At 55.3% G+C, this 67,781-nt stretch overlaps 5 protein-coding genes and 1 long non-coding RNA gene across 25 annotated transcripts in view; 2 read left to right on the forward strand and 4 right to left on the reverse strand.

Moving 5' to 3' along the window:
• Positions 1-2,199: 2,199 nt before the first annotated feature.
• LOC129198821 (sulfotransferase 2B1-like) lies at positions 2,200-5,930 on the reverse strand. Of its 2 annotated transcripts, none has more exons than XM_054808445.1 (7): positions 5,748-5,930; positions 4,863-5,037; positions 4,358-4,566; positions 3,838-3,964; positions 3,244-3,338; positions 2,976-3,156; positions 2,200-2,606 (listed from the first exon to the last, which is right to left on the reverse strand). In XM_054808445.1, exons 2-7 carry the CDS (start codon positions 4,996-4,998, stop codon positions 2,503-2,505), a joined length of 852 nt encoding a protein of 283 aa, XP_054664420.1. In that variant the 5' UTR covers positions 4,999-5,037; positions 5,748-5,930; the 3' UTR covers positions 2,200-2,502. The 2 variants fall into 2 exon arrangements, with proteins under 2 accessions (XP_054664420.1, XP_054664419.1); XM_054808444.1 differs by having other exon boundaries at positions 2,200-2,548; positions 5,748-5,925.
• Positions 5,931-11,190: 5,260 nt separating this feature from the next.
• Positions 11,191-18,872, forward strand: LOC129198819 (zinc finger protein 883-like). 2 transcript variants are annotated; one of them, XM_054808440.1, is made up of 4 exons: positions 11,191-11,253; positions 12,625-12,837; positions 14,670-14,862; positions 15,858-18,872. In XM_054808440.1, exons 3-4 carry the CDS (start codon positions 14,844-14,846, stop codon positions 17,537-17,539), a joined length of 1,701 nt encoding a protein of 566 aa, XP_054664415.1. In that variant the 5' UTR covers positions 11,191-11,253; positions 12,625-12,837; positions 14,670-14,843; the 3' UTR covers positions 17,540-18,872. The 2 variants fall into 2 exon arrangements, with proteins under 2 accessions (XP_054664415.1, XP_054664414.1); XM_054808439.1 differs by lacking the exons at positions 11,191-11,253; positions 12,625-12,837 and having other exon boundaries at positions 13,035-14,862.
• A 2,188-nt stretch (positions 18,873-21,060) lies between these two features.
• LOC129198814 (deleted in malignant brain tumors 1 protein-like) lies at positions 21,061-37,809 on the reverse strand. Of its 18 annotated transcripts, none has more exons than XM_054808419.1 (17): positions 37,486-37,782; positions 34,944-35,276; positions 34,497-34,826; positions 32,789-33,118; positions 32,083-32,406; positions 31,187-31,516; positions 30,595-30,924; positions 29,148-29,486; positions 28,156-28,485; positions 26,849-27,178; positions 25,253-25,576; positions 24,767-25,096; positions 23,867-24,196; positions 22,979-23,311; positions 22,396-22,725; positions 21,682-21,798; positions 21,061-21,534 (listed from the first exon to the last, which is right to left on the reverse strand). In XM_054808419.1, exons 1-17 carry the CDS (start codon positions 37,598-37,600, stop codon positions 21,392-21,394), a joined length of 4,998 nt encoding a protein of 1,665 aa, XP_054664394.1. In that variant the 5' UTR covers positions 37,601-37,782; the 3' UTR covers positions 21,061-21,391. The 18 variants fall into 18 exon arrangements, with proteins under 18 accessions (XP_054664394.1, XP_054664393.1, XP_054664398.1 ...); XM_054808418.1 differs by having other exon boundaries at positions 25,253-25,579; XM_054808423.1 differs by having other exon boundaries at positions 25,253-25,579; positions 34,944-35,139; positions 37,486-37,768.
• A 1,529-nt stretch (positions 37,810-39,338) lies between these two features.
• On the reverse strand, positions 39,339-47,385 carry LOC129198817 (deleted in malignant brain tumors 1 protein-like). Its single transcript, XM_054808438.1, has 8 exons — positions 47,224-47,385; positions 45,824-46,153; positions 44,517-44,864; positions 43,476-43,811; positions 42,796-43,125; positions 41,623-41,952; positions 41,016-41,135; positions 39,339-40,878 (listed from the first exon to the last, which is right to left on the reverse strand). Exons 1-8 carry the CDS (start codon positions 47,315-47,317, stop codon positions 40,826-40,828), a joined length of 1,941 nt encoding a protein of 646 aa, XP_054664413.1. The 5' UTR covers positions 47,318-47,385; the 3' UTR covers positions 39,339-40,825.
• Positions 47,386-51,538: 4,153 nt separating this feature from the next.
• LOC129198829 (uncharacterized) lies at positions 51,539-61,911 on the reverse strand. The gene is made up of 5 exons (XR_008574540.1): positions 61,374-61,911; positions 60,097-60,411; positions 57,508-57,678; positions 55,427-56,755; positions 51,539-54,945 (listed from the first exon to the last, which is right to left on the reverse strand). It is a non-coding gene; the product is annotated as an uncharacterized LOC129198829 (long non-coding RNA).
• Positions 61,912-64,169: 2,258 nt separating this feature from the next.
• Positions 64,170-67,781, forward strand: part of LOC129198816 (zinc finger protein 628-like) — a 5,683-nt gene continuing 2,071 nt past the window's right edge. Inside the window, exons 1-2 of the mRNA XM_054808437.1 lie at positions 64,170-64,408; positions 64,968-67,781. The exon at positions 64,968-67,781 is cut by the window's right edge and continues 2,071 nt beyond it. Coding sequence (XP_054664412.1) covers positions 64,978-67,781 — 2,804 coding nt within the window. The 5' untranslated portion in view covers positions 64,170-64,408; positions 64,968-64,977. The remainder of the gene's footprint in view (positions 64,409-64,967) is intronic.

A 67,781-nucleotide genomic window follows, 5' to 3' on the forward strand; every position in this document is an offset into this window, starting at 1 on the left:
TTAGGTCATCTTCTGGCTGGGACTTTGCTCAAGACCTCAACATGGACATGCCAACCATGGCACTGTTCATGGTCCCTGGGACAACTTTCCCTCTCTGGACAGTGTCTTGCCAAGCCTGGAGCCATCCCTGGTGTCTCTGGCTGCCTGTATCAGGAAGTTAGGCTGTCATTAATTACAAGCAGAACTTTGGCAGCTGAAGGAGCTGGTCTTCCCCGACAGCTCTGTGGAACACAAACCACAGAGCCGTCTCTTGGCCAAGATCCACAAAGGTCCTTCCCCTTCTTTGATTCCCCAAAGCCCCTCTGTGGGGATAATCATCTAAATCTTGTAGAAGTCTGATTACCTGGGATGCTTTTGTCTGTGGTCCCCAGGGAGATGCCATCCTGCACCTACACCTCTTTCTGCACAAGGACAAGGTTGTGCTTCTAAATCCCACCCCACTGAAAACCATCACCTACCAGGCTGGATCAAGAGAGGTGCAATGGACATGGTCTTGTCTGCACAGCCTTTCCTAAACTCTTGTACAGCACACCTGGCCCTAGAGCTGACCGTGCATGTCTGTCTTGGACATGTCCTACACATTTAAGGAGTTCCCATTCTTGGCTTGGAAAGTGGAGAGGATATTTTGCCATCCTGCTCTTCAACACATTCTGTGCAAAGGGACAGAACAGGCTTCCAGGTCCCCAGGGTCTGGCAGTCAGCCAGCCCTGCTTTTGCTCACATTTTATTATAATCTATCTCACCATTTCATTTATGGTAGCATTGGCAGGAGACCTGAAACTCCGCTGCCTTCAAGTGGTTTGATGAGCTCTGCTGTTTGATGAGCAGCGCCAAGAGAACATTTTGGCTGGTTGCAACTCCCAAACAAGATGTCCCGGCCAGTGGATGTGACAGGCAGGACATGTTTCATCTGTGTGCTCTCCGGCGCATGCTACTCTCCACTGCCTGCAGAAGAGGAATGTGTTGGAGGGCAGGGAGGTAGGTCCTACCCTGGGAGAGACAGCAGAGGCACACCCCAGGAGAAGAATCTCTCCCAAGGTGAAAGGGTGCAAAAGTGCAGCAGAAAGAGCATGTCCAAAGAAGAGCAATGAAGCTGGTGAAGGATCTAGAGAACAGGTCTGATGAGGATCGGCTGCGGGAACTGTGGTTGTTTAGTCTGGAGAAAAGAGGCTTGAGGGGAGACCTTATTGCTCTCTACAACTACCTCAAAGGAGGTTGTGGTGAGGTGGGTGTTGGTCTCTTCTCCCAAGTAACAAGCGTGTGGTGGGCTCACCCTGGCTGGAGGCCAGGTGCCCCCCAAAGCTGCTCTATCACTCCCACTCCTCAACTGGACAGGGGAGAGAAAATATAATGAAGGGCTCGTGAGTCGAGATAAGGACAGGGAGAGATCATTCATCAATAACCATCATGGGCAAAACAGAAAAATTAATCTATTGCCAAACAAATCAGAGTAGAGTAATGAGAAATGAAACCAAGTCTTAAAACACCTCCCCCCACCCCTCCCTTCTTCCTGGGCTTAACTTCAGTCCCATATTCTCTCCCTCCTCCCCACCAGTGGCACAGGGGGACGGGGAATGGGGGTTGTGGTCAGATGGGAATCTCTGTTCCCCATCATCCTCCACAGGCTGCAGGTGGAATCTCTACACCCCCTCATCCTCCCTCCATGGGCTGCAGGGGGACAGACTGCTTCACCATGGTCTTCACCACGGGCTGCAGGGGAATCTCTCCTCCTGCGCCTGGAGCACCTCTTCCCCCTCCTTCTGCACTGACCTTGGTGTCTGCAGAGTTTTCTTACATCTTCTCACTCCCCTCTCTGGCTGCAAAAAACCTGCTCTTTTTTTTTCTTAAATATGTTATCCTAGAGGCACTACCACCATCGCTGATGGGCTTGGCCTTGGCCAGCAATGGGTCTGTCTTGGAGCTGGCTGGCATTGGCTCTATCAGGCACAGGGGAAGCTTCTAGCAGCTTCTCACAGAAGCCACCCCTGTAGACTCCTGCTACCAAAACCTTGCCACGCAAACCTAATACAAAGTGATAGGACAAGAGGAAATGGCCTCGAGTTGTGCCAGGGGAGGTTTAGATTGGATATTAGGAAAAATTTCTTCACCGAAACAGTTGTCAATCACTGGAACAGGCTGCCCAGAGAACTGGTTGAGTCACCATCCCTGGAGGTATTTAAAAGGCATGTAGACGTGGCACTTAGGGACATGGTTTAGTGGTGGACTTGCAGTGTTAGGTTTACAGTTGGACTTGATGATCTCTTCCAACCTAAATGATTCTATGATTCTTTGAAATTAATTGCTTGCACGCTGAGTTTCGGTACCATTTCAGCCCTGGATACAACCCCCTCTGTCCAACAGCAGCAAGTTACCCCAGTTGCCGGTGGCTGGTTTATACCCAGTGCGCAGGTGGCTTCAGATAGGGACAAATCCTAATGCCTGTCCCAGGGAAAAGTCATGTTCAGGCCCCGCATCCTCTCCTGGTAGATCTTGTCGAAGGTCTCACTCTGTGCCACTGTGAAATGGTTCTCCCAGTCCCCGCAGATGCCTGAGGAAGAAGCGTTTTGGGCTCTGAGCCCACCTCAGCACGCAGCCCCCCTTCTGCTCTGTAGACACAAGGGGAGAGGCTCAGCTCTTGGGTCCAGCTACCACCATGAGGGGGCTGTCCAAAATGAGAGATCATCCCATCCCTGGAAACATTCAAGGTCAGGTTGGACAGGGCTCTGAGCAACCTGATCTAGTTGAAGATTTCCCTGATCATTGCAGGGAGGTTGGACTAGATGACCTTTAAAGGTCCCTTCCAACCCAAACTATCCTATGATTCTATGCCATGATTCTATGGACCCCATTCTTCAGACCCAAATGCACTGTGATGCGTCTCTCCAAGACACCATTGCTCTGGTTGTCCTCATGGGGAAGGACACCTCATGGGGGAGGTCTCCGTGAGGTGTTGTGATGGGATCCTTCTTGCTCACCCTTCCTCAGGAACTGGCCCTTCGTCTGGTCCATGATGTCTGCAGGGAGCAGGACGGAGTTGCACATTGGGTTCTGCCGCATGGCCGTGAAGGATGCATTTTGCACCACTGATGAGATGGCCTCATCACCCAAATCCTGCCCCAGAAACCGGCAGAGATGTCTCACACTGCCACGCAGGTCCTGGAGGGACACACAGAGCCTGTTACCACCAAGTGGCTTGTGACCCACCAGCACGTTTGAAGTTGAAGTGTCTGCCTAGGTGACTACCTGCTTCAGCTCTTCATAGGTGATGAAGAAGAAATTCTCCATGTCCTTCATCTCCATCCAGCCTCGGACGTGTTCGAACCAGGAGCCATGGGGCACTGATGGGAAGCAAAAGGCAGTAGGTCAGGGCAGCAGATGTGCAAGGCCAAGGAGGGTTCACACAAGGTTGGGAGCAAAGTAGCCATGATGCAGGACAGAGCAACGGTGTCCAGGGAGCAGGTGGGACTGGGAGGTTCAGCTGCAATTGCAGGTCAGCAACAGATTCTTCTCCAGCCACCTCCGCAGTGGGAAGAGGCTGAGGCTAGAGGTGTGCAAGGCTCATAGGCAAGGTCCTGACAGGGCTTTATAGGGTTTTTTGGCCAAGAGTCCCTGAAGACATCTGAACTCTGCAGAACGCAGGGAAATCTGCCTTCCATCTGCTTCAAAGCACAACAGGATGTTGTGGACCTCTGTGTCTCTCCACACAGAACCAATCACCTTTCTCCTGTGGCAAGCCTGGCTTCACAGCCATCGTCAGTGGACAGTAGCAAAAGACCCTTAAGTGATGGAAGACACCACCCACCCCTGTGCCCAGAGTAAGCCCCAAACCACACTCACACTCTCCATTCAGAAAGTCCCTCAGGAACTGCTCAAAGGATGTAGGATCCTCATAGCTGTTGCACATCTTGGAAAAGTAGTAGTAGGAGACAACAACATCTCGAGGATCCCGTAGGGTGTAAATAACCTGGGGTAGAGTGGGTACAGGAGTGACACGCTCCCAGTAGGGTAAGGGGGGTTGCAGGCCCTGGCACTGGGTTAGATCTGAAAATGGAGGGGTCTGCTACACAAGGACCAACTCTGTGCTAGACTCTGTCACGTAGACCTTGGGCAGGGGTGTCCACGAACACACAAGTCCCGTAGAGCCCTGGAGACTATCCAAAATATCCAAGAGGGGAAGGATGTGAGATGACCATCTGCATATTTCCATCTGGAGGGCATGGAGGACACTCACCACTCTCCTAGGCCAACATCAAGGTCCTCACCCAACACCCCTCACTCCAAGGTTCCCCAGATCCTGGGCAATGGTCTTCCCAGCACCCCTGTCCCCCTTCAAGCTCTGCATGGGTGCCCATCACACCTTGGCACTGGAACGGAAGAAGGACTTGGGGAAGATGTGCCTGGGGAGGTGGCAGGTCAGCAGGCGAGGCGAGGGGTAGCTGAGGGCTGACTCCAGACCCAGACGGGTTGAGAACCAGGGCATGCGGTCAGAATTGAGGACAGCTTGGCTCCAGCTGGGGCAGCCACGGCTACGAATGAGGCTCAGGATCTCAGTCATCCATACGGTGCCTGCCAGGGAAAGCAGAGATGCCAGGCAGAGGACCTTGCCTGGGGGTCAGGATGGGAGGACCTCTCTGTGCCACGGCTCCATGGTCAGCAGCACCCTTAGCACTGAGTCTGTGCTGAAGACATGGTGCTGCCCTGCCCATGTACAACCACTGCGGTAAAAAAACCCCATAACATTCCTGTTCCCCACCATAAGAGAAGATTCACCCTCTGAACAACACCTGGAGATGTTTCCAAAGCCCTCACCCCTCTCCTGCCCCTCTCCATCCTTCGCCAGTCCCTCAGTCCACCCCTCATACCAGACTTGGGGTAGGTGACGTTGAAGATGTCATCATCCCGCACCAGGAACTCATTGTGAGTGAAACTCAAGCTGTGCTCAGAGTTGTAGGCAGGAGGGAATTTAATGCCTTCATACATCACGTAGTGGACCGGCATCGCACCTGGGTGGGGATGGGGTGCTGCAGTTCTGCACCACTGTGATAGGGAGGGAGAGAGATGGGGTAAGGGTGCTGACGGCAGGTCAAGAAACCTCTCTCCCCCATAGCAGGTCCCAAACAGGAGCTCCATCCCCTGATGCTGGGGATATGGGATGTGTATTATGGGATAACCCACCCAGATACTCTCCAGTCATTGAATCATAGAATGGTTTGGGTGGGAAGGGACTTAAACATCATCCAATTCCAACTCCCTGCCATGGGCAGGGACACCCTCCATCAGCCCAGGTTGCCCAAAGCCCCATCCAACCTGGCCTTGAACACTTCCAGGGATCCAGGGGCAGCCACAGCTTCTCTGGACAACCTGTGCCAGGGCCTCACCACCCTCACAGGAAAGAATTTCTGCCTCAGATCTCATCTCAATCAACCCTCCTTCAGCTTCAGGCCATTCCCCCTGTCCTGTCACTCCCTGCCCTTGTCAACAGCCCCTCTCCAGCTTTCCTGTAGCCCCTTTGGGGACTGGAAGGTGCTCTAAGGTCTCCCTGCAGCCTTCTCTTCTCCAGGGTGAACAACCCCAAATCTCTCAGCCTTTCTGTATAGGAAAGTCCTTCCTCATGGGGACCCTACCTCAAAAGCAGGTTGTGAGGATGAGGGACTGCTGCCTCGTAGGGTGTTTAAGGAGCTCTACAGCTAAATTCCTGCTAAGGGACCGAGCTCCCATCTCCCTCCCCTTGCTGCCCCAGTGTTTACCTGCCCTCACAGCCTGGAGGGGTGTGAAGCAGCCATTGTTGCAGGATCTCTGGCCAGCCAGGTGGACAGGAGGTAGAACTTCCCTGTGTGGTACCCAAAACCCAGCTTTGCTCTGCTCCAGGAGCTACAGGTCCTCAGAGGGAGAATAAAAAGGAGGAGGGAAAAGGTTGCTATCCTCGTGCCACCATTCTGGAGCAATGATTAACAAGATCCAAAGTCCAGCAGGCATCCCTTCCCTCTTTGGGAGCACGGTGGGGTGGGAAGCCGGTTGTCTGTGTCCCCTGCCCTGAATCCCAAGAACCCCACTTCTCTCCCATGCCCCTTTGAATTCCCACCTAACCCTCTCCCTTTTCGTCCAAATACACTATTAAACGATTTTCACCGAGCTGAAGATACTTTCCCAGTAAATTTCCCAGTAAATCCCAGTAATTTTAAAAAAAAATCCATTAAAAAATGGATTATTATAATGGCTCATTAAAAGAAAAAAAAAAGTCCCTCCAGAAAAGGTAGAGATGCTGCTACAGCAATAAGGAATGGGGCAGATCTTCTTTGTCATTAAAAACCTCCATGACTGCAGTACATGGAGAGGAAGAGGAGAAGTCCTTCCTCCATTGAGGCACTATATGGTCTGCTGTATATCCAAGGACAGGGATCTTTAATGCCATTAATTAGAAGCAACCAATGCTTCTTGTAAATAAGGCAGCCATGCAGTCATCGGCAAAATTAGAAGTATTTTCTACATGTTCCCCTAGGAATGCAGCAAGCATTCAGCTTGCAAAAGGACTGCTCTTTTGAAAACTTTAGGTAATGCGATACACTGATAAAAGCAGACTGAAAAATAAATCCATGGGGTGTGTGTAGAGTTTGAGAAGTGGTAAATATTGGCTTTGAGCAGCATAGGACACTTGTTTTTTTAAGACAACCAACTAAAGCAGGAATTTCCCTTTCGATCCTGCTTTGTTTTCCAAGCAAACAGGAGAGAAAATGGGATTAAGAAATGTTTAAACACTTCAAAGAGGAATGTTAACCCACCTCTGGGTAGGAGGTTAACGGTGGAAGTGGGAAGTTAAAGTAACCCATCACCTTCCCCGCTTTGAGTTAAGAAGTAAATTAAGCAAAACTAAAAACTACAGGGAAAACCTCAAAGTATTACCAATTTTTCTTTCTTTGCAATCTGAGCGGGTATCTGCATTTTTCAGAGCAGACCTAAAAGAAATTTATCTGCTTTTTTATATAATCAACAGTTAATAAATAACTGTAGGTTTGCCTACCTCCAAAAAGTAAGCATACTAGCCTAAATAATTATTAAACATTAGGTAACAAATATGTTTGTAAACACCTTGGCATGGATGAATTGTTAGTTAAAAAATGGCATCATCTGTATTTTAGAAATACATAGATCATCATATTCAAAGGCATTAAAATATTGTAAGCAGTATTCGATTAGTTAAGATACAGAGAAAACAAAAAAATATTAAGTGTTAGATATTTTTAAATCTTCTTATTAAAAAACCCCATCCATATTACTGGGGAAAAAAGAAAAAAAAAAAAGGATTTTAAACTGCAGCCAGGGCATTTAAGTTAAACTTTAAGGAAAAGCCTGTAATTATACAGATTGACAAGTATTAAAAACATTAACACACAACAATTCCAAATCAAATATTTGAAAGCTAAGAATGAATTTATGCATGCTAGCCTTTTAAAACATAGTGATGAGGTATGAATATATTAAATTAATTTCTTCAGCACTAAGAAATCCCAAACTTACCCAAACCAGAATCCACAGCAATTTAGAATGAATCAAAATTAGTTAATTAATCAAAGTTATCACTTTAAAATTAATTAAAGTAGAAACAGAGGAGTGAAGTCTTGTTAAAGAAAACCCATTTGTGATAAAGTGGAACAGAAATCGAACACATCACGCTTTCCAGGGGCCCATGCAACTCCTCTGCTGCTGCAGCTCCAACAAGACATTGTCTCCAGTTGGGTGGAAAATCAGAAATAAATAAATAAAGCAGCAAAAATCATAGATTCATAGAATGGTTTGGGTTGGAAGGGACCTCAAAGATCATCTAGTTCCAACCCCCCTGCCATGGGCAGGGACACCCTCCACTAGACCACGTTGCCCAAAGCCCCATCCAACCTGGCCTTGAACACTGCCAGGGATGGGGCAGCCACAACCTCTCTGGGCAACCTGGGCCAGTGCCTCACCACTCTCACAGTAAAGAATTTCTTTCTAACATCTAATCTAAATCAACCCTCCTTCATCTTAAACCCATTACCCCTTGTCCTGTCATTACACTCCCTGATAAACAGTCCCTCACCATCTTTCCTGTAGGCCCCTTCAGGTACTGGTAAGCCACAATTAGATCTCCCCAGAGTCTTCTCTTCTCCAGGCTGAACAACCCCAACTCTCTCAGCCTGTCCTCATAGGAGAGGTGCTCCAGCCCTCTGATCAGCTTCGTCGCCCTCCTCTGGACTTGCTCCAACAGCTCCATGTCTCCCCTGTACTGGGGCCCCCAGAGCTGGATGCAGTACACCAGCTGGGGTCTCACCAGAGCGGAGTAGAGGGGCAGAATCACCTCCCTCGACCTGCTGGTCACACCTCTTTTGATGCAGCCCAGGACACAGTTGGCTTTCTGGGCTGCAAGTGCACACTGCTGGCTCATGTTGAGCTTCTCATCCCCCAACACCCCCAAGTCCCTCTCCTCAGGGCTGCTTTCAATCCATTCCTCACCCAGCCTATAGTCATGCTTGGGATTGCACTGACCCATGTGCAGGACCTTGCCCTTGGCCTTGTTGAACTTCATGCGGTTCGCACGGGCCCACCTCTCCAGCCTGTCAAGGTCCCTCTGGATGGCATCCCTTCTCTCCAGCGTGTCAACCACACCACACAGATTAGTGTCATCAACAAACTTGCTGAGGGCGCACTCGATCCTGCAATATCAATATATATAAATATCAATATCCATTTTGGAACAGTGTTTTTTCAGTTCTTACTTGGATGGGATGCACTAGTTAGACACTCTGGGTAGGCACTGAATGGTTAATCAAAGATAAGAGATGGTAAAAGGTGGTTTGTTTCAGGACCAATCAAGCTCTGGGTCTTCTCTGGAGGCACCCGGTGGTGCTCATAGATGACGGGGAGCAGCAACACCTCTAGATGGGATTACAAGGAGCACTAGGATGTGGTTCCTGCCCTTCCCCACTGAACATAAAGGGAATGCGGCAACTTTTAGGTGCTTAAAAGGTTAGGCTGGTTAGCATGATGGTCCTCCGTTGGGATGTGCCTCAAAGAGGTCCATGTCACCATTGCCATCGTGCCTCAACCTCCCACTGGTTGCCCCAAGCCAAGTCCTTCCTGGGATCCCAGGAAGGCAGCAGGTTGCTCTGCAGCACAGGTGGTCCAAACAACCTGGGGAGACATGGGGACATTGCTCATCTGGGTTGATCGCGCTGGGCACCTCCAAAGACCTCCTTCACCTCCTCCAACTGTGGTTATTTGCAACCTTGGTTGGCTTTTTTTTCTTTAATTTTTTGAAATACAGTGTGTGTTTTCAACCAGCTCCTGTGTTTCTTTCCCTGCTTGGTGCAGCTCCAACTGGCTTTGTGTCTCCTTGTTTGCCTTGCCTCCTGGCAAACTTAAAGAGCTGCATGATCCGTGACCAAAAGCAAGTATTTGAGCTCTTTGAAAATGTTTGCCCAAGGGCTGACAGTGACTGTCTGCATTGTTGGTTTATCTTGAGTCCTCCTGCATTGCCACCTTGGCAGGTGACGGTAGGGTTGGGTGGTAGGAAGACCTCAGAGCTTCCGCATAGTGAATCCCAAAGGACCTGTTGGGTTAGCAGGGTGATGACCTGAAGACATGAACCCTTCAGGGTTATGCAAGGTTACGCATCTCCTTTCTACGATGAGGTGGTGAAACACTGGCACAGCTTGCCCAGAGAGGTGGTAGATGCCCCATCCCCAGAATCATTCAAGGACAGGTTGGACGGGGCTTTGGGCAACCTGATCTAGTTGATGTCCTTGCCCATGGCAGGCAGGGACTGGATGATCTTCAAAGGTCCCTCCCACCCCATTCCGTGATTCCATGATTCTACTTCCCGTGTCTCTGTTTCATCGCCAGGGTCAGGCCCTGTTCCGTGTCTCCTTGTCTTCATCGACCAGGAGATGCTGCCCCAGCGCCGAGGACGGGGGCAGCCAGGGGCAGCCTGGTGAGCCCCAGGCAGCACCTACAACGTGGTTGCAAGGCGGAGCTTGGCCTTGCTCCGTGGGGGACCCCTCTCTGCACACACGTGCTCCAGGCGTGTCCCTGCCATGCAACACACGTCTCCATGTGCAAACACACGTGCTCCAAGAACGTCCCTGCATTGCACGCGTGCCTCCCCATGCACACCCATGTGCTCCAGGTGTGTCCCTGCAATGCACGTGTGCGTCCCCAAGCATGTGCCTCCATTGCACACAAGTGTCCCCACACGCACATGTGAGTGTCTATGCACACAGACATTCCAGGCAGGTCCTTGCATTGCACATGCGTGTCCCCACGCCCACACACGCGCTCCAGGCACGTCCTCGCATTGCACGCGCATGTCTCCATGCCCGCACACGTGCTCCAGGCACATCCCCGCATTGCACACGTGTCTCCACGCCCACACACGCGCTCCAGGCATGCCCCCGCATTGCACACGCGTGTCCCCACATGCACATGCGTGTCCCCACGCCCACACACGCGCTCCAGGCACGCCCCCGCATTGCACACGCGTGTCCCCACATGCACACGCGTGTCCCCACGCCCACACACGCGCTCCAGGCACATCCCCGCATTGCACACGTGTGTCCCCACATGCACACGCGTGTCTCCACGCACGCACACGCGCTCCAGGCACGCCCCCGCATTGCACACGCGTGTCCCCACATGCACACACGTGTCCCCACGCCCACACACGCGCTCCAGGCACGCCCCCGCATTGCACACGCGTGTCCCCACATGCACACGCGTGTCCCCACGCCCACACACGCGCTCCAGGCACATCCCCGCATTGCACACGCGTGTCCCCACATGCACACGCGTGTCTCCACCCACGCACACGCGCTCCAGGCACATCCCCGCATTGCACACGCGTGTCCCCACATGCACACGCGTGTCTCCACGCCCACACACGCGCTCCAGGCACGCCCCCGCATTGCACACGCGTGTCCCCATATGCACACGCGTGTCTCCACGCCCACACACGCGCTCCAGGCACGCCCCCGCATTGCACACGCCTATCCCCGCACGCGCTCCAGCCCATAGCCCCGCGCATGCGCACAGCCACCCGCCCCGCGCCTCGCTCTCCACGCACGCGGCCCACACCACCGCTCAGCTCCGCACCGTGCGCATGCGCCTTCCCTCGCCCCCGCCCCGCCCCCGGAAGTGGCGTTGCCGCGCAGCGCGGAGCGCGGCCGGAAGTGGGTCTGGGGGAGGTGTTGGGCTGCGGCACCGGCCGGGGGGCAGCGGCGGGGCCCGGTGAGCGGGGCGGGGGCTGGGAGGGGGCATGGGGGCGGCGGTACCGGGGGAGAAAGAGCCCACGGTGGTTCCGGAGGGAGGGAGGGGGAGGGCGGGGGGGCGTTGGGGAATGGCTGGGGGTCGGCGGTGATAGTGGGGAGGGTCTGGTTGATACTGGGGGGGGACTGAGGCGTCCGAGGGGGGCTGGTTCTGATGGCGTGGGGGAAGGGATGAGATGGGAGGGCCGGTGTTGGTACTGGGGGGGGGGGACTGGGGCGTACTGGGAGGGGTGAGGGCAGTGAGGGGGGCGTCTGTCTGATACTAGGGGGGGGACTGGGGTGTGCTGAGAGGGTGTGGTGGTAAGGGGGTGGGGGAGGGCAGTGAGACGAGGGGGTCTGGTTGGTGCTGGGGGGACTGGGACATGCTGGGGGGTTTGGCTGGAATGGGGGAAGGGGAGGTCATTGAGATGTGAGGGTCTGGTTGATACTGGAAGGGATTAGGGCATACTGGGAGGGACTGGCTGGAATGGCGTGTGGGGAGGGCAATGAGATGAGAGGGTCTGGCTGATACTGGGGGGGACTGGGACATGCTGGGGGTTCTGGTTGTAACGGGAGTGTAGGATGAAATGAGAGAGTCTGGTTGATACTGGGAAGACTGTGACATGCTGGAGAGTCTGGTTGTAATGGGGATGGGAGAGGATGGTGAGATGCGGGAGCCTGGTTGATACTGGGAGGGATTGGGGCGTACTGGGGGAGTGTGGTTGTAATGGGGATGGGGGAGGGCAGTGAGATGAGAAGGTCTGGTTATACTGGGGAGGGGTGGTGGTTGGGACATACTGGGGAGGGAGCTGGTTGTAATGGGGATTGGGGATGAGACGAGAGAGTCTGGTTGATACTGGGCGGGGCTGTGGCGTACTGGGAGTTTCTGGTTGTAATGGGTTTTGGGAGGGGAATGTGATGGGAGCGTCTGCGGTGGTACCAGGGGAGACTGGGACATACTGGGATGGCTTGTGCTGTTCTTGGGGAGGGCAATATCAGGATATGCAGGGAGGATCCTTGTTGATACTGGGGGAAAACTGGGCCATGCTGGGAGTATCTGAGGTGTTCTGGGGGATGGAAAAGGGGTGAGGGGCTGGGGTGGGGGGAGAGTCCTGGCCATTCCACAGGCACTGGGGATGCTGGGTGGGCTGGGGGTGTTGCTGACACTACTGGGGGGGTGAAAAAATCGTGTATTTTTGGCCCAGCAGCTCCTACGCAGCTGCAGTTGGAGCCTTTTCTGCTGAAGCGAATTCCTCCGTTGCTGTTTATTGCCTCTTTGCTCCCACACTGGCCCTGGCCCTCCATTGAAATTATTCTTTTTCCCTTCCCAACATATTTTCTCGCTTTTATTTAGAGCCTGCGGGCAGCAATTCCTTCGCGACTACACTCGATACCCCCACATCTTGCTCCGTGCATAGGACCGGTCGCTCCGATCAGTCTTGTTACTCTCTCCAAAATGGCAACTCACCGTCGCCCTGTCTTCACCCAAGCTGTTTTCACCTGGGTTCAGCTCAGCCGCGACGCTGCCCGCCCAGGGCATACCTCTCTTGCTGCCTTTTAGGAGCAAGTAAGCTTTTTTGGGACCCTTGTGGTCGTCTGTCTCAGGCTGAACCCCCCAAATCTTCTCTGCTTTGGCACATAGAGGCTCCGCTCCAGCAGACACTTGCTGTTTTTTCCCTGAAATATGTCGCCTTGTCGCCCTTGTGCTTTTCTTGCTTTGCCCCTTTCTGTTCCTCTGGCTCGTGAGGTCCGTGGGTGCTGCCTGTACGCTTTGATCCCTTCCCCAAGAGCAGACCCCTCCAACACCCCTTGGTTTAAACCAACTGGTGGTGTTGGATCCCTCCTGGCCCCCAGTAAGTCCAGCATCTCGTCCCACTCCTCTCCCAACTAACAGCCCCCCACCGTGGCAGGCCTCAAGGGGCACCCACGTAGCGGTACCTAGAGCTGCGGCAGGTAGGGAAACCCTAAAACCCCTTGGTGTCTTTGCCATAGCTGTCACACAGCACCAGAAAACACCGGATTTATCATCCTGCCTGAATTCATGGCGGCGAGTGAGTCGGGACGTGCTGGATGTCCAGACGGCAGCAAAGGCAGCCTTAATATTTGCCTTTTTCAGAACCAGGGAAGCGCATTTCCAACAAAACGCCGGGCATGGTGCTCTTCCCCTCCTGCTTGTGCAAGTCTCCTCCTCTGTGTCCTGCTGTGTCCATGTCCTGCTCCCAGCCTGTTCTGTGCCATCCCATTCCACCCCCGCAGGCCATTCCCTCTTTTAACACCTGGATTTGAGAGCAGGGGGACCTGAGGCTGCAGGTTTGTTCTCCCCTCTGCTTGCGGGGGGCTTTCTGTTCCCCCTGCCCAGTGTCACCCTGAAGTCTCAACCCAAAGAGAAAGGCTTCACAGCTCCTGGGTGAGAAATGGCCAAATCCATCCCAGAAAGGCAAGCATGCCCTGGGAGAGGGTAATCCTGAGACTTCTCAGCTTCTGGTGTTACTTGTGCAGTAAAGACTCAGGGCTGAGCAATTTAAACAACAACAGGAGCATCTTGTGAGTGCCTGCCTCAGCAGGGGGCCAAAAGTGTCTCAGTTCACCTAAATAAGGATTTCTGCTGGTATGGGTTTTTATTGGCTTTTCTCTACATCTGTCCTTCTCACTTATTCAACTTGCTGTCCACTTTACCCTTTTCTATTTGTAATATATTCAACCGTCGTCTTCATCTCTCTTTTCAATGTGCAATTCCTTTGCTTTGCTTTACCAGGGTGTCCCATCCTGGTGTTCTTGAGTTACCCTTTGGACTGACATTACTCACTCTGTGCTGGCAAGACCAAATCGCTCCTGGGCACCCTCTTGCTTTGGCCACAAATTCCCTTCTCCGCTCCTTGAGACCTGGCCAGGGGTGGGAGGTGTGGGCGAGCAGCAACGTTTCTTGGAGCACCTTTTACTTGTTAAGCTTTAATGGGATCAAAGTGGTTATTAATAGCATTAAGCTCATTCGCTCGTAGCTCACCACCTTGCCTTCCTTTGCAGTTGTCTGGTTGAAGCTCCATCCCCAGCTGCGGTAGGCTCCCTTTGGTATCTGGGTGCTGGGGGTTTCAGAAAATCCCTCAGAAAGACCTCGTTCTGTCACTGTAATCCCACAAACTCCCGTCCATGTCTAGCAGCCACCAAGTTATACCAAATTACATCCCCCATCATGAATGCCAGTGTGGTCCAGTGGCCTCGGACAGACTCAGCGGTGTCTTTGTGCCAGAGTTTATCGGTTTTTGCAGGTCCAACCCTACCAGCAGGTCTCCAGCACTTAGCCGTTCTTGGGAGGCTTTGGCATGCTGCCTTCCCAGCCCGTACTTTTCCTCTCTTCTGCTTTGTACTCTCTGGCAGCTGTTTCCCTGCTCACTCCCACAGGAGCCCCTTCTTGGGTGCCTTTAGGGCAGTTTCGTGTCTGGCTTTGTGGCAGCTTCCTCGCCATGTTGGCATCGGGTCGGTGGGAGTGCTCTCCTCTGTGCAACGTGGTGCTTGGAGGCTCTTAAAGCATCTGCTGCTCCTGATGTCCCCTCCGTCCCACTGCCTCTCACCAGGATGTCTCCGGACATGGAAGGTGAGACTGAACCACCTGAATTTAGCTGTTTGTGACGAGGAGCTCCTTGTTTTAGCTGGTCACTCTTTGCCTGTGCATCAGGCCCTTGCAGGGTGTGATTTCATGCAGGGTTTCGGGAGACAGATTGGGCTTTAGCCTTTGTCCCCTCCCTTGGCTAAACTGATCCACGTGCAGTGTCCCGAATGGGGACAGCAAGTCCAGCCCAGGGGATCCCCGAGGTGAATATCGGAGCCTGGCGTCTCTTGTCGAGCTGCGCAACTGCTGAACAGGCTCTGGAGGTATCAGTGGGCTTGGATGGAGCCTGGAAAAACACCGGCCTGAGAGAGAAGCATTTGTTGAGAAGGTGATCTGAAAAATCACCCTGATATGCTCTGGAGCCAAGTCATGCTGATAAATCCCCAGGAGCTGGGGGCTGAATCTCTCCATGCGTCCACCGCCTGTGCCTGAGGCAGGGCTGGCAGCTCCTTGTTACATTCAGGGGGTTGCGTAGGCACCTGGGAACACCGAGCACCCTCTGAGGAGCTTTTCAGACCCCTGCCTGGAAGCTGCCAGCCAGCCAGTATGGCCCTCGGCGGCTGGGGACACGGTTGAGGCTGGTGCCTTGGTTATTGCTCCGACCAGGTAACTGAGCAGGCCCTGCGAGGGAGTGAATCGCTCCCTGCTATGGATAGCAGCTGTTTTTGGGTGCTAGTAACAGGCTTACGGGTAAAAAGTCTAAGTACCCATCTAGGCTGTTGCTGTGGCACTAGGACTGCCTGCACCTCGACTCCCTGAAGGGGAAAGGGATTGGGGATGCTAGGGTTTACAAACTGTTGAGTCTGTTTCTGCCTCCTCCTCTCTGTCTCTAGAGTCTCCCTCCCTTCCTTGTATATCTGTATCTCTCTGACCTCCCTCTGTGCTGCTGCCACCCAAGTCTTCATCTTCATGCCTCTTCCCTCACCATCCTGCTTCAGCCCATTGCTCCTCTCATGCTCTGTCCTTTCTCATTTTTGCAGGGGCTGCCATGGAAGGGCAGCTGGGTCCTCCAGCCTGCGAGCCCCCCTTTTCCCAGAGACTCTCCCCACTTTCTGAAGGAGATGGGCCTGAAAGTGAAGAAGAGCGGGAGGAGGCTCAGGAGGAGGACACAGCTGGGGCACAGCCAAGAGAAGAGCAAGGGGAAGGCTCCCCAGAGCAGCTGGGGCAAGCCTCTCCGCACCACTCGGGACGGTGCTGCCGCAGGCAAGGCTCTCTCTCCCCTCGGGGTGCAGGCAGGCCCTGCCAGAAGACTGGTGAGAGCGAGGCGGCTTCCCCATGCCACCAGGCGCTGGGGGAGCTGCGGCCATGCCGGCGGAAGCACCGGCTGTGCCTGAAGCCTGAGACAAGCCGAGCCCCTGCATCCCCAGGACACGGGGAGAGTGCTGAGGAGCCAGGACCCTCCCAGGGGAAGAGGCTGCGATTGATCTGGGGCCGGACAGGTGACTTCAGACAGAGGGAGATGGAGAATGGGTTGGAGGAGGCACCACAGAGCAGTGAGGAAGAGGAGAGACGGTCTCGGTCCTGCTCCCCTGAGCTGACTCTTTCTGATGATGCCCGTCCCAAGCCGGACTTTGTACAGCTGATTGACGAGCGTGGGATCTACTCCACTGCCAAGCTGGTGCTGGGGAGCGCGGTGGGCGAGCTGGAGGAGGCAGCAGTAGGGCTGCCAGCCCACCCAAAGCGGGGAGCGAGCGGCATCGGTGAGCTGGAGATCCGTGAGGTGATTGTGGACGAGAAGCCCTTCCAGTGCGGCGTCTGCGAGAAGGCCTTCAAGCGGGCCTGGGAGCTCTTCAGCCACGAGGTGGTACACAACGAGGAGCGTCCCTTTCGCTGCGACCTCTGCCAGGCCTCCTTCAAGCGCCACTCGGACTTCAAAAGCCACCGACTGGTCCACACAGAGGAGCGACCTTTCCGCTGCGAGCTCTGCGGCAAGCGCTTCAAGCGTTCCTCCAACCTCCAAGAGCACCGGCGCATCCACAGTGGCGAGCGTCCCTTCCGCTGCCCACGCTGCGCCAAGAGCTTCAAGACCCCCTATGAGCTGCAGCGCCACGCGCTCACCCACTGCGCTGAGAAGCCCTTCAAGTGTGCCGACTGCGGGAAGGACTTCCCCACCTCCAACGCCCTCCTCCTGCACCAGCGCCAGCACTGCGATGACAAACCCCATGTCTGCGGGGTCTGTGGGAAGAAGTTCACCTACGGGCACAGCCTCAAGGTGCACGAGCGGGTGCACACGGGTGACCGCCCCTTCGTCTGCCCGCTCTGCGGCAAGGGCTTCAAGCAGTCCAACGCCCTCTCCTCCCACGAGCGGGTGCACACCGGTGAGCGCCCCTTTGTCTGCAAAACCTGCGGGAAGGCCTTCAAGCAGTCGTCCTACCTGGTGATCCACGAGCGGGCACACACAGGGGAACGCCCTTACAAGTGCGAGGTGTGTGGGAAGGCCTTCGCCCGGCCCTCCTTGCTCCTCCAACACCACCGCGTACACAGCCAGGAGCGGCCCTACAAGTGCAGCTTCTGCCACAAGTTCTTCAAGGACCTGGCCTACCTGGCCGTGCACGAGAAGGTGCACACGGGCGAGACCCCCTACAAGTGCAGTGTCTGTGACAAGGGCTTTGCTCACCCCTCCAACCTGCTGCAACACCAGCGCGTGCACCGCGATGGCTGAGCCCCAACGCGGTGAGTGCAGCCACGGTGTTGCCAGGCCACGGTGGCTGTAAGCACGCCACCGCCGATCGCAGACAAGCCCCAGGCTGGGGGACCCTGTACATGTGCCCAAGGACCAGCGCGGACTCCCCAAAAGCTGCGGCGCTTCTCCTGAGCTACAGCCCTTCACCAAGCCTGGACCCGTGCCATGCTCTCCTCCTCCCTCCGTGGGGGGTGATCCCAGCAGGACCCTCCCCAAGCCCGTGGGCCAGGGTGGTTGCAAGCTCCTGGCAGGCATGCCGTGGCTCATGGCATGGCATGCCGTGGCTCGTGGCACACTGCCGGTGGGCAGGCAGGAGTCCTCTTCTTTGCCCTCGTGCGGGGAGGAGGGCTGAGACGCTCCCCCCCCCTTAAGTCATCCCAAGACCCCCTCCCCAGTCATGCCAGAGAGCGTGGCTCAGCCTGGGCTGGGGGCTCCCAGGGAGTTGGGGCGTGCTGTTGCCTGCAGGAGGGGACAAACTTGCCTGTTTTTTGGGAGGGAGATACGACGATGGTACGGGCAGCGGAAAGGATTACGGGGAAGAGAGGAGCAGGCACCTCCCTCTCCCCCTGAAGCCTTTTGGGGTTCAAGTGTCCCGTCCATATCTCATGCTGCTGCTAATGACCTGGTTAATCATCCCCTTTTTTTCTGCCCCAGGGTGCTGGTGAGGCTGGTAGGGAGCAGAAAAGAGGGGGGGGGACATGCTGCTGCCGTCCACTTTGGGAGCCTCAGCAAGCAACCCTCCAGCTGCTCCTGGGACTTTCCAGGCAGGAACCTGGATCAGGTATGGGCAAGTGAGACATGACCAGCACCCTGCATCATCATCATCCTCCTCTCGCTTCCCAGAGCTACCCCTGCGCTGCTGCCGGAGCCTGGATTTGTCCCCCCTTGGCTGATGGCTGCTGGGCAGAGGGTGGCACATGGACCTTTGCTTGCGAGGGCGAGACAGGAACCATGTCCTTGCCCGTACTGGTGCCCTTGTGCTGTCCCTCGGACTCCTGAAGATCCCAGGTCCCACCCTGTCCCCCTTTTCGTATGGTTCCTGTAGCGCTGGGAACTGGGGGGTGGGATGTGCGTGCTCCTCTGCGCTCTGCACACTAATTACAGGATGGTTATTTGACAACAGCTCTGTCTTATTGCCTCTTCTACCTCATGGCTGTGTCCAGCTGGGTCTTGACATGGGCTTTTGGTGCTGGTATAGTCCTTGGTGGTCTCACCTTCCTGGTACCTTCCCACCCAGTACTTTCTCCCAGGATCCTTCAGACATGGGCGGGAGGTCACCTGGCACGTGTTGCTGGCAGACATGGTAAGGAGAGACCCACCAAATCCTGGGTGTGAGGTGGATCTCACACAACACTGCCAAGCCTGTACCCTGCAGAAGTTGAGTGCAAGATGGGCCAGCCAGATGTGTTTGGGATTCTGCCCCACAGCTTCCCAACTTCCTCTCATTTCAGCCCTTGAGACAGCAGTGGGGCAGCTCTGGCCTCTTTGTAAGGCTGTTCCTGGCTGGGGGTCATGAGGTTGTGGTTTGATTTCAGGGTTGACCCTGTCCCTGAACGTCCAGCTGGTGGTGGACACATCTCAACAGGTTCCCATCCTGGGATCTGCTGTGTCTGCACGGTGGCAGGGAGAGGGGTTTGTACCTGCAGCTCTGGAAACAGACTGCCTGCGGTGCTAGTGGTCCTTCACCCTTTAAGGCTTGGTGAGATGTTGGAGGTGTCATATTGACCGTGAAGCACCTACATGATGCGTGTTGTAGCAGTGGGGGCCCCTTCACCCCAACCGCAGAGCAGAGGCAACTCCCCTTAGGCCATATCCCACCCAAACTCACCCTTTCCTTTAAGTTGTGGTCCCGAGTAGAGGCAGGGAAATCTTGTAAAACAGGAAAAGCTTGAGGATGTGGGATTTGGAGGACACCTGATTGCACTGGTAGCAGGAGGTGGCTGCCTTTGTAGTGTCATTTATGTCATTCCAGGTCTCTTTCATGTCACTTTTTTGCCTCTGCAGGTGTCTCACACACCTGAAGGCACCTTCAGTGATGTGTATTGGCTGTGTAGGAGCAGCTGAATCAAGCGCTCCAAATGGTTGATGGAGATCTGGGGTTGCATTCAACTCCCAAGGCCATCAGAGATGATCTGGGGTACCCAGTTGGCCTTCAGCTCCTCTTCCGGGAGAGTTTGCATCTCTTATAGTCCCTATGTCCTATATGCCGGCCCCCCATGAGTATCTGGGATGATTGAGGGCATCTCAGGTGGCACTAGGTAGGTCGTAGCTAGACTCTGTGTGCTCTTGTGGTTGGACAACCTTTGATGGGCATCCTGGAGGTCAAAGGCAGGTTTACCATCCTGATCTGCTGCATTTCAGAAGGGAGGAGAGGACCATCTCTCGTGGTTCAAGCCCAAGGGTGGCTGCTCCCAGAGATACCCATCTTGGAATTAAGGCTTTTCTCATGTGCTGGGATCATGTGTTGCATGGTCACCAGGCAATGGATAAGGTCACCAAGCCTTATCGCCTACACCAGCTTGGTAGTTGGCAAAGAAAGGGATGGCCTCACTACTGGAGGAAATTATTTCAGGTTTCGTGCTGCTTGAATGTCCTGCAGACCACCTGCTCCCCTCTCAGCCATGGCCTGGGGGGGCGATCTCATGCTGGCACTGCCCAGCTTTTCCAATCCATCTTGAGATGTTTCCTCCAGCGCCTGGTGAGCTCCTGGAGCTTCCCTGGCAGGCTGTAGGGGACAGATTCACCTAGGGTAAGAAGCATGGGGGCTTGCATGGAGGGCTTTCATTTTATTTCTGAATGTGATGGACCCCAAGCAACCCTGACTGATTGTGCTCCTAATTTGGGGACCCTGCTCTCCAGCCTCTCTGAAGCGTCACAGGATAAAGGAGAAATGTGGAGAAACCTTAGGTTCTGCACCTTTCCCAGTTTTGGGATGTCCTTCATCTCTGGGGAAGATGGAGAGAGGACCAGGCACAATGTACCTGTGTTTCCTTCTGGCAAGTGGCCTTGGCAGATGCCGTCTCCTGCTATTGGGACCTCTGCTTGTTGGGTCTCCTGGCCTCCCATCATCCTGGGTGTTTTGGGGGCACAGCCCTCAGTTTGCGAACCTGACGGACCCTGAGGTGAGACTGAGAGCAGGGTCCCTCTGCACTGGGATGCTTTTAGGCATGGGGTGGCAGTGGAGAACCACAAGCTACCAGGCAAGAGCACATCTTGTGCCCCCATGGACCTCAGCAGGGAGGTTCCCTGCGGTTGGGTCCCCAGGGATGGTCGCAGGCTGGCGGCATAGGACAAGAAAAATGGGGCTCTGTGGCTGCCCCAAAACACACCCAGAGAGGACGGCTGAGTATTTGGGGTTGTGGGGTGAAGTGCATTGCAGCTCTGGCACCTGGGATGGTCAAGAAATGAGGGGACTTGCCTCCAAGGTCTGGGGAAGCCATGGCAGAGGAGCACAAAAGCAGCTCATGTCCCACCCCCAGCACTCACACCCATCATGCCTGGAGGGTTGGGGATCCCCTTTTAATCATTTGCACCCCTTCTTCTGCTCCGTTAGCTCAGCCTTGTGCCGGCCGCCAGGTTCATCAGGCTCCTCCGGAGCCACAGGGGCTGCCCGGATGGTGCCGAGGTGGGTTAAATAAACATCACCAGACTGGGAGACCCTGCCTTGGCCGGCTATTTTGGGGCTCCTGATGCGTCATTGGTACCGGCTGTTTTCCGAATGTCCTGCCCATCAGCTGCTGCTTTGCAGCCTGCGGGAAAGCGGATTAGGGAGAAGCGGGGACAGCGGGAGCCTGGTGCAATCCCTGTGGCACGAGCTTGGTGGGGCTGGCATCATGGGGCAGTGTCTTCCTTCATGAGCTGCGTTGTCTCAGTGTCAGCGTCTTCAAAGACTTCTGCCTTGGTGGGGAGGTAGATGGATCCCATGGGCTGGAAGGATGTTGCTGCAGTGCTCTGGTCCCCAGGGTGCCGGTGGGCTGTGAGATGGAGGGGACACCGGGCTGTCACCGGGCTCTGGCAGCTGCTGAGCTGATGCCCGTGTCCGCATCCCCCCGGGTTTCAGGGTGGCCGGAGTGGGGACTGTGCGTTGGTGAGGGGACAACACTCAGGGGTGGGATTGTCACCTCCAGCCTGGGCTGCTGCCATGCATCTCCTCTTCAGGTTAAGCCACAGCAGGGCCCCGCTCAGCAGCATCACCAGGGCCAGCAGCACTATCAGCACCGAGCAGGATGGTGAAGCACCTGGGGTTGGGGAGAGAGCGGGCTTGGGATCCCATCTCCAGCCAAGACCTAACACCAAACACAGCCTGACCTGCCCCTGCCCAGCAGCTCAGCTGGTGGCAGAGATGGGCTTTCCTTAATTAAGCTTTGCAGTAAAACCCATTTCCCTGGGTGGACGATGGGGTGGGGGGTCAGAGCGACCTTCTGTGTTCCTGCTGCTCTTACAACCTCTACCAGCTCTCTGGTGTGTTGTTCCACTTCAGATTTGGGGTGCTACATCTCACACAGGCCTATTTCTGACCCTCCATCTTTCAAAGTTGTCCCAGCTCTACCACAACCTGTCTGAGAAATGGGGGCTGGTCCTGGAGGGAACCCAGAGGGTTTGCGGTGGGGATAAGGAGATTTGGGCTCCAAGAAGAAATGAGAGGGATAAATGTGTTTTGGGTGGGGAAGGAGTCTGTGATGCTCCCAAAGGTGACAGAAAATGAGGTGCATCCCCCCAAGAAAGACCCTCAAGAGCTTGCTGGGATGAACCTGCACCACCTTTCCACTTCCTTCTAACTTTGGGACCTTTTCCCCCCACCTGGCGCAGACACCACGGAGGATCCCGGCGCTCACCCTTTGGCTTTGTGCACACCACGCCGGCTGTTGAGCCGTGCCTGCATGGCCCTGGACCCATCTCTCTCTGCTGGCACTCCAGGAGCAGTGACTCTGTCCCCCGGCAGCTCAGCCCCTCCAGCAAGGCACGGCCATCCCCCCGGCTGAGCTGGGCTCCGAAATGCGCCGACTGGGCTGGCCCACAGCCCAGCTGCCTGCAGACCACCTCAGCTTCCAGCAAGCTCCAGCCGCTGCTGCACACCCCGTGCCAGGTAGCGTTGTAGAGCACCTCCACCCGCCCCGCACAGGGACTGGAACCGTCCTGCACCCGCACCTGCAAGGGGTTTGTGCCTGAAAGATGGAGCAAAGGGGGTTAGATGGCCGCACTGACCTCGTATGCTGATGGAGAGGAGCACGCGAGGCACACACGCTTGGAAGGATGGGTGTGCATGCAATGTGCCACCTCTACCTGCTGCACCATTGGCCCTCCCCAGCTCCCTTGCAAGGTCATTTCCATCACTGATGTCCCACCAGTGCTGCCACCTTACCAGTCCCAGATAAAACTCTTTTTTGGGGTATCTGAGCATTTCCCCCCGGGGACCACCTGAGCACACGACTCCTGCGTCTTCCTCGTGGTTGCAGTTATGGACTCCCCAGCCGCTAAGGCTGCACTGGGAGAAGGTGGTCTCCATGCCGGTGCACTCCACGTCATCCAGCCAGATGGGATCCGACCCGTGCCCGAAGTGAGCTTGGCCCAGGGCTGACACGGCTGTCCCGCAGCCCAGCTGCCGGCAGACCACTTTGGCATCCTTCAAATCCCAGCCGTCATCGCAGATGGTCCCCCACTGCCGTTGGTGAAGCACCTCCACTCTCCCAGCGCAGCGGTTCGGGCCATCGGCCAAGCGGACCTGTGTCAGCGTCTCCGTGATGTTGGCATCTGCCAGGAGAAAACCAGTTAGGAAAGGAGAACAGGGCACATATCACCTTGCCAAAAAAAAAAAAAAAAAATTCCACAAACCAGAAGCCAGAGTGGAAATACAGAGTCATTATGGTCCCCTATAGCAAGGGATGCAACCCCCCCCCCCCCCCCCCCCCCCCGCAACCATTCCAGGGGAGCCTGGCCATAGGGATGGGCTTCAGTTGCACCTTCATGCCCTAATATGGTGGTGTCTCCTCCATGCAAGCATGTGGACCAGGCAATGGAGACCAGGCTGGGGATTTGGGGCCAGGTGGTCCCCTTGAGGCAGGGCTTGGCTCGCTTAGTGCCATGGGGGAGGGGGATGAAGGTTTCAATGAGATGTTGGTTATGAATGGGGTGGGAACACATTGCTAGTTGGGGACAAGTCTGGCCTAAAAGAGGCTACGACTCTTTGTCAGCCCCCTTCCCCAAAAACCACACCTTTCCAGAGCTAGCATCACCCCGGAGGCAGCCAGATGCAGGACAGACCCTCCTGTTCCCCCGGCCCCCATGCCCTGTATCACAGAGATGTACCCGAGCACACCACGCCAGCGTCTTCTCCGTGGTTGCAGTTGGTCTGTCCCCAGGCATGAGCTCGGCACTGGGCGAGGTTGTCTTCACTCCCGGTGCAGCTTGTGTCGTCCAGCCAGATCTGCCCCGTCCCCTGCCCGAAGTGAGCCCGGCTGGGGGCCGTCACAGCCCTGCCGCAGCCCAGCTGCCTGCAGACTACTGTCGCGTCGTTCAGGTCCCAGCTGTCGTCGCAGACCGTCCCCCACTGCCCAGCGTGGAGCACCTCCACCCTCCCAGCGCAGTGGTTTGGTCCTTCTGCCAGGCGGACCTCTGCCACCTCTGCCCTGGCCAGGTCTGTGGGCAGAGAAGCAGGCAATGCAGCGTGAGGACAAGAGAACCACACATCTGGGGGAACTTTCTGGTGGCACTGGCCAGGATGCAAACCTAGGGCAGATGCCCAGCCGCAGTGGGACAGGAGGACAGATCCTAGTCTGAGTCCTGCCTGCAGAGACATGCAGGCAGGCATGGCCCTTGGGGCTTCGTAAGCACCACCAGGCACCTATGTTTGGCCTCCCAACTCAGTCCCCGATGGGGAAGGGGAGAAATAAATCTACTTTCTCAGAGCCTCGCTGGGACCCAGCAGAGTCTCTGTGCAGCCCACATCCCAAGCCAGGCATCAATGTCCCTTTTTCCCCCCATTCCCGCTCAGCTGTGCCAAGGGCGGTTGGACCAGGGCAGCTCCACGGGCTGCTGGGGTGTGGGGATGGAGACCAACATCATCTGCCAAGGGGACAAGCCCCCGTGCCCTGCAAATCTCCCTGCAGCCAATGGTCCTGGGGTCAGGGTGGAGAAGAAAAGGGTCTTTTTGGGGGGTGGGGGCAGGTCTAAGCTGTGCTTTTAGGTCCTTGCAGGAATGAGCTTCACCTGAGCAGACCACGCCAGCATCCTCTTCATGGGTGCACCCGTTGATTCCCCAAGGCCTGGCCCGACACTCCACAAGGGTGCTTTCCCTCCCAATGCAGGCAACCCTGTCCAACCAGATGGGATTCAGCCCCCGCCCGAAGGCAGCCCCTGTGGGGGCTGCGATGGCTGCCCCACAGCCCAGCTGCCGGCAGACCACTGTCGCGTCGCTCAGATCCCAGCTGTCGTCGCAGACGGTCCCCCATTGCTGGTTGTGAAAGACCTCCACCCTCCCAGCGCAGCGATGCGGGCCATCCACAAGCCGGACAGTCGTTGTGTTGGTTGTGCTGGTGTCTGGGAGCACCATAGAAATGTCATGGTGGGTTGGGGACACAGATGGTGCTGGTGGCAGTCCAGGAAGGACTTGACCATCCCGCTGCCACATCAACCCGGAGGCAGCAATATGCAGGATGGACACCCCCTTGCCCCCCCAGAGACCCCATGACATACCTGAGCACACCACACCAGCGTCTTCTCTATGGTTGCAGTTACTCTGTCCCCAGGGACGAGCTTGGCAGTGGGCGAGGGCATCCTCGCTGCCGGTGCAGGCCACCTCATCCAGCCAGATCTGCCCCGTCCCCTGCCCGAAGTGAGCCCGGCTGGGGGCTGCCTGAGCTCTGCCACAGCCCAGCTGCCTGCAGACCACCGCTGCATCATTCAGGTCCCAGGCATCGTCGCAGACTGTCCCCCACTGCCCAATGTGGAGCACCTCCACCCTCCCAGCGCAGCGGTGTGGCCCATTCACCAGCCGCAGGTCGGCTGAGCTGAAGTTGCCTGCTTTTGTGGAGAGAAAAATAGGTGGGCACATGGCTGGAGGGCACCTCCACATCCTTGGACCACCCCCTGCCTACATCCCTGGACCACCACCCAGGTGCACCATCCCGAGTGCCTCCAGGGAGGAGCAGGGCAGGGCCAGCATTTGGGCATTGGTAGCATTGAGTAAAAAAACCGCATTGACATGGCCAGGTGCTGCTGTTTCACCAGGGGCAGAACCCTGGGCATGATGCCTGGCTGCCAGGTTTGGGCTAGAAGGGACCTTTAAAGACCATCTAGTCCAACTCCCCTTCCATGGGCAGGGACAGCTTCCACTAGATCCGGTTGCTCAAAGCTCCCTACAACCTGACTTTGAACACTTCCAATATAGACTCATAGAATGATTTGGGTTGGAAGGGACCTTTAAAGATCACCTAGTCCAGCCTCCCCTGTGATGAGCAGGGTCATCTTCCATTAGACCAGGTTGCTCAAGGCCCCATTCACCTTCACCTTGAATGTTTCCAGTGATGTGGCATCCACAACTTCTCTGGCAACCTCTTCCAGTGCCTCACCACCCTCATTGTAAAAAAATTCTTTGTCATGTCCAACCTAAATTTCCCCTCTTTCAGTTTAAAACCCTTGCTCCTTGTCCTGTCACTACAGGTCTTGGTAAAAATTCTCTCTCTGTCTTTCTTGTAAGCCCCCTTTATATATTGAAAGGCTGCAATAAGGCCTGGAGCCTTCTCTTCTCCAGGCTGAACAACCCCAACTCTCTCAGCCTGTCCTCACAGCAGAGGTGCTCCAGCCCCCTGATCATCTCTGTGGCCCTCCTCTAGACTCGCTCCAACAGCTCCATGTCCTTCTTGTCCTGGGGACCCCAGAGCTGGATGCAGTACTCCAGGTGGGGTCTCACAAGAGCGGAGTAGAGGGGCAGAATCCCCTCCCTCGACCTGCTGGTCATGCTGCTTTTGATGCAGCCCAGGACACGGTTGGCTTTCTGGGCTGCTGAGCGCACACTGCCAGCTCATGTCCAAGACCCCACATCCTTCTCCGCAGGGCTGCTCTCAACCCCTTCATCCCCCAGCCTGTACTGACAGCGGGGATTGCCTCAACCCAGGTGCAGGACCTTGCTCTTAGCCTTGAGGTGAAGGTCCAGGAGATACACAGAGGCAAGAGCTTCAAGAAGCCCCTACCCCAGCCCTGCACACAGCATCTCCTCCGAAGGGGTCCAGCTGCCTGCCCCTGGGTACCGGCAGGAGCTCTGCCCCCAGCCAGCCCTGTCCTTGCTCTCACCTGCGCACACCACGCTGGCATCCTCCCCATGGCGGCAGTTGTGGACACCCCACATCTTGGCTCCGCACTCAAAGAAGTTGGTTTCCTGCCCCGTGCAGCTCACGTCATCCAGCCAGATGCGACCAGATCCCCACCCGAACCGAGCTGCGCCAGGGGCCGAGACGGCCCCCCCGCAGCCCAGCTGCCGGCAGACCACTGCTGCGTCACTCAGGTCCCAGCTGTCGTCACAAACGGTCCCCCACTCGTTATTATAGAACACCTCGACCCTCCCGGCACACTCACTCCAACCACCCACCAGGCGAAGCCTGGGGATGCTGTCAATCCCCGAGCCTGAAAAATACCCAAAACCGAGCATTATTAGGGATATACTTGTGCATCTTAACACTCACAGGGTTGGAGAAGGCAGGACATCCCCGTGGCAGTTCTGGATGGTGTTGCTGCAGCAAGCTGGTATGGCCCTTGCCCTTTATCAGGGATATGCAGCAAAGTAAGCACAGGTGTTTTTGCAGGGTGGAAGGAGCTGCAGAAGGTCCTTTCCACTGTTTGCACCCTGAGGGTGGTTGCACCCTGGTTCAGAGGTCGGGACAGGAGAAAGTACACGTGTGTCCACCTGAAAGTCACCATGCTGGGACGAGGGGATGCACAAAGGTTCTTCCCAGTGTTTCTCCCTGCTTTCCTTCCACTTTGCTTGGAAGCTACATCACCTAGGTTCACCTAGCTCTACCTACTTCTTGCCCTAAAGAAAATGGCAAGGGATCTTTTTCTGGTTGTCCCTGTTCTGACTGCTTCTGACTGCCACGTTGACCTGTCCGTGGAGCTGGACCTTCTAAGGCCAAGGCTAGACTGGTAGCAGCTGGCTCAGAGGTGGTGCATTACATAATAATACATGTGGTTACAGCACGTCTTTCTGCATTTATCTGCACAACCTAGCATTTTACCGTGCCAGCAGCAAAAGTCTCTCTGCCTGCTCTTGATCTGGGGCAGGGTGCAGTTGCATCTGCTGTCACTTGAACAGCACCCGTGCACCTTCATCTACTGCTCCCCAAGGGTGCAGGTGCTTCACCCCATGAAAACGTCTTGGACACCTCCAATGGTACTAGACACTGAGGCATGTCTTAAGCCACGTTACTTTTTTCCCAGTGTATCGTATTTCTCCATGTCTCTGAACACTGTTATTTTAACACGGTTTCTACCAATCTGGGCAATTTGTTGGCCAGCTTGTTCCCAAACTGTTCCCAAACTGTTCCCAGCCTGCAGAAGGACGGGGCTTGGTCTGTCTTACAGAGAAAGCATATGGTGAGGGTTACCTGAGCACACAACACTGGCGTCTTCCACGTGGTTACATGCATGGTGTCCCCAAGACTTGACCTGGCATTCAGCTAGGGTGGCTTCTGTCCCGAGGCAACTCACCCTATCTAGCCAGATGGGGCCAGATCCTTGCCCAAACCCAGATAAACCTGGGGCTGACACCGCTGTCCCACAGCCCAGCTGCCGGCACACCACAGCCGCATCTTTCAGGTCCCAGCCATCGTCACAGACGGTCCCCCACTGCTGGTTGTGAAAGACCTCCACTCTCCCAGCACAGCGGTGTGGGCCGTTCACTAGCCGCAGGGCTTCCAAGCTCCTCAGGTCCAAGTCTAAAAACAGGATTGGAGGACAATAAATCCTGGCCAGAAATGCCTGCCTGTGCAGTGGCTGGCAACGTGGTAGACCTCCCCTTGCAAGGACTCTTGCAAAGTCTCCACCAGCGTGTGGCATTTCTGCTGCTGCTGCTGCACCCTGGGTGTGCGTGCATGAACACTTTTTGGGACAAGCCTGCTAGGACCATGCCCAGTAGATTGTGAACCTGGCCACGTTACTAAGGAGCTCCTATGATATGAGTATCATCATGGGGAGAAGCAGGCAAGGAGGCACCAAGTGCATTGTGCACCTGAGCAAGGAATAGCTTGGTGAAGAGAAGGGACTCCCCAAGGACTAGAGACTGTGTGGTAGCACGGATCAAAAAAACCCACAACGGCAGCTGCAAGCCTGGTGTGCCAGGGCTTTCTGTATGATGGAAAGACTACATCTTACAGGCCTGGGATTTCTGGGAATTCAAGGCTTTGAATTTCCAAGCACTTTGCCTGAGGGAAGCCAGGGACTGGTAGACCTCAAAATGGAAAACACCTTGTGCTCCCTGGTGGGACCACAGGGAAAAGGAGTGGTTGCGAAAGGACAAGGAGGAGCTGGATGGGTGAATTTGGTCAGACTGCACGGCCTCCCCCAAGGGAGGACTGATCCCCGACTCACCGCCACTGACCTGCGGCTGCAGAGCACGCGACACCTGCGTGCCCCTTTGACTTGCAGCTCTTGGCACCCCAGAACTTGACCTTGCATTCGAAGAGGGCCCCCTCCATCCCGGTGCACTCCACAGCATCCACCCAGATCAGGCCATCTCCTGTCTCATACTGGGTAGACCCTGCAGCCGAGTGCGCTGCCCCGCAGCCCAGCTGCCGACACACCACGTGGGCTTCGGCCAGGTCCCAGCCGTCACTGCAGATGCCTCCCCAGCGCTGATCGTGAAACACTTCAACTCTCCCGGAACACGAGTCTGAGCCATTCACCAGGCGGAGGTTTCCAAGGTCAGAAATGCCCGATCCTACGACACCAGAGAGCGTACACACATTAGGGAGATACCTTCTGCCCCGTGAAACCTCCAGCTGCCAGCAATGGGTTTACACCAGAGGCTGAGAAGCCTTGGGGGGGGGGTCAAGGATGCTCTTGTGACACAGAGATGGCAGACCTTTGAGGTGTGATGTAATCTGGCCCAAGTGGTGCCCCAGGCTTAATTAGCATGGGCTTGACCAGACTGTAGTCAATGGACCTTATATAGTTTGCCTTCCTAAAGCAGATGCACAGGGCAGGGTCCGGTCGCCAAGACGTAGGCATCCTTGTGCTATTTGGGACTCCTGGGATACCTCACCTGCCCTCCAACTGCTGCTCCTGAATGGCACAGGTTTCCCCATAGGATCTCTTAGCCCAACCAGGGTGAGATGCTACCTTCCCATGCTGGGGAGACTGAATTCAATGCTGGCTGTCTCAGTCAGTGACACCCAGATATTGAGCAAAGTCCATCCTGATATTAGGTAACTTGGTTGCAACCCAGTGACCCCAGATTCTTAACAGCCACTAAAATGGGCTGTGGGGTTCCTCTGGCAGAAAGTCAGAGCTGGAGAGGAGAGAGAGGGATGGGAGATGGGCTCTCATGGGCTCATGCAGCTCTGAGCATCACCGGGTACATGTACAATGGATCAACCAAAGCTGTTGGAGAGTCCTCCCTGACCATGAAGCCAGCTTTCATGGGACAAGACTCATTCATACTGCAGTCTGCCCTGCTGTGAAGAAGTAGGTGGCCATGTTGCAATTCACTTGATGGGAATGGTCTCTGGCCCATGCTAACGGCCAAGATTTGTGATAAATAACATCAGCCAAAAGCCTGCCAGAGACTGTATTTTTAGCGATAGCCATTCAAATCGGCAAGGTGTTTGTTTTTCTCAGACTTTAATGTCTGCATACAGATGCCCTCTTCCACTAGGATGGACCACAAGGGACTGACTTCAAAGCAAAGGGTCTCCAGGCAGGCTGCGAACTGTTCCTGCATTGCAAGCCCTTGCACCCATAGGGGTAAGCAGAGTCAAACCCCAGAGCAGGAGGACCATGGTACGGTTTGCTGCGGTGCTCCTGGTGCCACGATGCATGGCAGTTACCTGAGCACACCACGCCGGCATCTTCTCCATGCTCACATCCATGGATGCCCCAGCCTTTGGCTCTGCATTCAGAGAGGGCAGCCTCTGTCCCCATGCAGCGCACGTCGTCCAGCCAGATGGGTCCCTTTCCCTGCCCGAAGTGAGCCCGCCGTGGAGCCGATATCACCATCCCGCAGTCCAGCTGCCGGCACACCACTTTGGCATCCGCGAAGTCCCAGCTGTCATCGCACACCGTCCCCCATTTCTCATTATGAAACACCTCGACCCTCCCGGTGCAGTGACCTGGGCCATCCACCAGCCGGACTGGGGCGAAACTGGAAACAGCTGAGCCTGCAAACAGGCAGGTAGATGCTCAGAGCATCCAGCCCCTCTGCGGGAAGAGGAAGGACCCTGTGTTTTGGCGCATAGCTGGTGCTGCATGGGCACATTGCCTCTGAACCCACAGCATCTCATCCCCATTCCGTGGAGACACTTCTCAAAGGGCTTGGGGGTACTTGACCCAGCAGCAAGTGGGGTGAAGCTGGCACCCAAATGGGATGGGGGAAATTACCGGTGTGTCCTGACCCACTGCTGGCATCAGAGTAAAACCCACCTGAGCACACCACGCTGGCGTGCTTTCCGTGGCTGCAGCTGCTCTCTCCCCACAGGCTCGCCTGGCATTTCGTAAGGGTGGGCTCTGTCCCCTGGCAGTTGACGTTGTCCAGCCAGACACGCAGGGATCCAGCACCAAAGTCCACCCCCTCTGATGCCGGCAGTGCCATCCCACAGCCCAGCTGCCGGCACACAACCTCAGCATCCTGCTTATCCCAGTTGCGGTCGCAGACGGCTCCCCATTCCTCCTGGTGAAGCACCTCAACCCTGCCAGCACAGCGGTGTGAGCCATTTGCCAGCCGGAGATGAGCTGGCTCAGGGATGATTGAGTCTGCAAACATCCAAGAGGTTTATTAATGCCTTCAGATGGCGGCCAGTTTCCCTCCATGCTCATCAAATTGCAATTAAGCTCCTGGCCCCTCTTCAAGCTGTCAAAAAGCACAGAGGAGGGGAGAACAGGAGGGCTCACCACCACCACCCGAAATTCCGCCCCCCAGGAGCATCCAGCACCAGAGCATCTCCCTGCAGAGGGTGGTATGTGCTGGTCCTACATCCTCCTGGTCCTTAGCCCCACTCCCTGCAAGAATTGCTCGCTGAGTGGCCTGCTTTCAATGAAATTCCCCACAATGAGTTGGTCCTGTTATTGGAGCTGGAGGGTTCCCAGAGGGGTGGGAAATAGGGATCTCTCCATGAATGCCTTCCACCGCCTTAAATAAACACCTTGAGGTGGGAAGAGCAACCCTCTGATGGGACCATCAGCTGCAGGGAGGGTCCGAGAAAACCCCACTGGCTGCTGATGCTGGCCCTCAGTCTTACCTGGGGGTGCAGACCTGCCATCATGACACCCCCTCCCTCCCGCCGCCTTGTGTGGAGTGATCCTGAAGGAGTTTTGGTCACCTGAGCAAACTACACCAGCATCTTCACCATGGTAGCAATTATTGATGCCCCATGGCCGGGCCCAGCAGGTGGACAGTGCGTTCTCCATCCCCGTGCAGTTTGTCTCGTCCATCCAGATGATGCCGTCCCCACGCCCAAACTGCCCCCCGCCAGGAGCTGACAGTGCTCGCCCACAGTCCAGCTGCCGGCAGACAACCTCGGCATCCAGCAGGTCCCAGCTGTCATCACACACCGTCCCCCACCGCTTGTTATGGAAGACCTCGACCCTGCCAGCACAGCGGCTGCCATAGTTCACCAGCCGGACCTGGTCGCCCTCCGAAGTACCTAAAAGAGGGAAATATGGGGAAGGGCCAGTACGCTGAGACCCCCAGGTAAGGAAAACTGCCCTGGCACCTTCTCAGTTTGCTGAGCATTGCACCAATTGCTGCAAGCTCCTCTAATCACCATGAAAAGGAGCTCATTGATCCCATGTGCCTGCTGGCACAAGGGTGAGAGGCTGCAAGCTGCGTCACAGCAGCATCCCACCCACTGGCTTCAGCACCGACCCCTCCAGGAGGATGCCCAAAATTTCTCTAGCCCCCCAGACACACTGCAACAGCCCGCAGTGGATACACCCATGAAGAGGGCACATTGTCCAGAGCTGCCTGCAGAGGTGGAAAATCACGACCCACCACTTCTCGTGCTGTGTCACTCCCAAGGGGGTTACCTGCGCACACAACGCCAGCTTCTCTCCCATGGTGACAAGTGCCGTTGCCCCAGGGCTTCACGTTGCACGTAGAGAAGGCAGTCTCCGTGCCCACACAGCTCACCCTGTCAGGCCACATTCTCCCGGGTCCTTGCCCAAAATGTGACCCGCCAGGTGCCGACAGCGCTCTCCCGCAGCCCAGCTGCCTGCACACCACTCGAGCCTCAGCCAGACCCCAGCCTTCATCACACAGGGCTGCCCAGGTGCCGTTGTGGGTGACCTCCACCCTGCCTTCGCAGTGTGTCGAACCGTTGGCCAGGCGGAGCTCGGCAGCCATGGATACCCCCGAAGCTGCCAACGACATGCAAGGGTAAGTGCACCAGGAGGGCCATGGCTGCTTCTGCTCCAGCCTGAGCATCCTCCCTGTGTGGTGAGCGCCCAACTGACTGAGCACCCGCAATGCTCAGCATCATCTGAAAAGTGAATTTTGAGGGCTGGCTTTGCAAAGAGGCTTTATTGCAAAGACACCTTATTGCAAAAATATCTTAGTGCGTAGTCAACTTACCATAGAATCATAGAATAGTTTGGGTTGGAAGGCACCTTTAAAAGTTATCTAGTCCAACCCCCCTGCAACAAGAAGGGACATCTTCCACTAGATCAGGTCCAACCTGACCTTGAATGTTTCCAGGGATGGGGCATCTACCACCTCTCTGGGCAACCTGTGCCAGTGTTTTACCACCCTCAGCGTAAACAATCTAATCTGAATCTCCCCTCTTTTAGTTTAAAACCATTACCCCTTGTCCTATCGCTACAGGCCCTACTAAAAAGTCTGTCCTCATCTTTCTTATAAGCCCCCTTCAGGTACTGGAAGGCTGCTATAAGGTCTCCCCAGAGCCTTCTCTTCTCGAGGCTGAACAACCCCAACTCTCTCAGCCCGTCTCCATAGCAGAGGTGCTCCAGCCCCCTGATCATTTCCGTGGCCTCCTCCAGACTTGCTCCAACAGCTCCATGTCCTTCTTGTCCTGGGGACCCCAGAGCTGGACACAGTACTGCAGAGGGGTCTCACCACAGCAGAGTAGAGGGGCAGAATCACCTCTCTTGACTGGCTCATGTTGAGTTTTTATCCCCCAGCACCCCCCCAAGTCCTTCTGTGCAAGGCTGCTCTCAACCCTTTCATCCTCTAGCCTGTATTGATACCGGGGGTTGCCCTGACCCAGGTGCAGGACCTTATTGTGAAGGCAATTTATCGCAAAGGCACTTTCATGCTCCATGCTGCACAGCCCAAATAAAAGATCTGACCTACACATGCATTAAAAACTCCATCTAAGCCCTGCATCACAGGCAATGGGTGAGACAGACCTGGCCTGGCTGGATGGGCAGGAACTGGGGATGGTGAGTTACGCCTGCAGAAAGCTTTGCATGGTACAGCTTAGTTGTCCCCAAGGCAAACCAGGCTTTGGGGTAGGTCGGCAGTAAGTCATGCATGCAATGGCAAACGAATGGCCGTTTGCTGTTCCTGCAGCTTAGCACTGGCTTCACGGCAGCAGGAGGTGGGTGAAGGCTTTGCAGGGCAACTTGCCTGCCTGCATGCTGCAGGTGCTCCCCAGCGCTTGCAAAGGGGATGCTGCAGGCAAGCAGTCTTGGGAGGGATGCAGGAACCATCCCACGATCCCTTTAGGAAACCCTGAAAATCTGACGTTGACCCCTCTTGCACCTCGAGGTGCGTTACCTGAACATATCACTCCAGCATCCTCCCCGTGGAAGCAGTTGTTGTCCCCCCATGCGCTGGCCCGGCAGTTGAAGAGGGTGTCCTCAGTGCCGGTGCAGTTCACCTCGTCCAACCAGATGGGATCGTGGCCCCTCCCGAAGTGAGCCCCACTGGTGGCTGACAGCGCTGTGCCACAGCCCAGCTGCCGGCACACCACTGCCGCATCTACCAGGTCCCAGCCATCATCGCAGACCGTCCCCCACATGTGGTTGTGGAGCACCTCCACCCTCCCAGCGCAGCGGTTGGGGCCATTGAGCAGCTGGAGGGTGCCCAGGGCGGTGATGCTGGAGTCTGCAGGTACCCCAAGGGGGAACAGTTGGAGAGCAGCTGTGCATCACCACCGGTACAGCAGGAAGGGATGCAGGGCTGGAGGTGATGCACAGCTGGATCGCTGCCATCCCAGGCTACCTGAGCACTCAACGCTGGCGTCCTCCACATGGTGACAGTTGTGTTCCCCCCACGGTCTGGCTCGGCATTCAGAGAGGTCCCTTTCCTCACCGGTGCAGTTGACCTCATCCAGCCAGATCTGTCCTGTCCCTTCTCCGTACCGAGCTCCTGGTGCCACCGAGAGTACTGTCCCACAGCCCAGCTGCCGGCACACGACCTGGCCCTCGGAGGAACCCCAGCCATCGTCACACACTGTCCCCCACGTCCCGTTGTGGAGCACCTCCACTCGCCCAGCGCAGTGGTCAGAGCTGCCCACCAGGCGAAGGAACCCCCCTGGGCTGTCAGCAGCTGCGCCTGCAAAGCCGGGAGGGGAAAGAGGAGGGGAACTGAAATCCTGAGGGTGAACGGGGCTCAGCTGCTTGCATGTTTGAGGTGGCTCCTGCTGCCCAAAAAGGTGTTTCAGAGGAGGCACTGACCATGCCACAGCTGCCCTGGGCATCTCAGATGGCCCTGGGCATCTTTTTCCAGGCAACAGAGCCCCATTTCTGCATCTAAATGCCTGAATTAACTTCAGTGTGGATCCCACACCCCAGAAGCCCTTTCCTTCCTCATGTAATAGGCAGAAAAAAAATGTGTATTTGAGCTTATGCATGTTTTTGTACAAACAGCCAGCAGCAAAGATGTAGCTTCACCATCAAGAGTGGGTAATGCCTTTGGGGTCCAGCTGTGTGGCAAGCTTGAGAAGATGAGTGAGAAGTGCTTGAACTGGGGGTCTTGGCAGCATGCAAGACCCACAGCGTGAGATTGCTGCTGGTGCTATAGGCACGCTTTTGCAAGAGCACTAACTGAAGGGAGACCATGCAGAAAGGAGCCGTAATTGGACATTAGTCACGTGGAGAGCTCAACTGGGTCATCAGAAAAAAATGTTCAAAAGGGATATGATTGCATTGTGTAAATAAGCTTTTTGACCATGGATAATGATTTCCAAAGTGCTCGGGCACTGATCTGTGCGCAGGTCCAACTATCAGCAAGCAAGGGCCAGACGTAGTACTTGGGAAGTCACAGGGGTCAGAAAGAGGACAAAACAGGTTAAAAATCAAATCCCTGAGTCAGTCAAAGACAAATAGCATCTGGGCAGCTGTGGCACACTGTGTGCAGGCATGCCTAGCTCAACTCTTTCATTCAGGATGCACAGCAGGGAGCAGGAAAGTCTCTTTGCAATAAAACCTCTTTGCAATAAAGTGTCTTTGCAAAGCTACCCTTCAAGATTCACTTCTACGAGGAGAGTAAACCAGATGCATTGCGGGCACTTGGTCTCCAGTTTACAAGCTCTCCTGTTCCCAGCACAGTCCTGACGATGGCTGGCTCTTCTGTTTCATCCTTTCCCCACTTTTCCTGTGCGCCTTTTGCTCAGCTTCATTATTTTTACTAGAAGCGATGAGGCTATCCTGTGATAAGCAATAAATCAGCCCTGCAGCTGAGACTTAGCAGAGATAATATATTCCTTGGCATGTTTCTTGCAAGCACTGCCCGGTCACATGTACGTTGACTGTGGGCAAGTCCCAGCCCAGATGTCTCCAGCCATCCAGGAGATACTGACTATTGAAGAGGCAAATGCCATACTGAAATTTCCAGGAACAGGATTTCCAAAAAAAAAGTGGGGAGATTGTACCGTTTGTGAATAGGTCACCAAAGAAGGAGGTAAACCCAAGGGAGTTAACGAAAAATTTTAGTTCCAAGAGGCAGTGGCACAAACTGCCCTTAGCAATTAATCAGCCTCAAAATTAAAACAAAATCCCTACCAGCAGGGAAAGCATGTTCCTAATTTTGCTCACTCCAAACCTGATCAGAAGATGAGTGTTTCTGTAAGCAAACCACAGCTGCAGATAAGGGACCTGTAGGGTCTGTGGCTTCCTTACAGCTCTGCCTGAGCACAAGGGTCATGTCTCTTGCCAGCATCTTGCCTGTCTGCCCCATCAGCCCAACAAATACTCAGTTCCTTGTGCTGCACAGCCATGAGCCACCCAGCCTTGTCCTGGTAATGTGAGTCCCTACTTGCTCACCTCTCCATCACATGGGGAGCCACCTCTTTTAATGCACAGTGCTCTTGGGTTTGGCCAAGCCCCCTCCATGCTGCAATACCATGAGTTTGCCACGCACGGTCCAGGATAAGCCAAGATTAAAGTGGGGCAGGAGGCCGTGGCTAGCTGTGAGACAGCTTCAGGATTGGGCATGCTTCCCTCCACACTTGTGATGCTCACAAGCCTTTAATTACGGGGCACAAGCCTTTGATTATGGGGCAAAACCATGTGTGCAGTAGATCTGCAATGCATGGCTCTTGGAGTGCAGCAGAGACAGCTGAGCTCCCGACTTTGCGTAAAAAACCTTTCACCCGCCTCCAAAGCCATCACAAGTCATTCCCCCCTGCCCCAGACCCCCGAGTGAAAACCTGACCCCCGACCAGCCTCTCCTGTGCTCCACAAAGTGCTAGCTGTGCAGGCTGGAGGAGCTGACACGGCCGGTGGGCTCCCTGCGGTCAGCAGCGAAGGCAAACGCCACTCACCCCAAAGGCATGCCATCAGGAGGAGGGTCCTCGTGCTCTTGACCCCACCACGAATGAGTTGGTTTCTGCCCCTGGGGTGGCTGGACAAGGGATGGAGACTGCCTGGCATCCCCATGGACACAGGCTGGAGGTTGGAGTGGACTGTCCTTGTGAGAGAGGCCAGCTGAGCCCGGTGTCACTGGTCAACTGATTTCTGCAGCAAGCCCTCCTCTTCCTCCACCCTGCTCCCCCCGGGAGTTTCACCTCCTGTGAAGCTCTGCCAGGAGGTGACCCTCTGCCCCATGCAGCGGCCAGTCTTGTCATCGGCTTGCGAAATGGCAAGCTGTTCCAGGAAAACACGGAGCAAACAAAACCCTCTCGACACTCGGGTCCCGTCTCGTATGTGCCAGCCCCTGCAGGCACCTCAGCTGCCCCGATGTGTCCTGGTACAAGATATCTACTTTCAACAAGCTAAATCAAGCCTTTATGCACAGAACTGGGGAAATACAGCTACATTAGCTTCATTAGGAAGTGTCTGGTTGGGTTTTGGGGGGTGAGGGACCAGCCATTGCAAGAAAATAGGTCACTAAAAGATGGAAATGGCTTTATAGTGGAGGCTGGAGCCAGCACCTGCAGTGTAGCCATTTGCCATCAGGTGAACCTGGAGACCATCCATGATGAGAAAGGGTCTCACACCCACCTTGTGATGCTTTGGACGGCTCAGGCAGGTTTAGAAAACAAGGGGAACTGCCATTTTCTTATCCTACTGTAGCTGCACTTGCAAGACCCCAAGGGTCCCTTTTGGATTAGAAGTTTGCTTCCCAAGTGCTATTGTGCAGATAATGCTCCAGGCACATCCCTGCAAATCACTGCCCCAGGCATGTCCCTAGATGCCAAGAGGATGGAAGAGTTTGCTGTCCTCCCATCCCTTCACGGTAGCACGCTGAACTTGTGCAAGGAAAGGGCCGAAAGCCAGAGCAGCATGCCACTGGAATGAATAAGTTTTGCAAAAGGATCGTCAAATTAATGTCACTCGTGGCTCTGAATGGGAGGGTTCAGACGGAGGTGGGTGCTGTGCTGGTGGTGTATTGAAGATGAGGCTTGCATTGGGCAAGGATGTGACCCCTGCCAGAAACAGGGTGGATGGTTCTGCCCATGTCTGTGCAAAAATAAGAAGCAAAACTGGAGCATGTAATGGGAAGAGGAGAGCATGGCCAGGAAGGTCTTAGGCTGAGTTTAACCTGTTCATCCTGGCAAAACCTGAGAGGGGTAGTAGAGTGGAGAGTAGATTGCTGTCTGTAGGAACATAAAACAGAAGAAACCCAAACCCCAGAGGCATGCAGAGCTAGGGCTGAAGACCAAAAGGAAAAAAGAAGTGTGCTAAACAAAGGTACAAGGATGAACGGGTGAAAATTAGGCTGGAAACAAGTCGAAACTCATCTCAAAAATGAGTTTTTGAGTCGGGAAAGGTGACTGTATTCACTTGTACCCAGGCTCAGTGAGCCCAAAGACTTTGTTCCCCTTCTTTGCAAACAAACAGGCCAGCAGCAAAGACATTCCTGACACTGACCGTCACGGAAATGCTGTGAACTGTCGTAGCCTGACATGACCAATGCAGCTCTGGGCAAGGGCGTTGCTGCTGGGGTTGTTTTCACAGTTTGGACAAACAGCCACTCTGGAAGTGAGTCATGGTCCTGCGTCCCTTCTGCTCCTTTTGAATTTGGGTGTTTTGTCCCTCTGGGAAGTCTGAAATAAAACCTTCTTGAGATGCTGCGGTCCCTGCAGAGCATCTCTGCAGAGTAGCCCATGGCCTGAGCCTGGATCTAGCAGATACTGATCCTTCATGTTGGAGCCATGAAGAAACCCAACTCATCCCAGCTTTTTTACAAAGACCTTCTCCAAATGTTGCACTTATTTTATTGCATAAAGTTGGGTCCAAGCTCCTGTTTTCCCCTATTCTGAAGACACTCTACCCACAAAGCTAGAAGGAGCCCTGGGCCTTTGGTGTAAACTTTGGGACAGGCAAGGCTGGAGGACTAGGTCTGCTGGGGTAGCAAGCAGGAAGATGAGAAGGCTCAGGTGCTAGCAGGATGAGAAACCCTGAAGTCCCAGGAGTAATGGATGTCCATGGAGGAGCAGAAGATGACCTTGTGGGCACGTGTTGACAGGAGACACCCATCCAGGGGGGGCTGTATGGCTGGGGCTTAGGACAAGTAGCAATATGCCAACTAGTCACAGCTGCCAACTGCTGGCTGGGAGGGAAGGAGAGGTGGGAGGGTAGACCTGAAGGGCGTTGAAATACATGCTGGGACTCCTCCATCACGCATGTCTTCTCCCTGCTGCCTCTTGCACCAACTCTTCCCTTCCATACCCTTGTGTGGAGATCAGCTCGGCTCACAAGGCACACCTTCACCACAACCTGGTCAAGCTTGCAGTCCCTTCATTCCCTCCCCATGACACCTGGACATTCCTCTGACAATGGCTCCTCCTGACTTCACCAAAGTGGTAGATGTTTGGGGCTCAGAACTGACTCCATGGGTTGCTCCATTAGGAATGTGACCCTTCCTTGTTGGTGGCTAGGACAATATCTAAACCAGCGTTAGCAATCTTGAGTTCCCTGACCTGATTATCTACAATCCTTCTATAATCAAGGGGTCTATTCTTCAACCACTTCCACCTCTCCAAGTCACTTCATATCCCAGAATCTGTATAATGCTGCATTCTTGTTCTTTCAGGTTTCAGGGTTTTTACTGGTATTCAAAAGTGGATTGAATAAATACAATGGGTGAGGGACTTCTCACCCTGTTCTGGACAGGCTTTTAAGTGCAGTCCTCATTGTGCAAATGTGGTTGTGTACAGTGCAGGAGAGCACCCTGCTTTCTTGCTCCTGGATCAGGAAGTAATCCTCACTTTCATGGAAGATTAGGGGGAAAAAGGTTTCATCCCATTGGGAATGCAGTTAGGGTGACGGTACCAATGCAGATGGCTCTGCAGTGGGTTATACAGATTATAGGGGGCTATAGGGCTGGGGAAAGGGATCATAGCCATTATAGGGCTGGGAATAAGAGGAGTCTCTGCAGATGGGGTTAGGATGCTGGAGCCTACCCAGAGGACCAGATAAGACTTATTCTGAGAAGACCTTGCTTGGAGACTGAGAGACTTCGCAGTGCTGCATGAAGGAACTGGGACCCAGTGCAGTGAGCTGGGGGCTATGGGGCACACAAGGCAGGGGTCTCCGCTCTGCCAGAGGGGATTCTCTCTGCTGACCGTCACAGTGGCTGCTCCGCTCTTCTGGCTCCACAGAACGGGATCTTCTGGGGTCCTGACGGAGCCTTGCCTTTGACACCAGGAGCATGGCTGCCTAAGCCTCGGATGACGTCCTGGTGTCCTCTGTCTTCTTTATAAGTGGCACATCTGCAAAATGAAGGAGCAGGGTGATGCATGGAAGGTGCAATCCCCAGCCCCAGTTTGGGGTTCCTCCATGCCAGCCAGGAGTGCAACCAGCTCTACAAGAAGGCCAGGTACACCATGTGCCATGGTCCTGCTCTTACCTTGGGAGCGTCCAGCCCATCTTCCACACCTCATCCACAGGTACAGGACCAACAGGGTCCCACAGAGGATTGCCCCCATGCCAAGCAGGCCTGCCAGCACCGAGCAGGAATGTATGAGGTCTGCAGGAAGAGTGAAGCACAGAGGGGGTTGGTTGGATGGCCTAACTCTCTCTGCCCCTCTCACCCTTTCCTTCTGCTGCACATTTTTGGGGTCTTGCAACATCCTCGCTGCCCTCCTGGGGGCTGGGGCTGACCCTCATCAGCAGGAGTGACAGCTCACCCTCTGCTTTGGGAGGGTGGGTGCATGGAAAGCCCCTCATTGGGATAATGCAAACAGACTGTCTTCGCTATGGATGCTCAGATCGCCATGCCCACTGAGATGCCTTCACCCAGTTTGTCCCACTCTGCTGCTTCACAGCTGCTGCCTTCAGGTGCCGCTACCCTGCTCACCTAGCGGCTCCCAGCAAAAAGGCTTATGGAAACTCTTTTCCTTGCCTGGGAGGGAGCCGAGACCAGGATGGAGAGAGGAGCCTTTACCCCACCATGTGTCTGCATCAGGTCGGCCCCAATGCAGACAGAACAGATGACAGGGGATCCCGACACTCACCTTTTGGCTCTGTGCACACCACGCCGGCTGTTGAGCCGTGCCTGCATGGCCCCGGACCCATCTCTCTCTGCTGGCACTCCAGGAGCAGCGACTCGGTCCCCCGGCAGCTCAGCCCCTCCAGCAAGGCACGGCCGTCCCCCTGGCTGAGCTGGGCTCCGACAGGTGCTGACTGGGCTGGCCCACAGCCCAGCTGCCTGCAGACCACCCCAGCTTCCAGCAAGCTCCAGCTGCTGCTGCACACCCCGTGCCAGGTAGCGTTGTAGAGCACCTCCACCCACCCTGCACAGGGACCGGGACCGTCTTTCACCCGCACCTGCAAGGGGTTTGTGCCTGCAAGGAAGAGTGCAAGGCAGTGAGGTGGCCCCTCTGACCCCCATAGGGGCGGAGACCCTCAGAGGCGTGTGCAAGGCACCCACATGCATGGGGACAGGTGTGCATGCAATGTGCTGCCTGTGCCTGCTGCACTGTTGCTGGCTCGAATGCACAGCAGGGGGACAGACAGCCTGAGAGGTTGGTGGCCAGAGGCTTGCGTGCAACTGCCTGTGGGTCTACACACTGCTTTGCACACCCGCATGCTTGCTCCCTCTCCGTAGGCATCTTCGTGGCAATGAGAGCTCCTGACTTGCTCCTGGGCATTTTTTTCTGGTGCCCTTCTGAAGGCAAGCCACCAGCCCCTGCGACCAGCTATGAGGCATGGATTGCCTTACTCCAGCCCCTTGTATGAGATGCCTTAATAAGCGACATCACCACAGGGCTGGTATCTGTGAGATAGGGCTCATGGGAGACCCACACTCACCTACCTGGTGGCACTGGACTCCTGTGTCTAGGAAAGGTGCACCTGGATTATTTTTTTTTTTTAAGCAAGGCTTTGCTCATCACAGGATGCTGTCACTGATGAGCTAGAGGGACATAGTCTATATTAAATCAATATGAGTTAGGTCCACAACTCCTGTCTAAGGCAGGGTGGCACTTTTGCTCAATTCCAAGCCAAGTGGCTGGTTGAAAGCTGACTTCTGCTCTGACGCTGGGGACGGGGAAAGCGAGTGAGCAGAGAGGAGAGAGCCTGGCAGAGCACTGGGGTAGAACAGCAGCTCCAACACCCATTAAGCCCCCCCTTGGATGGACACCAACCATCCTGGGTCATCTGCCCTGTTCCCTGCAGCCTGGTGTTACCTGAGCACACCACGCCAGCATCCTCGCTGTGGCCGCAGTTGTGCTCTCCCCAGTTGCTCAGCTCGCACTCAGTGAGGGCAGACTCGGTTCCCGTGCAGTGAACGCCATCCAGCCAGATGGGATCTGTCCCTGGCCCAAAATGAGCCGAGCCTGGTGCTGACAGTGCTATCCCACAGCCCAGCTGCTTGCACACAACGGCAGCATCGTGGATGTCCCAGGTGTCGTCGCACACGGTCCCCCACTTCTGGTCGTGAAGGACCTCAACTCTCCCCAGGCAGCTGTTCGAGCCATTTGCCAGCCGCAGCAGGCGCTGCCCCGAAGTGTCCGCATCTGTGAAGGGAGGAAGGGGCACGTTTATCCACAGCTCCAGTTGCACTTTGCAACGTGCTAAGCTGTGGGAAAATCAGAGCATCCTTCCATGCGTGCAGCCTCTGGCTGCCTGGGAAATGTGCTGCACCATCAGGGCTGGCTTGGGGTTTTCTTCTCATTGGGTGGATAAAGAGGGGTTGCAGCTCCAGAGCTTGGGGCTTGGAGCCTGACAAAGGGTCCTGGGGTCAACAGTGACTATGGGAGGGTCCTGGGATGAGTGGTGACTATAGAGTTCCTGGCTACCTGGGACGCGATTGAGCTGATCCTGCACCCCAATCTGCTCAGTACTTATCCCAACTAATGTGGATCACCTGAGCACACCACACTAGCGTCTTCCCGGTGGTCACAGCTGTTGGATCCCCATGGCCTGGCCTGGCATTCAGAGAGGGCAGCTTCTGTCCCTGTGCAGTTCACGTTATCCAGCCAGATGCGGCCGGACCCTTGCCCAAAGTGAGCTGACCTCGGGGCTGAGATGGCCGTCCCACAGCCCAGCTGCCGGCAGACCACCGCCGCCTCAGTCAGGCTCCAGCCGTTGTCGCACACCGTCCCCCACTGATGGTGGTGGAACACTGCCACGCGCCCCGCGCAGCGGCTGGGGCCATTCTCCAGGCGCAGACGAGCTGGTGTATCGGTGACTGTGCCTGCTCCTGATAGAAGACACAAGGGGAGCGTCAGACCAGGTGTCCCACAAGGTGCCTCTTCTTGCCACCATGGTGACCCATGGAGACCCCTGCCAGAGGGTGTTTTGCACAGGGAGGTTCCCATGTCCACAAAGAGCTGTTGAGGAATATCTAAAGTTTGGGGCTAAACATCTCAGGTGTGGGCAAAACCAGACGTGCAACCTCAGAGCCCGTGCACATTCAACATGAGCGCAAGCAAACCATAAATGGCTGCAATTCTTTTTTTTTCAGTCTTCCCAGGTGGGCATCCATGAACCCTTAATGTGGCTGCTGCAGCGCCCAAAGAGACTTTCTGCAGACTCCAGATGCCACTGCCCCTTCTTCGAAAAGACTTCAGGCCTCCCCCACCCCATTTTTGAATAGCCCAAGGGCTACTGGTGCCCATAGTGTGGTGGGTTGTGGGACGTTGCTAGGAGCATCTGGCACCTGGTCCAGTGCTTTTCCTCTCTCCTTGATGCCCATGTGAGCACACTTTTTGCATGCTGCCCAAAGGGCATTATTCCCTTCCCATTATCCCTACTGCTCTTTACGTTCATGGACCTGTGTGCTAAAGAGTGCCAGCATGGCATGTGGTAGGAGATGGAATGAGGGGAACAAGGCCGAAACCAGTATGAATCCCCAGAGCAGAGCATCCTCCACTGAACTTCTCCTGGTCTGCAAGCATGAAGTTACCTGTGCACACAACGCTGGCATCTTCTCCATGGTCACAGTTGTTGACACCCCAAGGTCTGGCCAGGCATTCGGACAGGGCAGCTTCAGTCCCACTGCACTGAACATTGTCCAGCCAAATGGGGCCTGAACCCTGGCCAAAGTGAGCTGCGCTGTAGGCTGAGACTGCCGTCCCACAGCCCAGCTGCTGGCACACCACATTGGCATCAGGGAAGCTCCAGTCGTCGTCGCACACAGTTCCCCACTGGTGCTCATGCATCACCTCTACTCTTCCAGAGCAGCGGTTCGGGCCGTTCACCAGGCGGAGCTCTGCAGGACTGGTGTGGGTGTCCATACGTGGGGTGGATGAGTCTACAGAGGGCACGAGAGGCGGACCATCAAAACCCCCTTTCTGCTCATTTCTGCAGGACTGTTCTACACTCCACCATGGTTGTTGGCTGTTCCCAGTCACTACAAACATACAGCCACCTCGGAACCGGCATGGAGGTGTTGTCATGTGGTCCCAGCAACCCATGGTCTTTCAAGTTGTGGCTGGAGATTCTGAGGATGCTGGGACAGGAGAAGAAGGGAAGGGTTTTTTTTCCTGGCATTCATGGGGCACCACATCCTCTTTGCAGGTGGAGGTACCAACTGGGAGGGCTCGACATACCCGTGCCAATGTCTGTTGGGACAATTCTGGCAGGGGTGGCTCCAGCATCTGCCAATTGCCATGAGTGCCTGCACCTTGATCAGCCACCAAAGCTCCAAGCTTTTGGAGCTCCAACCATTTGAAGGCCCACGGTTTGTGGCCATAAGAGCGCTCTCTAGCTGATTGTGGCTTGCCAGAGGCAACGGCATGGAAATCATCCTGTCTCTCATGTTGGTGAGGAATCTGGGTGTTCCATCCTGGCCGGTCTCTCCCCTGCCAAAGGCTGTGCCTCACAGTGCCTGCTTGCAAAACACAACGGGTCTCTAGCCGTGCCTGCATCCCCAAAACATGCAGCTGAAGCAAGGCTTGTGGGGTCCTGCTCACCGAGAAGGTGTGTGATGCACAGGGGGTCCCTGTGCATCCCCCCCAGAGGTGGTTCAGCTTCTCAGGAAGGTGGAGTTAGCACAGATAATATTTCCAAGCCTGCTTCCCAAATGGCTCCCTAGCCTGCAGTCCCTTGGATGGGACAAACCACAAAACCATCCCTTGCTGGGGCTGTGGGTGCTCTGTGCCACAGGGAGCTTTTGGAAAATTGGAGAGGTCAACACTCCTTGTGAGGGAATTGCTTTTCAGACCATATGTCATCATCCGTCCCCATCCCATAATTTCTGCAGGGCATTACCTGAACACACCACGCCAGCATCTTCACCGTGGTGGCAATTGTTCTTTCCCCAGCCCTTTGTCCTGCAGTAAGACAGGGCGACCTCCATCCCTGTGCAGTTGACGTCATCCAGCCAGATGGGACCAGGCCCTGCTCTGAAATGCCCGGCCCCGGGGGCTGACAGCGCCATGCCGCAGCCCATCTGCCGGCACACCACGCCAGCATCCACCAAGTCCCAGTGGTCGTCGCACACCGTTCCCCACTGGTTCTCATAGAAGACCTCGACCCTGCCGGCACAGTGGTGTGGGCCATCGGACAGGCGGAGGGGAACCCACTGGGAAGCAGCCAGGTCTGCAAGAGGGATACAGAGAGGGTCCGGTGTGGAAGAGCAGCACCGGGAAAGGCTGTGTCACTCGCACGAGCTTCACAGAGCCTGTGCAAATGGTGGCAGCTTCTGTGAACCACGGACATGCTTCTGCTTTGGCTCAAAGACAAACAAACAAATCCAAATCCAGTAAGAGAAAATACTCTGCAAACCCCCCCTTTTGAAAGACAATTATCTTTAAAGGGGCTTCAGAGACTTTTTTGCTTAGTGTTCTAAACCAATGAAAAGGAAAATGTTGCCGTCTGGATTGAAAACTCTGGCAAATTGTATGTAGGGAGTAGATGCCAGGCATCTGATGGGAAAGGGGGGGTCTCTGTGTGTGCAGCCTGGTGCTTTAATTAGTGATTTGCATGATGTGATAGGGAGATGGCAAATTGGCCCATGGCCCCTAGCCAAGTGGAGCTGCATCTTAGAGGAGAGCATTACACAGGCTGAAAATACAGCAAGAAAGGTAAATGCGAGGTGTTTAATCACCATCGCGGTAAGCGCTGGAGTTGCTGAGCTGCTGTGGGATGCGCAGGTTAGGGTCTGGGTAGAGGCTGCAGCATCTCCTGGAGAAGGGGATGCAAAACAAGGCAGGCAGAGGCAGAAAAAAAATAAGAAAAGCACCATCGCATCCTACTTGCAGCACAATTGGTCACCTCCAGGAAAATCTTCGTGTCTGCAGGGCGCAGAGCAAAGTAAATGTTCCTGTTTGCGCTGGGGGAAGAGGACTTTGTGCCCTTTGTAAATGAACTGGCTGGCCCTGAAGAGGTGGCCAACACAAATAAGCAATTTGTGGTCTTGACTGTCACCGGTTGGTAAGGCTCCAAGCATTTCCCAACCATTCTGTGCAAGGGCAGCAGCACAGAAGCCAGGATAATTACCCAGCTAACGATGTCTCCTTCCCCATCCACCGCTTTCTTAAGCTTTTAAGGGCTGGTGGGTCAAAGAAGACTTTGCCCCATCCATCTGAAGCCCAGTGCCCCCATTCCTGCAGATGTCCGACCCCCTCTTTCTCCTAGGATGCTCCTTCCCCCGTGCAAGAGCCACTCACCACAGAGGCACATCAGGCAGATGAAGAGCCCTGATCTGGTGAAGCCAGCCAGGTTGCTGTGCAGGGACAGGAGGCAACAACCCAAAACCCCCATGTCTGTCGCATATGCCTTAGGGCAGGTGACCGTCCCAGTGTGAGCTGCAAGCTGAGCTGGGTGCTGTGGGTGGTGAAAGCAGGGTTTGTCCCCTCCTCCGCAGCGACAGTGTTTGCCCAGCACTCATCCCTCCTCCTGCACTGAACCCTCCTCCCTGCTGTCCCCAGGATTTTGCCCTCTGATTTTAAGTGGATTAGGTGGCCCCTCACCACCAGAGCCATGTCTGTTAGGAGGCCCCCCCGTTTTCCAGCTGATTCTACCCCGTTTCATTCCCATCTCCCCAGTCCCCAGCCAGCTCCAGGCTGCGGATCCGGCAGCAGGAAGGTTTGCAATGCTCACTTACAGATGTTTGCACCCTTGGTAAAAGCCAAGCTGCATCTTGCAGGTATCCGAAGGTGAATCCCTGCCATCCAGAGATACCCCCAGGGTGCTTGCAGAGGGCAAGAAGCCTGCTTTCTCCTGCCAAAATAAGGAGTTTTGAGGAGCTATGTACATTGAATAACATGCTTTGGCTGGAGTCTGTCCTGAAGTCAGGTCGCTGAAGCCATTGTGCATATAAAATGCTCAGCCTGTATTCTGAGTGTATCATAATATAAAGAATAAGGAGGGGGGTGGTCCAGAAACTTTGCTGTAGCCATTGAAATTAAGCTGCAAACACTCTCAGGTTTCAGGCTCAGCCATTGATTCTCCTCCTGAGTTTAAGGGAATTCAGGGAATTTACAGACTGATCTCTGAGGCGGGCAATGGTTTAGTACAAACGCCTGGGTTTGTGCCAAACATCCCCATGTTTGTACTATAATTCGAGTTTTCAGTGCAAGCAGCGGGGTGGGGTGTGATGGGGCCCCTGGGATGACCTGTGGGTTTTTGCACATCCCAAGGCTGGGGTTGGAGGCATGGCTACAGGCCAAGGAGCCTGCCCAGTCCCTGGGGCTGGTGCAAGGAAAGCAGAGCATCGCCGAGCCCTCAGACCAGTACACTGGACCAGGTGGCTCCTGGCTGTGCCGTCATCAGAGATGACGGAGCTGGGCATGATCATGCCTGGCAGAGGGATCAAAGTGGGAAGCTCAGCACCTCCCGACACCACAGCCAAGGACCCTGCAGCCCATTTCCCTTCTCAGCTTGTGGTCAGGGAGTAAGGTCACCCACCCTCCAGAGATGAGTCCTCTCCTCAAAACCCTTCCCTGGGCTGTCTCCATTCAAACCCAGCCTGCAGCCCCCATGACACCAGGCACAATGGACAACATGCGTCAACATTTCTGAGACATCCGTGGGACACACCACCCCTCTTTATGACGGTGAGATGGGAAATGGCCACATCCAATTCAGTCCATGCTGAGCTGCTGGGTCCCTGGGGCCATGGGCTCCCATGGCTGTGCTGAACCAAAAATAAAGAGTCTCAGCAAAAAAAGCAGTCCTGAAAGGACGCTCCGTGCTGCTCCCAGCAATGAACATGGCCCAGGGGAGGGTTTCCTGAGCACACAGCACTGGCAGGAGCCTGTATCCCAGGGCTGAGCTGGGCACTTGGAGAGGGCACTTTCTGGCACCACACAGTCCACATTGCTTAGCTGGATACAGCCCCGGCCCCTGTATAAAATCCTGACTGCCTTACGGTGGAAGGTGACCATTAATTTTTGGCCTTTTGTGGCTGCAAAGTTTAAACCTTTCCTAAAGAGCGCTCCCCCATCTTTTCAATTCACTGCTCATGCCAAGAAGAGGAGCCCCAAGGGCTTCCCTGCCCAGCTACAGCTCCCTCTAGTCTGAACATCAGCTTGGGGGCTGCAGGAATGTTCATTACCCCCACAGTAATTAAACTGCAGCCCTTGGCATGACGCAGTGTGGAGACACGACATCTTGCCCCCATGATTTGCTTGCACAGCTACTAGTACCCTTCAGCCTGAAAACATGAGCCTGGATGGTCCAACATCTCTTTGTGAAGCCCTGTAAGCACCATGCAATAAGTGTCAAGCCAGAAGAACAGAGTGAGATTGCATCCCTGTAGCCTTGCATATGATGGGCTGGGTTATGAAGTCCTGCAAGATGTGAAATGCATGATGCTCACTTTAACTCCTAAGAGCTAAAGGTAAGTTATACAATATTTCCTGCTGGGTCTGAGAAGTGCTCGATCTAACCGACTGTGGGAATTGCACCTAAAAGGTTAAAAACGTTGGTGTCCACTTATCTCTTATACAAACATTGTGGATGGAGATCCCCAAGGTTGGTATGAGAAGCAGCTGAAGCAGGGAGTCTTACATCAGCAGGACAGCCCTGTTTTGGCTAGAGGATGCGGAATAGACAGTTTCTACACAGAATCTGGTCAACATGCTGGTGGGGAGGGATGCCATCCAGAGGGACCTTGAGAGGCTGGAGAGGTGGGCCCATGCGAATTGCATGAAGTTCAACAAGGCCAAGGGCAAGGTCCTGCACATGGGTCAGTGCAATCCCAAGCACGACTATAGGCTGGGCGAGGAATGGATTGAAAGCAGACCTGAGGAGAGGGACTTGGGGGTGTTGATTGATGAGAAGTTCAACATGAGCCAGCAGTGTGCACTTGCAGCCCAGAAAGCCAACTGTGTCCTGGGCTGCATCAAAAGAGGTGTGACCAGCAGGTCGAGGGAGGTGATCCTGCCCCTCTACTCTGCTCTGGTGAGACCCCACCTGGAGTACTGCGTCCAGCTCTGGGGTCCCCAGTACAGGAGAGACATGGAGCTGTTGGAGAGAGTCCAGAGGAGGCCACGAAGCTCATCAGAGGGCTGGAGCACCTCTCCTATGAGGACAGGCTGAGAGAGTTGGGATTGTTCAGCCTGGAGAAGAGAAGGCTCTGGGGAGATCTAATTGTGGCCTTCCAGTACCTGAAGGGGCCTACAGGAAAGATGGTGAGGGACTGTTTATCAGGGAGTGTAGTGACAGGACAAGGGGTAATGGGTTTAAGCTGAAGGAGGTTCAATTTAGATTAGAAGTTAGGAAGAAATTCTTCCCTGTGAGGTAGGTGAGACCCTGGCCCAGGTTGCCCAGAGAGGTTGTGGCTGCCCCATCCCTGGCAGTGTTCAAGGCCAGGTTGGATGGGGCTTTGGGCAATGTGGTCTAGTGGAGGGTGTCCCTGCCCATGGCAGGGGAGTTAGAACTAGATGATCTTTGAGGTAACCCAAACCATTCTGTGATTCTGTGATTCTATGAATCTTGAAGGCCATGGTGTCTGGAGTGAGACCTTTTGCTTCATTATCTGTGAAATTAATATTAAAGCTGGCACCCCTAAATATAATAATGAGCTAAAAGGAGTACATGCTAACCATCTATGACTATAGTACTCAACTCTCCACCCAAATCGTGTTAAACATCCCCCTAGGGAGGGTATAGCTAAGGTTGGGGTATAAAGGAAATTGATGAAGTTACTCCCTGGGAGGGGAGAGGAAATTGCAGATCCCAAAAAGGCAGTCAACGGGCTGTGCTCCTTCTCCTCCACCCAAGATAGGGACGCCTTCTTGGTAAGCACTGCAACTTCACCTTTTTGGTGAGAATACCTGGGATAGTATTTTGCTAGCATTATATTTATAATCATAATCATGTATTAGCGCTATTGCAGTAAGTGCATTTATCAACAGCAATTCTGAACTCTTTATATCTGTTGCTTTCATAAACTTTCTATTATTTTTAACTTTGCAAAACTGAGTCAGTGCAAGTCCTTTGGGGGCTCTGACAGGCAAACATTAACTCTGATATCTGGCTAAACATATATATATGTGGCTATATATATAATCCTTTAGACATAAACCATTGACCAAGTTTGGGACTAAGACTGGACCTAGCTGCAGCAAGGCTCCTCTCCGAAAAGGAGTTTAGAAAGCAAGGGGGTCCTTTCTGAACCTGGGGACTCAACAGGAGGGCCCCCCTCAGCCACACATCAGACTTTACCTTTTACATGACACCCACCCCATAAGTGGCACAGGAGAAGAGGTCAACATGGAAACCAGACCAGATCTGATGGCTTCCAGCCTCCTGGCATCTAGACTTCTTGCATGAAGCACATCCCCTTTAGCATCTGTTTTTAGACACGTTATTCACACTTTTGCCTAATTTCTCTTTGAATTAGCTGACAGCATCAGCCCCCACCACCCTCCCTGGGGCAGCAGCTTCCAGAAGCTCCCAGTCTAGTTGCAGTACACCCTTCCTGAGATGTGGTGGCCAGCACTACACACATGACAAAAGACGTGGAAGAACCAGAATTGTATATTGCAGCAAAATTACACCCCCTGCTGTGTCCTCAGTGCTTTTCTTAGGGTATGCAACATTTTGTTGGGTTTTTTTGGCTGCTGCAGCACATGGAGATGATGATTTCGGAGAACTCATTTGCAGCTGGGTACTGGAAAAGGAAAACATTCAAAGCCAGACATGGTGCACCATTAAATTCATTTCATTGCATTGCATGGATGCATAGCTAGATGGCAGAAAATCACTTTATTGTTTGAGGGCAAGCAATTGGAAATGCTACCCTGTGACTGCCTTGCAGTCTCCGAACTCACCTTTCAGGGACAGCAAAGAGATCACGTACGTGCCAAGAGCCAAGCGTCACGAACTGTTCTCTGCCAGGTGGGGATGCGAAATGGGAGAAGCCATCAGGATCTCATGTGGCTTTTTTATCTCTGATGACTGCTCCCAGTGGTTGTAATGGCAGCCCAGCACAGATATCTGCACTTGAGCACTCGGGGTCTTTGCAAATGACTGAGTTCTGCACATGCCAGCATCTCCATGGTTCAGCCCACCATGGCCAATGCACTGCGAACTCATCTTGTGCTACCCCTTGGCTTTTGCATTGCAGCAACTTCTGCTGATCTGAAGCAGCTGAAATCTCTCATCCTCCTCTTCAGTGATGAATTAATCTGTTGCAAACTCTGTCCAGATAAAACTAAAGAAGAGATCCCAGGAAATAACTTGAGCTGGAGAAAAATCCATCAGCCATAACAGGGATGGAGGAAGTTCACAGCTTGAAAATATAATAGTATAAATGGTCTGATGCTGGCAATTACATGGTTTTCTCCAGATTCTCAGATTCCCAGATTGGTAGGGGTTGGAAGGGACCTCTGGAGATCATTTAGTCCAACCCCCCTGCTAGAGCAGGATCATTTAGAGCAGGTTGCACAGGATTGTGTCCAGGCGGGTTTTGAATATCTCCAGAGAAGGAGACTCCACAGCCTCTCTGGGCAGCCTGTTCCAGTGCTCTGTCACCCTCAAAGTGAAGAAATTTTTCGTCATATGCAGATGGAACTTCCTGTGTTCCACTTTGTGCCCATTGCCCCTTGTGCTGTCGCTGGGCACCATAGAGAAGAGTCTGGCCCCTTCCTCTAGACATCCACTCTTTAGATATTTATAACTGTTGATAAGATCCCCTCTCAGTCTTCTCTTCTCCAGGCTAAACAGACCCAGCTCTCTCAGCCTTTCCTCAGAAGAGAGTTGCTCAAGTTCCTTAATCACCTTTGTAGCCCTCAGCTGGACTCTCTCCAGTAGTTCCCTGTCTGTCTCGAACTGGGGAGCCCAGAACTGGACACAATATTCCAGATGTGGCCTCAGCAGGGCAGAGTAGAGGGGGAGGAGAACCTCCCTTGACCTGCTGGCCACACTCTTCTTAATACACCCCAGGACACCATTGGCCACCTTGGCCACGAGGGCACATTGCTGGCTCATGCTTAGCTTGTCCACGAGGACTCCCAGGTCCTTCTCCGCAGAGCTGCTTCCCAGCAGGTCAACCCCTAACCTGTACTGGTGCCTGGGGTTATTCCTCCCTGGGTGCAGGACCCTACATTTGCCCTTATTGAATTTCATATGGTTCCTCTGATTTCATATGGTTCCACACTGATGCCCCTCTACCTGCAGCCAGGCTGTAGGACTCCCCAGCACCATGTCTGGACATTTGGGCTGCCATGTGCCCTGGCAGCCGTTCAGATCCACCCCACAGGCCCTGAGGATCCTTGCAGTTCTGGATCTGGCACAGGCAGCCAGGCAGCCCCAGCTGCTCTCACAGACCCTTCAGGGGCTGAGTTCAGCCCCACCGGGGCTGGGAGGGGGGAGGAGATGGTGCTGGGGAGGGACATAAGCTGTGCTCAGAGTCATGGTCGCGACTGGGAACTAGGGGAGGAGGATACAAAGCAAATTGCTGCCTGCCCAGACACTGATCCCCTCACCCCTTCATCTGCCTGTCCTTTGGTGTCATTCATACTGAACCTCCCCCAAGGGCCTCCCAAAGGAAATCCCTCCCAGGGGATCATCACTGCGATGATAGTCAGGAGACACAGAAATGGATATCCCATGGAGAAGCATCTACTAGCAAGGGCCATTGCCTTATTTATCACCCCATGGAGAAGGCAGCACGACTGATGGGTCAGAAGTGTCAGTGTCCAGGGGCAGCAGGGCATGGACCAGAGTTAGTCCCAGGGCCCATTTGCAGAGGACACTGAAAGGGGCTGCAGGGACAGGCTGGAAAATGCGTGTAGGATCAGCACACCCCAACCGTGGATGTTTCAGAGACCTGTGCATGGGTGTCAATTCCTTTTTGCAAGGTCCCCTTATGTCCCTCAGTGCCGTTAGACACACACAGCGACCCAGATCCCATTTCTACCCTTAAAAAGAGCTTTACCCCACTCCTAACCCTTTCTTGCCACCTCCATTTGCTTTAAGGACAACCTGAAAGATGGGCAGGTTATAGAGTCAAAGTTAGTGCCCAAGGAGATGTTGGGTGGTGGGTGAACTGCCTGTCCCACCACACTGGTGGCTGGATCTCCTGTCTCACCTCCCAGCCCTCTGTAAAGAGCCAACCAAGCATCCCTGGTCAAATATCCAGGTTGCCTCGAACTGGAGCAGCCAGGGATGTGTCCACAACGCTCATCCACTGAGGAGATGAAGGAACGGGAGGCTCTGCAGCAGCCTGAGGTGACCAACCAACCACACAAGGGAGGACCCAGGAGCTGAACTCATCTAAACCATGCCGGGAAAAGGCTGAAAAGGGAACTGTGCTTCTTAGGGGTGGAGGTAGGTAGAGCGTAACCCTGGGCCACAGCTGTAGGAACGAGAAGAAAGAGAAGCTAACTTGGCAAATTCTGCTGTGTGCATCTCCATTACCCTCATTAGGGTCATTAGGGGAATGACCGTTACCCTGCTCATTAGCAGAGAGCAGGATCAATGCAGTCGGGGTCAGCACAGGATGTCCTCATGGCCTACGGCAGAACTATTAATTCTGATGTATGTTTTCATCTCAAAGTGCCTGAAATAAGGTGTATTTCAGCTGACTAAAGGGTGTTGCTGCAGCACAAAAGGGACCATGTGTTGCATACTTCTGGTTATGGTGCCAGGACCTGGGTGCCTGGTGGGACAAGACCTACTGAGATAGCTGTGGAAGCCTGGATAAGGGGTGAAGAATCCAGCCCTGCTGTAGTCCCCATCACCCTCCAGAAGCAGTCCATCTAGAGGTGTCCCGGGGCTTTCAAACCCAGGCGAAAACAGAAAGCTGGTGTTACAGCAGAAGCCTTGAGAAGTGGAAACACACAAGTCGGCGTAGAGGACATGGGATGATAAGAGATGGGGCACACTGGAAAGCCCGAGGCTATCAGCAGCTCACTGATCATCAGCTTGCAGGCCTGGATCTGGACAAAAACAGTTTTAGGGGTAACAAAGAACACGCATCCAACGCAGAGAAAAAGACCCATACGTAATCGGCTCGGGCACAATATTGATTTGCGGGCAGATAAGGGAAGAACAAAGTGTGAAGGTGTATCAGAATCCGAAAATGGAGGAAGGTGAGGAGGAAGAAAAGCCCCCATCAACATCATGCTCTTCCCAGGAAAAAGCTTGGAACCCTGATGACCCACTGCCAAGCCCCCTTGCATGAGGAAGGCTGGTGCCATTAACCTTCAGATGGAGGGAACAGCAGCAAAGTGAGCATGGGACCTGGAAAAGTGGCAGAAACTGGGGAGTGTGCACTCTGGGCAACTCCTTTTAGTGCAACGGAGCCCAGTACCAACCCACATCCATGCCAGCATTAACTGAAAATTCCCAACATCATCATCAACTGGACCATAAAATGTTCACGCAACGCTTACAAGTTTAACACAGAGAGTTACTTACTACTTAGAGAAGCACTTCCGCAAGCCTTAAACACTTCTCTGTGCATACCACAGCCATAGACTTGGCCATGGTCTTGTCTGATCCTCCTTTGCAAATGTCCTGCACGCTGTAGGATCAACTTTTACTCATTAGTTCTCCAAGCTTTTGGCCTCTTTGGGCTCTTCATGCACTCCTCGTTTCCCTTGGCAGATGCTTTCCGCACATTGTGCAAGCCATCTTCTATTTTCCAGATTGGTCGATACTCTCAGGGTATTCCAAGCCTTCATCTTCTAAGCCCCTGTAACCCAGCATGCATCCCATTTCCTCTCTTCCCCTGCCTTGCAGACGTTCATGCTTTTACCCCACTACAGCCACTGTATTTATCACATCGCTCATCCCGTTTCCCTCTGGTTGGCTACCTGTTTTCCTGGTCATAGAATCACAGAATGGTTTGGGTTGGAACAGACCTCAAAGATCATCTAGTTCCAACCCCCCTGCCATTGGCAGGGACACCCTCCATTAGACCAGGTTGCTCAAAGCTCCATCCAACCTGGCCTTGATGAGTCCTTCAGTCCTTCATGAGCAGGACTATCCTGCCAACACACGGCAGGGTGCTTGCATGGGGTCCTGCTCAGCTGCTCATAGTCCCAATACCACTTGGGTTGGCATGAGCTGTGGTGGTACCCAGTGCTTATTTCTATGACTAGAGCTTCTTAAACCTCCTGCCAGCATCCCTCTGCATGGCTGATTCACACCTCTGTGTCCTCCAAGCCCTTCACAAGAAGCCCCTGTCCTCCAAGAGGCCCCAGGACACTGATGTTCAAGGACACAAGGCACATGAGCATGTTTGGGAATACAGCAGATGGAAGTGACCAGTGAGATCTAGTTGCCCTCATACAGATGCATCTGTAGGTCCTTTGTCACATTTGCCAGTCCCATATCAATGTCCTAGAACTAGGACACCGTGGATAGCTCCAAACATCTACAGGAGCTTTCGGGTGGAGTTTGCAAAGCTATTCAACTTACCCATTGTAGGGAAACAAGCCCTGGAATATATTGCAGCCTCCTCTGACTGGCTATTAAAAAAAAAACCCTAAGAAAAAAAGCCTCCAACAAAAACCCCTCCAACAGGCTCTGTAGAGATGAGGTGGTCCAGGGCCCTCGGTGAAAGGGCTGTGTGCTGGGACGGAGCTGCATCACTGGAGTTTTAGGTTTGGGCTGGTCACAGGCTGTGCTGAGTGTTCTTGTTGTCAGCATCCACAGCAGGAGCCACCTTGGCTGCCGCTTGCTCTTCTCCAGGCGTCAAGATGAACATATCAGAGACAACCAGCTCCTCCATGTGCACAAAACCTGCAGAGCATGGTGATTCAGTCGATGGTTTGTTCCATGCAGCCTGAATTTTCCCCTTTTTAACAAGACCAACTGAGGATGCTCGCTCCGCTGGAGACAGCACAAACCACTTTGGCTTGGTCAACAACAGCGGCAGCACAGGACATACCACCATCGCCCCAGCCAGCACTCAGGCATAAAGCCACCCTTGATCCACACGCAGCACCTTTCATCAACGTGATGGATGTTCAACAAGACAACATGGGGATGTTCAACACTGGCAACCCCAACCGCTCAATCCCACTTTCCAAGAGTCTCCACCGCAGCCCTAAAACTTCAGGAACAGACACAACTCCTGGTCTTTTCTTACCCCTTGGGCTAAAGGTGAAACACCCCTTCCCAACAGGGAGCTACAAACCCATAGAGCCGTCCTCTGCTCAGAGCTCTTGTCTGATGTACAGGCAGCGCAGGGAGCAGAGGGAAGTGCGGGCAGTGTTTGAGGAGGCTTCAAGGGCTGTCCCACCTCCCAGCATGTCCGTAACCCAGCAGGGAAGACGGTGTCAAAGTGAAAGGGGAAGAGTGGACAGAAAGAGAAAGGGGAAAGGGATGGGGAGAAAAAAGGTCAAACCAGAAAAGGAAGTTCAACATGAGCCACGGGGGAAAAAACCTTCTGCCCCAACTCTGCCAATGTCAAATTTTTGAACAAAACTTGTTTCTAACCACACATTTCTTCTGCAAACTCCATTGCCCTCTTCACCCGCACCGGAGCTCACCTTGGGGAATTAAAAGCCCTATTTTGCATTCATGTCCTCCTCTGGTACAGAAGAGCCCTGCAGACCAGCATCGAGACTGGAGGGATGACTGAGATCAGCGATGGGAGCAGCAGCAGAGGTCTGATGGTAAAAGAGCCGGTGGGGAGAAAGCAAACATCTCTTCATCCAGAGCTAATTCAGGAGATAAATGGACATCACAAGGACATGAGGAAATGGGCACAGTGTGCACCGTGGCAAATTCCCATTAGGCAACGGAAAATACTGTTTTCCTCCATGAGGATGGTTAAATATTGTAACAGAGACGTGAAAGACATTTGGATCTCCACCCCTGGGGACCTTCACACCTTCACTGGTCAAGGACATGAACAACATCATCTAGTCGGTCTAACAGAGAGTGGAAGATGACACCAGAGCTCTCCAGAGATCCCTTCCAAGCTACGTTGTTTTGTGATCGTACGATTCAGCAAAGGAGATGCAAAGAAAGCTTCTGCTAAGACCCTGTCACCATCAGGCATGGTCCCTTCGGTGCTGTAGCACGTTTGCACTGGTTGTGGCCATTCAACGCCCACATCCATGCACCATCTTGTGCATCACAACTGTCTGTGCTTCAAGGGTGGACCGCTGGGGAAGCCAAGGCCACCACTCTGACTGATCCAAGCAGGACAATAAGCAGAGCAGCTTATTCCTGGTGGGCTCTACCAGGGCTGGATGATCACAGAATGGTCCCTTCTGCAAACAACATCCCATGGTCACCAGTTTCTTTCCTCAAAGAAGCCTGGGTGACCAGTGAAGCCAGAGGTGCCTGCAGGATGTACCACCCATCTGGTACTCTCCCAAGGAGACTGCATTTGAGTCCAGGTGACTCCCTACAAGTGCATCCTGTCCTGCATAACTCGCTGGACACAGACATCCTTCTTAGAAGGACATGGAGATGCTTCTCTGTTCCCACTGGCCTTGAGGGGACCACAAAAACCTTGAGGTTTGTCCAAAGTTAGGTGGGAAGAGAAGGGCAAGGATGGATGCTGGGACAAGTCCTTCCAACACCAACCATGGACCTCATCTTCCCAGCTCAGCCATGAGGAAATTCCCCATGCTGTAGCTTTTCCTCCTGGAAGGTTTTCATCATAATATGGCCAAGATCATTCCCCTCTAACTTGTACTGAGCACATACTCGGGAACCTCCATCCTGAGATGACGTTGTTGGCCATGGTGCTCAAGACGATTCCAGTGGGGTCTACAAACATAGGACCTGGCTTGGGCTGAATGAAAGCCCATTTTCACTCTCCAGCATGCACAGCCCTGTCTCTGCCTCCTGAGCTGCTGGCAGGCGTGCACTATCCGAGCTTGAGGAAGGACATCACACCAGCATAGAACGGTTTGGGTTGGAAAGGAACCAACCAAAGGATCATAGAATTGTCTTGGTTGGAAAAGACCTTTAAGATCATCAAGTCCAACCGTTAACCTCAACGCTGCCAAGTCCAACCACTAAACCACGACCCTAAGCATCACATGTGTTTTAAATACCTCCAGGGATGGTGACTCCACCACTTCCCTGGGCAGCCTGTTCCAGTGATTGACAACCCTTTCAGTGAAGAAATTTTTCCTAATATCCAACCAAAACCTCCCCTGGTACAACTTGTTACTTGGGAGAAGACACCAACCCCCACCTGGCTACAACCTCCTTCCAGGTAGTTGTAGAGAGCGATAAGGTCTCCCCTCAGCCTCCTTTTCTCCAGGCTAAACAATCCCAGTTCCCCCAGCTGCTCCTCATAAGACTTGTTCTCTAGACCCTAGACCATCTAGTCCAACCCCCCTGTAATAAGCAGGGACATCTTCAACTACATCAGGTTGCTTAGGACCCATCCAACCTGACCTTTAATTTTCAGGGTGGACACCCTTTTTGGAGGTCTCCTTCCATACCTGCGCTGCTCGTAGTGGCTAACGCACATCACCCATTTTTGCTCCTTTTATGCCATTGGCAACCTGGACCTTTGAGAAGGACACACTTGGTCCTGCTGTTATACTGAACATCTCCAGACACTAGAAGGATGTTGGATATTTAAAGCTAGGCTTTAATTAACATCAGATACAATAAGAAAACTGCTGAAATAGAGAAAATCCAGACATGCTTGCCAGAAAAGAACAGAGGAATTTGTAAAACTCTTCTGTTCCTGGCCACCGGTGTCTTTGTACGATGGATCCCTTCTTCCTACTCCGCTCTCAATCCAGCGGCTTTTGGTGATTTTCTGGATTGCAACAAACTCTACATCTCACCCTCTAGGTCTCTAAGCCTCTTTCTCCCCATCCCCTTGAAGGCTTCTTCATGCACCTCTCGTTGCTTTGCTCAGATTCTTGTGCTCAGTGTTTCTCAAGTTGCTCGGGTCCTCCACACTCCCAGGTTTCACCAGCAAGACCAGTCACCAAACAAGGAGGACAGACCTCTGCAGAGGAGCGACCTGAGCTCTTCAGTGGGGTTTGGTGCCTTTTGGCTCAGAGGAGCCCATGTCACCAGCAAAGTCACTCTCCTTTCCAGACACATTTCCTAAATAATGCCACTCAGGTGCAAAAAACAAACAAAAAAAAAATCACCTGTGCACACAACACCAGCATCTTCTCCATGGTGGCAATTACTGGGTTCCTCCATCCTGGACTTGCATTCGGAGAGGGTAGCTTCTGTCCCCGTGCACTCAACATCACCCAGCTAGATATGGTTGGATCTTGGCCCAAAATGAGCCGAGCCTGGCGCTGACACAGCCACCCTGCAGCCCAGCTGCTGGCAGACCACTGCAGCATCCTCCATGTCCCATCCGTTGTTGCACACGGACACCCGCTGCTGGTCGTGAAGCACCTTGAGGCACCCAGCACAGCAATTTGTGCTGTTCACCAGCCGTAGCTCCGTGAGGTCTAAAAGCGAAATGAGACAAATGAATAAACGGGGGCATGGTGGACATCAGCTCTCTGAAGCAGATGCCCAGCTGGTGTTGGCAACAATGTGCAACCATACGAGGTATGAGTGCATAACTGTCCTTCCCCCATCCACATCAGCACCTCCAAGTTGGAAGCAATAGAAAGACCTGGTTGTATTTAAGAGAAGGTAAAACCATGTGAGATGCCTCACAGAGAGTGTTTCCCTTGGGCAATGCCAGGAAGACTCTTTGACATCCATGTCCAAACCATGAGCATGCTTCTGAGGTCTGCTAGGGTGACTACATGTCCCTCAGAGAACACATCTAACAAGGAAAGACTTTAAAAACCTGCATTTATTAACTCTAGCCAGATGAAGGCTGGACTGGCTTGGCTCCATCAAGGAGGAGAGTCTTTCCATGGTGCTTCTCTCTTTGCTCTACTCTACTGTAGCTCCTTGCAAATATTCCCTGAAGTCACCCAGGTTTTGCCTTCTGGTAAGACAGGGCTGGCATCCCAATGCAAGCTGGAGGGATGGGGGGCATGTCTTTCCATCTTGGACTACATCTAGAGATCCAGAAGAAGCTTGGGACATAGAGACTGGAGAAGCCTGCAGCCACACATGGCAAGCATCAATGGCCAAATACCTCCTCTGACCACAGGCATTTCAACATCCAGAGCAGGTGTGCATGATGGACGTGGCAAGCCACTTGGGAACCGACATTTTAAGATGTCAGATAGAAGATTACTGCAAATGGGCAGGAGTCCATCCAGACAGTCCACTGACACGATGCCTACAGAAACAGAGCTACCTCACCTCCCAAGCATTTTTGACTGTTGCTTGCAACGGCGTTATACGCAAAGGAAAACAACGTGTGCAGAGAGGGAAGCAAACTGAAATTAGATGCAAGTATACCTACAGAAAAACTTCTCCCTGAAGCCATGACCTGGACCAGGCTTACCTGAGCCCATGACACCTGCATCTTCACCATGGCTGCAGTTATGGGCTCCCCAGAGCTTGAAGCTGCATTCAGTGATGGCACCTTCCATCCCTGTACAGTTCACTTTGTCCAGCCAGATGGGACAGTGTCCTTGCCCAAACGGAGCCCTGCCAGCTGCCGGCAGACCACCTTGGCATCACTCAGGTCCCAGCTGGCATCGCACACCGTCCCCCACTGCTGGTTTTGGTGCACCTCAACTCTTCCTGAGCAACGGCTGGAGCCATTTGGTTCCAAGTAGGTTCTGAAAAAGAGACAAGCACCAAAACCATCTGGATGTCCCAGGAGAGGTGACAGGGATGGAGATGCCCAGTCCTTCAACCATCCCAGAACCATGCAGCTGGAGGGTGAGGTTGCCCACCCAAAATGAGAAGAGCAGGCTTCCCTCAGGTGCTCACCACCTCCCCAAACTCATCACCCTGCCTGACAGGTGGCATCTGGATGGACATCCCTTCTGAGGCTCCCTCTTCCCTTCCCCAGCACACAGCCACCCATCACGGGATTCTTCCTACCTCCGTTGGCAGGGCTGCAATGGAGACATCTACATCCAGAACCGTTTCAAAGGTCTTCTGCTCTTTACCCCTCCCTCAAAAAAAACCCCAAAACCAACCAAACTATGATAGCCTGGATGCCAGCCGTGATGGGGCAGGAGTCCAGAGTTACCTGTGCATTCAAGGTCAGCATCCTCTCCATGGTTGCAGCTCTGGCTTCCCCAGGACCTTGCCCGGCACAGAAAAAGGGCAGTGTCCATCCCAGCACAGGTCACTTCATCCAGCCAGATGGGCCCTGACCCCTGCCTGAAGGCTGCAGCCCACCCCCCTGCACACCACTTGGGCGTCCATCAGGCTCCGACTGCCGTCACACATGGAGCCCCACGCGCCATCATGGGGGACGTAACTGCCAGAGCAGAAACCTGAGCCATACACCAACCTGGGACGGGTTGAACCTGGAGCGGGTATCCCTGCAAACACCCCCCGGGGAGCAAACGGTCAGATTTTACCGGGCGTGCCATAGTCAACAATGCTCAGGAGCAGGGTCTCCTGCCCAGAAAGCCCAGGTGGCATCTGACAGGCTGTGCCCATGAAGGGGTTCCTCCCTGTGAAGGTGGTGGCCAGGGAGCTGCAGCCTCGATGGCAGGAGATGCGGAGAGCTTTGAAAGGCGAGAACAGCATTTGGAAATTGCATGGAGCAACGGTGTGAAGAGGCTAATTCTTCACAAAATTAGGTAGGGAGGGAGAAATTCTGTAGAGGCCAGATCCAGCTCAAAATTAAGAGTCCTACCTGCCAGTGGCCACAGGTGCGTGTCTGTCTGTGAGCTGGGCGCCTACACTCACTGCACAATCAGAGGACACGCAGTCAACACAGGGCGACCAGTCAACAGCAAGGGGCAAGACAGCGGTCCTGCCTGCGGTTTAACCTTCTGCTGCCAGCAGAACACGCAGGCTCCGTCGAGGTCATTGCACACCATCCCCCAGGTCACTGTGAAACACATCCCATGCAGGAGTCAGGGCCGTTCACCATCCTTACGTTGGCAGGACCTGATGCTGAGAGCAAAGGGAAGGAGATGTTAACGCGAAATCATGGAAAAGAAGAAGCTAGGCGGCAGCTGGGAAAGCATCTTGATGCTTGTTGGCCAAAAGAAATGGGGAAGAACCAGCAAGAGAGAGAGAAAGACGTGAACAAGTATCATTTATTATAATTTATTTTCAGGGGGACACATGGCCCTTGAGCAAAATCCAGGCTTTTCCAGCAGTACAGTCCCTCCAAACCAGGAAGGACAAAATACATTAAGATGTTAACGGGGTGGGGGGAAAGGGGAGGATGGAGGGGGCATAAGCAGGGTGCAATAAGGGTGGGTGGGTGTCTAAGGGGGAGGCAATACGGGGACCCCCACCCCCTTTCTTATGGCAACTCTGCCCAAGTGGCAAGCTTCCCACAAGGGACTTGGGGAGAGAGTCCCCAAGTTTGGGGGGGGACGGCAGGGACCAGGGTGGCTGCTGTCCCTCTTGGGGGGCTCCTTGGAGAGGGTGGGGTCCTGCCCTGTGCCCATCGTTGTGTCCTTGGTGTCATGGCCCGGGGAGGGGGTGGCCTGCAGGAGAGGGGCCTCACTGGGGGCTGGGGGGGGGACTGGGGACAAGGGGGATGGTGTGGCAGGGGTCCTGGTTTCCTGCCCATTCCTGTCCCCACTCCACATCCCAGTGGCACCAGACCCTCCAGGGGATCCCGGGGGACCCCCAACCCCTCCCAGCCCCCCAGTTCCTCCCAGCCCCCCTCACCCACTGCCCCCCCCAGTTGCCCTACCCCCCCCCCAGGAGCCCCCCAATTCATCCCACCCCCTTCCCCCAGCTCCCCCTAAGGCCCTGCTGGCCCCACTTGCCCGAGCCGCCTGAGCCCCCCCACCTCCCAAAATCCCCATCAGCCCCCAACATTCTGCCCCCCAGTCCCAACCCCCTGAGCTCTCCCAACTCCCCCAAGACCCCTCAAACCCCCATCAGCTCCCCCAATCCCCTGCCCCCCCCGCCCCCCCAACTCCTCCCAGCCCCCCTACCCGCCCCCCCCCGCCCAAAATCCCTCCAACCGCCCCCAGACCCTCCGACCCTCCAACCTCCCCGAACCCCCCGGGCCCCCCGCGCCCCCCAAACCCCCCGAGTCCCCAGAAGGGGCCCGCCGGACACCCGGTTCCCTGTCGCCGTGACCCGCCGGATACCCGGACCCGTTATGTGGGGACACGCGGTGCGCCCCGCGCCTCCCTACCCGCGCCAAGATGGCGGCACCGCGGACTCCATTTCCCAGGAGACCCCGCGCGAGCCGGGCCCGGCCCCTGGATGCGCGCGGCGCGGCGGGGGGGCGTGGCTCCGCGCGCGGCGCGGCCCAGTCGTTGCGCGGCGGCGGGGGCGGGCGGGCGTGCGGCGGCGGGCGGCCTCGGCGGGCCCTGCCCTGCCTTGCCCTGCCCTGCCCTGCCCCGCCGCGGCGGTGCGTCCCCCCGCCCTTCCCCGCAGGTGAGCGGACACCGGGGGGAGGCGGCGGCGGGGCCGGGCCGGGGTGGTGGCGGCGCCTGCGCGGGGCAGGCGGCGAGGGCGGGGCCTCCAGGGCTCGAGGGGAGACGGGGGCGGGGCCTGGGGGCGCGGCGGGGGCGGGGCCTGAGTGGGAAGGCGGGCCGGCGGGGGCGGGGCCTGGCGGGGGATCGTGGCACGGCGGGGGCGTGGCCTGAAAGGAGTAACAGGTACGGCGGGGGCGTGGCCTGAAGGGGAAAGTTGGCCGGCGGGGGCGTGGCCTGGAGGAGATCACAGCTGGGAACCCTGGCTGGTGGGGGCGGGCCTTCTGCGGGGTGGCCCCGCCCCCGCAGGACGGACCACGCCCCCGCAGAGCCGCCCACGTGCCGGGGCCGACTCCTCCCTAGCCGCTGAGGCCACGCCTCCGCCCGGAGGCCACGCCCCCTCCCCTGCCCTCAGCCACTCCACGTGGCCGGGCCGGGTCCCTGTGCTGGGGGGAGGTGGGGGGGTGCGTGTGTGTGGTTGGGGTGTCGCACCCTGCCCAGTCCCCTGTGTCCCCCCCCAGGGTTGTCAGCATGGCGGGAGCGACGCCACCAGCGGGGCCGGCCGGGTCCCGTGCCGGGGGTCCAAGCACGGCTGACCAGCCCTACGCCTGCCGGGAGTGTGGGAAGGCCTTCAGGTGGTCGTCCCGCCTGGCCCACCACCAACGCAGCCACACGGGCGAGCGGCCCTACAAATGCCCCGAGTGCCCCAAGGCCTTCAAGGGCTCCTCCGCCCTCCTCTACCACCAGCGGGGCCACACGGGCGAGCGGCCCTATGCCTGTCCCCAGTGCGGCAAGGCCTTCAAGCGTTCCTCCCTGCTGCAGACCCACCAGCGGGTTCACACGGGGCTGCGGGCCTTCGAGTGCGCCCAGTGCGGCCTCACCTTCAAGTGGGCATCCCACTACCAGTACCACCTCCGGCAGCACACCGGCGAGCGGCCCTACCGCTGCCCCGCTTGCCCTAAGGCTTTCAAGAACTCTTCCAGCCTCCGCCGTCACCGACACACCCACACCGGCGAGCGGCCCCATGCCTGCCCCGTCTGCGGCAAAGCCTTCGCACAGGCCACCAACCTCCGGCAACACCAGCGGGTCCACACCGGCGAGCGGCCCTACGCCTGCCCCCAGTGCGGCAAGACCTTCACCCACTCCTCCAACCTCCTCCTCCACCGCCGCACCCATGCCGGCACCCGGCCCCATGAGTGCCCGACCTGCGCCAAGGCCTTTGTCTCCGACGCCTGCCTGCAGAAACACCTGCAGAGCCATGCCGGCCATGCTGCCGTGCCGCCGCTCCTCCCGGCGCCCACCGCGGCACCGGAGACGCTCTGGAGGTGCTCCGCTTGCCCGCTGAGCTTCACCAGTGAGGAGGAGCTGCTGGGCCACCAAGGCAGCCACTCGGTGACAGTGGTGACCCCCCCGGCAGCCCCCCACCGCTGTCCCACCTGCGGCAAGACCTTCAAGAACAGCTCAGGGCTGGCCCGGCATCGGCATGGCCACGCTGCCGAGCGGCCCTTCAAGTGCGCTGTCTGCCCCAAGACCTTTACCCAGTTGGCCGGGCTGTTGGGCCACCAGCGCAGCCACCCTGCTGCCGTCCCACCGCGTGTCCCCCCCGAGGCTCCTCACCCCCCGGCAGCTCCCCAGCCTGCCCCAGAGCGCCCTTACCAGTGCACTGAGTGTGGCAAAGCCTTCAAGGGCTCCTCGGGGCTGCGTTACCACATGCGGGACCACACGGGCGAGCGGCCCTACGCCTGCCGCGAGTGCGGCAAGGCCTTCAAGCGTTCCTCCCTCCTCCAGATCCACCAGCGGGTTCACACGGGGCTGCGGGCCTTCGAGTGCGCCCAGTGTGGCCTCACCTTCAAGTGGGCATCCCACTACCAGTACCACCTCCGGCAGCACACCGGCGAGCGGCCCTACCGCTGCCCTGACTGTCCCAAAGCCTTCAAGAACACCTCCTGCCTCCGCCGCCATCGCCAGCTCCACACCGGCGAGCGGCCCCACGCCTGCCCCGTCTGCGGCAAAGCCTTCGCCCAAACCTCCAACCTCCGGCAACACCAGCGGGTCCACACCGGCGAGCGGCCCTACGCCTGCCCCCAGTGCGGCAAGACCTTCACCCACTCCTCCAATCTCCAGCTCCACCGCCGCACCCACTCCGCCGCCCGGCCCTACCGCTGCCCGCTCTGCCCCAAGGCATTTGTCATGGCCTCCTACCTCCAGCGTCACCTCCGCACCCACGCCCCTGGGCCCCGTGGGACCCCCCGCCGCCCCCCGCCGCCGCCCCCCGAGCCCCAGACCTTCCTGCTGGTGCAGACCACCCAGGGCCTGCAGCTCATCCCCAGTCCCCCGGCACCCCCACGGAAGCTCCTGCTGCTGCCCAGCCCCCCGGCTGAGCCCCCTGCCTTCACCCTCCTGCCCGCTGAGGGTCCCTCGCCCCGAGTGGGGAAGGGTCCCCGGGCACCTGGCCCCCCCGCCGCTGGGCAGAGCATCCTGTTGGTACCCGGCACGGGGCAGGCACTGCCCGGCGTCCAGCTCCAGGCGGGGGCCCCGGCGGGGGCCAGCGTCATTGTCCTGAGGGGTGGCGTCAGCGGCGTCCTCCCCCCACGGGGGCTGCAGCCCCCTGAGGTCACTGGCGTCCAGCTGCAGGCAGCCGAGGTGGCCAACGTGCAGCTCCAAGCCCTGCCGCAACCCTTGGAGGTCACCAATATCCAGCTCCAAGCTGCCGAGGTGACAAACGTCCAGCTCCAAGCGACGGAGGTGACCAGTGTCCAGCTCCAAGCCCTGCCGCAGCCCTTGGATGTCACCAACATCCAGCTCCAAGCTGCTGAGGTGACGAATGTCCAGCTCCAAGCCCTGCCACAACCCTCCAAGGTGACCAACATCCAGCTCCAAGCCAGTGAGGTGGCAAATGTCCAGCTCCAAGCCCTGCCACAGCCCTTGGACGTCACCAACATCCAGCTCCAAGCTGCTGAGGTGACGAATGTCCAGCTGCAAGCCTTGCCACAGCCCCTGGATGTCACCAACATCCAGCTCCAAGCCAGTGAGGTGGCAAATGTCCAGCTGCAAGCCCTGCCACAGCCCTCCAAGGTGGCCAACATCCAGCTCCGTGCTCTGCCACAACCCTCAGACATCACCAACATCCAACTCCAAGCCCTGCCACAACCCTTGGATGTCACCAACATCCAGCTCCGAGCCCTGCCGCAACCCTCTGAGGTCACCAACATCCAGCTGCAGGCCACCGAGGTGACAAATGTCCAGCTCCAAGCCCTGCCACAACCCTCGGACGTCACCAGCATCCAGCTGCAGGCCAGAGAGGTGACAAATGTCCAGCTGCAAGGCCTGCCACA

This window comes from Grus americana, chromosome 36 (genome assembly GCF_028858705.1).
Source record: "Grus americana isolate bGruAme1 chromosome 36, bGruAme1.mat, whole genome shotgun sequence".
In the NCBI taxonomy this organism is placed as follows: domain Eukaryota; kingdom Metazoa; phylum Chordata; class Aves; order Gruiformes; family Gruidae; genus Grus; species Grus americana.

Excerpts from the sequence above, each read along its gene's own strand:
- LOC129198814 (XM_054808418.1), bottom strand. The coding sequence starts at position 37,600 with ATGGGGATGCCAGGCAGTCTCCATCCCTTGTCCAGCCACCCCAGGGGC. Across the intron at positions 34,827-34,943 it reads CGCCAGCGTTGAGTGCTCAG|ACTCCAGCATCACCGCCCTG; the intron begins GTAGCCTGGGAT and ends GGGTACCTGCAG. Across the intron at positions 31,517-32,082 it reads TGCTGGTGTAGTTTGCTCAG|ACTCAATCATCCCTGAGCCA; the intron begins GTGACCAAAACT and ends GGATGTTTGCAG.
- LOC129198817 (XM_054808438.1), bottom strand. The coding sequence starts at position 47,317 with ATGGGGGTTTTGGGTTGTTGCCTCCTGTCCCTGCACAGCAACCTGGCT. Across the intron at positions 41,953-42,795 it reads TGCTGGCGTGGTGTGCTCAG|GCACAAACCCCTTGCAGGTG; the intron begins GTAACACCAGGC and ends TCTTCCTTGCAG. Across the intron at positions 40,879-41,015 it reads ATGGGCTGGACGCTCCCAAG|ATGTGCCACTTATAAAGAAG; the intron begins GTAAGAGCAGGA and ends TTCATTTTGCAG.
- LOC129198821 (XM_054808444.1), bottom strand. The coding sequence starts at position 4,998 with ATGCCGGTCCACTACGTGATGTATGAAGGCATTAAATTCCCTCCTGCC. Across the intron at positions 3,965-4,357 it reads TCTTCCGTTCCAGTGCCAAG|GTTATTTACACCCTACGGGA; the intron begins GTGTGATGGGCA and ends ACTCTACCCCAG. Across the intron at positions 3,157-3,243 it reads CCTATGAAGAGCTGAAGCAG|GACCTGCGTGGCAGTGTGAG; the intron begins GTAGTCACCTAG and ends GTGTCCCTCCAG.